The 72,089-nt window shown below is 38.3% G+C and overlaps 3 protein-coding genes and 2 non-coding genes across 5 annotated transcripts; 3 read left to right on the top strand and 2 right to left on the bottom strand.

Moving 5' to 3' along the window:
* The first annotated feature begins 7,192 nt into the window (after positions 1 to 7,192).
* Positions 7,193 to 7,300, top strand: LOC148562095 (small nucleolar RNA R71). Its single transcript, XR_015887379.1, has one exon. It is a non-coding gene; the product is annotated as a small nucleolar RNA R71 (small nucleolar RNA).
* Positions 7,301 to 20,914: 13,614 nt separating this feature from the next.
* On the bottom strand, positions 20,915 to 41,074 carry LOC107648280 (TOM1-like protein 1). The gene is made up of 4 exons (XM_088490811.1): positions 40,990 to 41,074; positions 22,725 to 22,927; positions 22,144 to 22,368; positions 20,915 to 20,941 (listed from the first exon to the last, which is right to left on the bottom strand). Exons 1-4 carry the CDS (start codon positions 41,072 to 41,074, stop codon positions 20,915 to 20,917), a joined length of 540 nt encoding a protein of 179 aa, XP_088346937.1.
* LOC148562096 (small nucleolar RNA R71) lies at positions 36,281 to 36,388 on the top strand. The gene has a single exon (XR_015887380.1). It is a non-coding gene; the product is annotated as a small nucleolar RNA R71 (small nucleolar RNA).
* A 1,534-nt stretch (positions 41,075 to 42,608) lies between the features above and the next one.
* LOC148562097 (uncharacterized) lies at positions 42,609 to 43,208 on the top strand. Its single transcript, XM_088490812.1, has 2 exons — positions 42,609 to 42,659; positions 42,741 to 43,208. The coding sequence occupies exons 1-2, from the start codon at positions 42,609 to 42,611 to the stop codon at positions 43,206 to 43,208; spliced, it is 519 nt and encodes a 172-aa protein (XP_088346938.1).
* Positions 43,209 to 45,991: 2,783 nt separating this feature from the next.
* Positions 45,992 to 48,400, bottom strand: LOC148562098 (uncharacterized). The gene has a single exon (XM_088490813.1). It carries the CDS (start codon positions 48,398 to 48,400, stop codon positions 45,992 to 45,994), a length of 2,409 nt encoding a protein of 802 aa, XP_088346939.1.
* Positions 48,401 to 72,089: the final 23,689 nt, after the last annotated feature.

Below are 72,089 nucleotides of genomic sequence, written 5' to 3' on the forward strand. Positions count from 1 at the left end.
CACATTTGGAAAATTCTTTTGTGTCCCCTTTATTCAACTACTGAAAAATAACACTTTTTTTTAATGCACATGGTAATTCAATTATTTTGATTTCACATGAGCATGCTTCCCAAAAAAAAATTTATTTTGAATTATTTTATTCTTTTCAACTTTTCTACCCTTTTGTTTTTATCATCCATGTTCCCAATAGGTTCTCCCACATTTAAACCATACATACTTCCTATCTTAAGCTAACCAAGGATTCAACTTGGGATTTTTATTTTGTTTTTCTGCTTAAGGCTAGTAATGTGGTTTATAGAATAAAAGGGGATTTAAAGGCTCAAGGGGGCTAACAAGGGTGATGTAAAAGGTAGGCTATTTTGGGATAAGTGAGCTAAAATCAAATAATGATCTCAAACACTCTCTTGGTATGTATTTCTATTCTATAATCGGACATATAGATTAAAACAAAGTAAAGAACACCAGAATAAAAAAAGAAGGGTGGAACACACAGGAATAAAAATTATGGTTTGAATGTAACCATACAATTAAGCTCAAAACTCACAGGCTGTATTCTCTAGCTCAAAAATCATTTATCAATTATGTATGTCATGCAAGTAAAATTAAAAGTTCCCATTATTCTCAATGTAAAATTTATTTTGAATGGCTTTAAAGTTTGTGTTTCTCCTTGATGAAATGTTGTTAACTAACTAACATATAATGCTATATATACAAGGTGTGGGTTGTTTCTATTATGTTCACGTCTCTAGTTTACTTCCTTTTTATATTTTCAAATTAAACTAAGCTATCTTATGCTAAAAAGGGTAAACTATACTAATTAATCCACAGTTTCTATAACTAATAAGTTAGAATTGCTACTAAACTAAATGGCTAAAATATGAACTGAAAATGCGAAATGCAGAAAATAGAGTATAAATACATGTAAATAGCAATGTATAAGTACTGGGAGAATAAAAATAAAAATAAAGAGGAAAATACAGAAAAATAGCAAAAGAATACACCAGAGATGGCGACCTCCCCACACTTAAAATGAAGCATTGTCCCTGATGCTCACTCAAGCAGGGTGTGAAGGGGTGTCATCAGTGGAAGGGTGGGTAGCTGGAGTCTCTGTGGTGGTGGTCTGAAGATCTGCCTGCTGCAAAGGAGGTGCTGACTGGATAGGAATCTCGAGGTCTACATCCTGAATCTGAGGCGGAGCCTCCTGATGTGATGCGGCCTGCTCTGTGCCTGCCTGGGCAGCCTCGCTCTGTGGATGGGTCTCTGCCTCGTGATCATCTGCCTCCTCCTCAGATGCCTCGGATGGTGTGTCAGGCTCGGAGGGGATGTCGCCAGAGCGTATCATCAGCTTCAGGCTCCATCTGGTCAAGCCGTCGAAACAGGCGGTGCACTAGATGATAGACGGGCTCTGGGGCAGGTGGAGGTGCAGTGGTGGTGGCAGGGGTAGCTGTAGAGGAAGAGGGGCCGGCAGATGGTGTGGCTGTCTCAGCAGTAGCAATGAGAAAAGGAGGTCTGTAGCACAAAGCCAGAAAGTTCCTGCTGTGAGGGATAATCTTCTTGCATTCTGCAGCAGGTGGCTTTTCATCAACATCCTTCCGAGGCACGTCAGCTCGACGGCCTAGCTGTGTAATCAGATAAGGAAAGGGAAGAGTGCCTCGGACGTGGACTCTGGCCATATAATACCGGATAAAGCGTGGCAGGTACAGGTCCTTACCCTCCATCACACACCATAGGAGGGTGATTGGTGCACGAAATTGTGATCACATTAATGTAGTACTCTTTGTTATTGTATGGAATCATTATTATGGCTCTTTACTATGTGTGGACACAACTCCGTTCAACTAACCAGCAAGTGTACTGGGTCGTCCAAGTAATAAACCTTACGTGAGTAAGGGTCGATCCCACAGAGATTGCTGGCTTGAAGCAAGCTATGGTCACCTTGTAAATCTCAGTCAGGCAGATATAAAGTGATAATGGTGTTTTCGAATATTATATAGTAAGATAGGGATAGAGATACTTATGTAGAGTCATTGGCAGGGATTTCAGATAAGCGAATGGAGATGCTTTTCGTTCCTCTGAACCTCTGCTTTCCTGCTATCTTCATCCAATCAGTCTTACTCCTTTCCATGGCTGGCTGTATGCAAGGGCATCACCGTTGTCAGTGGCTACATCCCCTCCTCTCAGTGAATCATATGCTCACGCACCCTGTCACGGTACGGCTATTCATCTGTCGGTTCTCGATCATGCTGGAATAGGATTCACCCTCCTTTTGCGTCTGTCACGAACGCCCAACAATCGCGAGTTTGAAGCTCGTCACAGTCATTCAATCATTGAATCCTACTCAGAATACCACAGACAAGGTTTAGACCTTCCGGATTCTCTTGAATACCGCCATCATTCTAGCGTACGCCACGAAGATTCTTGTTAGGAGATCTAAGAGATACTCATTCTAGCTTAATTCATGTAGAACAGAAGTGTTTGTCAGGCACGCGTTCATAGGGGAGAATGGTGATGAGCGTCACACATAATCATCACCTTCATCACGTTCTTGGGTACGAATGGATATCTTTAGAAGTGAAATAAGAAGAATGGAATAGAAAACAGTAGTACTTGCATTAATCTTTGAGGAACAGCAGAGCTCCACACCTTAATCTATGGAGTGTAGAAACTCTACCGTTGAAAATACATAAGTGAAAGGTTCAGGCATGGCCGAGATGGCCAGCCCCCTAAACGAGATCAATAGTCTCCTAAGATGAACAATAGATTAAAACGGAGACCAAAGATACCTAATACAATAGTAAGAGGTCCTATTTATAATAAACTAGCTACTAGGGTTTACATGAGTAAGTAATTGATGCATAAATTAACTTTCTGGGCCCACTTGGTGTGTGTTTGGGCTGAGCCTGAGTGTTGCACGTGCAGAGGCCATTTGTGGAGTTGAACGCCAGTTTCTGTGCCAGTTTGGGCGTTCAACTCTGGTTTTGGATCCTTTTCTGGCGCTGGACGCCAGATTTGGGCAGAAGGCTGGCGTAGAACGCCAGTTTACGTCGTCAATTCTTGGCCAAAGTATGGACTATTATACATTGCTGGAAAGCCCTGAATGTCTACTTTCCAACGCATTTGAAAGCGCGCCATTTCGAGTTCTGTAGCTCCAGAAACTCCACTTTGAGTGCAGGGAGGTCAGAATCCAACAGCATCAGCAGTCCTTTTTCAATCTCTGAATCTGATTTCTGCTCAAGTCCCTTAATTTCAGCCAGAAAATACCTGAAATCACAGAAAAACACACAAACTCATAGTAAAGTCCAGAAATGTGAATTTAACTAAAAACTAATGAAAACATCCCTAAAAGTAACTAGATCCTACTAAAAACATACTAAAAACAATGCCAAAAAGCGTATAAATTATCCGCTCATCACAACACCAAACTTAAATTGTTGCTTGTCCCCAAGCAACTGAAAATCAAATAGGATAAAAAGAAGAGAATATACTATAAATTCCAAACTATCAATGAAACATAGTTTCAATCATATGAGCGGGACTTATAGCTTTTTGCCTCTTGAATAGTTTTGGCATCTCACTTTATCCATTGAGGTTCAGAATGATTGGCATCTATAGGAACTTCAGATTTCGAATAGTGTTATTGACTCTCCTAGTTCAGTATGATGATTCTTGAACACAGCTTCTTTATGAGTCTTGGCCGTGGCCCTAAGCACTTTGTTTTCCAGTATTACCACCGGATACATAAATGCCACAGACACATAATTGGGTGAACCTTTTCAGATTGTGACTCAGCTTTGCTAAAGTCCCCAATTAGAGGTGTCCAGGGTTCTTAAGCACACTCTTCTTTTGCTTTGGACCTTGACTTTAACCACTCAGTCTCAAGTTTTCACTTGACACCTACACGCCACAAGCACATGGTTAGGGACAGCTTGGTTTAGCCGCTTAGACCAGGATTTTATTCCTTTAGGCCCTCCTATCCACTGATGCTCAAAGCCTTGGGATCTTTTTTATTTGCCCTTGCCTTTTGGTTTTAAGGGTTATTGGCTTTTTCTGCTTGCTTTTTTCTTTTTTTTCTATATTTTTTTTTTCGCCTTTTTTTTTTCTGCAAGCTTTGTTCTTTGCTGCTTTTTCTTGCTTCAAGAATCATTTTTATGATTTTTCAGATTATCAAATAACATGTCTCTTAATCATCATTCTTTCAAGAGCCAACATATTTAACATTCTTAAACAACAACTTCAAAAGACATATGCACTATTCAAGCATACATTCAGAAAACAGGAAGCATTGTCACCACATTAATATAATTAAGTTAAGTTCAAGGATAAATTTGAAACTCATGTACTTCTTGTTCTTTTGAATTAAAACAGTTTTTTATTTAAGAGAGGTGATGGATTCATAGGACATTCATAACTTTAAGACAACGTTACTAACTACTAATGATCATGTAATGAAGACACAAACATAGATAAGCACATAACATAGAAAACGAAAAACAGAGAAAGTAAGAACAAGGAATGAGTCCACCTTAGTGATGTCCTTGAGCTCTTCTATGTCTCTTCCTTGCCTTTGCTGCTCCTCCTTCATTGCTTTTAGATCTTCTCTGATTTCATGAAGGATGATGGAGTGCTCTTGATGTTCCACCCTTAGTTGCTTCCAATAATTGTGTGGAAGAAAATGTATCCCCTGAGGTATCTCAGGGATCTCTTGATTTGCAGTCAAATGTTCTACCACTGAGCTATAGACCCTTGATGGAAGCTTTTGTCTTCCCTTTCCTCTTTCTAGAGGTTTCTCTGGCCTTAGGTGCCATCAATGGTTATGGAAAAAAACAAAAAAGCTATGCTTTTTACCACACCAAACTTAGAATGTTGCTCGCCCTCGAGCAAAAGAAGAAAGAATAGAAGAATAAGAAGAAGATATGGAGGAGATGGAGGGAGATGTGTATTCGGCCATATGGGTGGGATTAGGTGGGAGAGAGATGTTGAATTTTGAAGGTAGTGGGTGTATGGATGTGAGTGGTAAATGGAAAAAAAGAGAGGATGATCATGAATGGAAAGAGAGATGATGAGGTAGGTGGGGATCCTGTGGGGTCCACAAATCCTGAGGTGTCAAGGCATTTACATCCCTGCACCAATTTAGGCATGTAAAATGCCCTTGCACACAACTCTGGGCGTTCAGCGCCAGGTTGGTGCCCATTTTGGGCGTTCAACGCCCCTTTGCTGCCATTTCTGGCGTTGAACGCCAGAACCATGCTTGTTCTGGCCGTTCAGCGCCAGAACTATGCTCTGTTCTGGCGTTTGAACGCCAGACAGATGCTTCCCCAGGGTGTGATTTTTCTTCTGCTGTTTTTGATTCCGTTTTCAATTTTTCTATTTATTTTGTGACTCCACATGATCATGAACCTAAGAAAACATGAAAAACAATAAAAATAAGAATTAGATAAACATTGGGTTGCCTCCCAACAAGCGCTTCTTTAATGTCAATAGCTTGACAGTGGGCTCTCATGGAGCCTCACAGATGTGCAGAGCATTGTTGAGATTCTCCAACACCAAACTTAGAGTTCAGATATGGGAGTTCAACACCAAACTTAGAGTTTGGTTGTGGCCTCCCAACACCAAACTTAGAGTTTGACTGTGGGGGCTCTGGTTGACTCTGCTTGGAGAGAAGCTTTTTCTGCTTCCTCTCCATGGTTGCAGAGGGAGATCCTTGAGTTTTGAATACAAGGGAGTTCTCATTCCATTGAAGGACTATTTCACCTCTGTCAACATCAATCACAGCTCTTGCTGTGGCCAGGAAAGGTCTTCCTAGGATGATGGATTCATCCTCTTCCTTTCCAGTATCCAGGACTATGAAATCAGCAGGGATGTAAAGGCCTTCAACCTTTACTAACACGTCCTCTACTTGTCCATAAGCCTGTTTTCTAGAGCTGTCTGCCATCTCTAATGAGATTTTAGCAGCTTGCACCCCATAGATTCCCAGTTTCTCTATTACAGAGAGGGGCATGAGGTTTATTCCTGAACCAAGGTCACACAGAGCCTTAAAGATCATGGTGCCTATGGTACATGGTATTATGAACTTTCCAGGATCCTGTCTCTTCTGAGGCAATGTCAGTTGATCCAGATCACTTAGTTCATTGATGAACAAGGGAGGTTCAACTTCCCAAGTATCAATGCCAAATAATTTGGCATTCAACTTCATGATTGCACCAAGAAACTTGGCAGTTTGCTCTTCAGTAACATTCTCATTCTCTTCAGAAGAGGAATATTCATCAGAGCTCATGAAGGGCATAAGGAGGTTCAATGGGATCTCTATGGTCTCTAGATGGGCCTCAGAGTCCTTTGGTTCCTCAGAGGGAAGCTCCTTATTAATCACTGGACATCCGAGGAGGTCTTCCTCCTTGGGATTCACGTCCTCTCCTCTCCTCACAGGTTCGGCCATGGCGCTTATGTCAATGGCCTTGCACTCTCCTTTTGGATTCTCTTCTGTATTGCTTGGGAGAGTACTAGGAGGGATTTCAGTGATCCTTTTGCTCAGCTAGCCCACTTGTGCTTCCAGATTTCTAATGGAAGATCTTGTTTCATTCATGAAACTTACAGTGGCCTTAGATAGATCAGAGACTAAGTTTGCTAAATTAGAAGTATTTTGTTCAGAGTTCTCTGTTTGTTGCTGAGTGGATGATGGAAAAGGTTTGCTATTGCTAAACCTGATTCTTCCACCATTATTAAAGCCTTGTTGAGGCTTTTAATCCTTCCATGAGAAATTTGGATGATTTCTCCATGATGAGTTATAGGTGTTTCCATAAGGTTCACCTAAATAATTTACCTCTGCTATTGCAGGGTTCTCAGGATCATAAGCTTCTTCTTCATAAGAAGCCTCTTGAGTACTGTTGGATGCAGCTTGCATTCCATGCAGACTCTGAGAGATCATATTGACTTGATGAGTCAATATTTTATTCTGAGCCAATATGGCATTCAGAGTATCAACTTCAAGAACTCCCTTCTTCACAGGCGTCCCATTACTCACAGGATTCCTTTCAGAAGTGTACATGAACTGGTTATTAGCAACCATGTCAATGAGTTCTTGAGCTTCTGCAGGTGTTTTCTTTAGGTGAATGGATCCACCTGCAGAAGTGTCCAGTGACATCTTTGATAGCTCAGATAAACCATCATAGAATATATCCAGGATGGTCCATTCTGAAAGCATGTCAGAAGGACACTTTTTGGTCAACTGTTTGTATCTTTCCCAAGCTTCATAGAGGGATTCACCTTCTTTCTGTCTGAAGGTTTGAACATCAGCTCTAAGCTTGCTCAGCTTTTGAGGAGGAAAGTACTTGGCTAAGAAAGCCGTGACCAGCTTATCCCAAGAGTTCAGGCTGTCTTTGGGTTGAGAATCCAACCATAATCTAGCTCTGTCTTTTACAGCAAAAGGGAAAAGCATGAGCCTGTAGATTTCAGGATTTACTCCATTAGTCTTAACAGTATCACATATCTGCAAGAACTCAGTTAAGAACTGAAAAGGATCTTCAGATGGAAGTCCATGAAACTTGCAGTTCTGCTGCATCAGAGAAACTAACTGAGGTTTCAGCTCAAAGTTGTTTGCTCCAATGGCAGGAATGGAGATGCTTCTTCCATGTAAATTGGAATTAGGTGCAGTAAAGTCACCAAGCATCTTCCTTATATTATTATTATTTTTGGCTGCCATCTCCTCTTCCTGTTCGAAAATTTCTGAAAGGTTATTTCTGGATTGTTGTAATTTAGCTTCTCTTAATTTTTTTTTTTCAGAGTCCTTTCAGGTTCTGGATCTGCTTCCACAAGAATGTTCTTATCCTTGCTCCTGCTCATATGACAAAGAAGAAGGCACAGAAAAATAATAATAATAATGGAGATCCTTTATACCACAGTATAGGGATTCCTGTGTGAGTGGAAGAAGAGGGGGAGACAAAGAATGTAATATAATGGAAGAAACACAACTGTGAGGATGGAAGAGAGGTGAAATGAGATGTTAGGATATGAATGAATAAATAGAATGAGATGGGGGAGGGATAATTTTCGAAAATTATTTTGAAAAAGAGTTAGTGATTTTCGAAAATGGTTTTTGAAAAATGTTAGTAATTTTCGAAAATTTTTGAAATCAAAAATAGAAAATAAAAATAATTAGTTAATTAAAAAGAAATTTTTGAAAAAGAGGGAGATATTTTTGAAAATTAGAGAGAGAGAGTTAGTTAGGTGGTTTTGGAAAAGATAAGAAACAAACAAAAAGTTAGTTAGTTAGTTGAAACAAATTTTGAAAGGATAAGAAGTTAGGAAGTTAGAAAAGATATTTTGAAAAGATATTTTTGAAAAAGATAAGATAAGAAGATATTTTTGAAAAGACATGATTGAAATTAGTTTTGAAAAAGATTTGATTTTTAAAATCACAATTAATGACTTGATTCATAAGAAATCACAAGATATGATTCTAGAACTCAAAGTTTGAATCTTTCTTAACAAGCAAGTAACAAACTTCAAATTTTTGAATCAAAACATTAATTGTTTATGTTATTTTCGAAAATTTGATTAAAATATAAGAAAAAGATTTTTGAAAAGTATTTTTTTGAAATTTTCGAAAATAACTAAGAATTTTGAAAAAGATTTGATTTTTGAAAAAGATTTTGAAAAAGATAAGATTTTCAAATTGAAAATTTGATTTGACTCATGAGAAACAATTTGATTTTAAAAATTTTTGAAAAAGTCAACTCAAATTTTCGAATTTGATGAGAGAGAAAAAGGGAAAGATATTTTTTTTTATTTTTGAATTTTTATGATGAGAGAGAAAAACATGAAAATTATGCAATGCATGAAATTTTTAGATCAAAACAGTGAATGCATGCAAGAATGCTATGAATGTCAAGATGAACACCAAGAACACTATGAAGAACATGATGAACATCAAGAACATATTTTTGAAAAATTTTTAATGCAAAGAAAACATGCAAGACACCAAACTTAGAATTCTTTAATGCTTAGACACTAAGAATTCAAGAATGCATATGATAAACATGAAAAGACACATAACAAAAAATCATCAAGATCAAACAAGAAGACTTACCAAGAACAACTTGAAGATCATGGAGAACACTATGAATGCATGAATTTTCGAAAAATGCAAGATGCACATGCAATTGACACCAAACTTATGATATGACTCAAGACTCAAACAAGAAACATGAAATATTTTTTATTTTTGTGATTTTCTAAAATTTTTTTGGATTTTTATTTTATATTTTTCGAAAAGTTATTTTGAAAAAGAAAAATAAGGATTCCAAAATTTTTAATATGAATTCCAGGAATCTTATGCTCTAAAGCTCCAATCAAAGGGTCAGGCATGGCTTAATAGCCAGCCAAGCTTTAGCATGTAACTCAGACATGACACGCCTGACATTCCTTACATTCAACAGCCAATTGGCTAAGAAAGATAAAGAAGCTCTTCTCTTGAGTATAAGGATTGAGACATGGCTTTACAGCCAGCCAGGCTTCAACATGCTTCATGAAACACTAGAATTCATTCTTAAAAATTCTGAAGCCATAAAATAATTTATTTTTGAAAACATTTTTTTTCTTTTTTTTTTTTGGAAAACAAAGGAGAAAATTTTGAAAGATTTTTGAAAAATTTTTGAAAATAAAACAAAAAGAAAATTACCTAATTTGAGCAACAAGATGAACCGTCAGTTGTCCAAACTCAAACAATCCCCGGCAACGGCGCCAAAAACTTGGTGCTGTTGCTGGATCAAAAGGGAATCTGGCACTGATGTTACCGGACTAAAAGCTTGCCGAAGACTCAAACAATCCCCGGCAATAGCGCCAAAAACTTGGTGCACGAAATTGTGATCACATTAATGTAGTACTCTTTGTTATTGTATGGAATCATTATTATGGCTCTTTACTATGTGTGGACACAACTCCGTTCAACTAACCAGCAAGTGTACTGGGTCGTCCAAGTAATAAACCTTACGTGAGTAAGGGTCGATCCCACAGAGATTGTTGGCTTGAAGCAAGCTATGGTCACCTTGTAAATCTCAGTCAGGCAGATATAAAGTGATAATGGTGTTTTCGAATATTATATAGTAAGATAGGGATAGAGATACTTATGTAGAGTCATTGGCAGGGATTTCAGATAAGCGAATGGAGATGCTTTTCGTTCCTCTGAACCTCTGCTTTCCTACTATCTTCATCCAATTAGTCTTACTCCTTTCCATGGCTGGCTGTATGCAAGGGCATCACCATTGTCAGTGGCTACATCCCCTCCTCTCAGTGAATCATATGCTCACGCACCCTGTCACGGCACGGCTATTCATCTGTCGGTTCTCGATCATGCTGGAATAGGATTCACCCTCCTTTTGCGTCTGTCACGAACGCCCAACAATCGCGAGTTTGAAGCTCGTCACAGTCATTCAATCATTGAATCCTACTCAGAATACCACAGACAAGGTTTAGACCTTCCGGATTCTCTTGAATGCCGCCATCATTCTAGCGTACACCACGAAGATTCTTGTTAGGAGATCTAAGAGATATTCATTCTAGCTTAATTCATGTAGAACAGAAGTGTTTGTCAGGCACGCGTTCATAGGGGAGAATGGTGATGAGCGTCACACATAATCATCACCTTCATCACGTTCTTGGGTACGAATGGATATCTTTAGAAGCGAAATAAGAAGAATTGAATAGAAAACAGTAGTACTTGCATTAATCTTTGAGGAACAGCAGAGCTCCACACCTTAATCTATGGAGTGTAGAAACTCTACCGTTGAAAATACATAAGTGAAAGGTTCAGGCATGGCCGAGATGGCCAGCCCCCTAAACGAGATCAATAGTCTCCTAAGATGAACAATAGATTAAAACGGAGACCAAAGATACCTAATACAATAGTAAGAGGTCCTATTTATAATAAACTAGGTACTAGGGTTTACATGAGTAAGTAATTGATGCATAAATCCACTTTCTGGGCCCACTTGGTGTGTGTTTGGGCTGAGCCTGAGTGTTGCACGTGCAGAGGCCATTTGTGGAGTTGAACGCCAGTTTCTGTGCCAGTTTGGGCGTTCAACTCTGGTTTTGGATCCTTTTCTGGCTCTGGACGCCAGATTTGGGCAGAAGGCTGGCGTTGAACGCCAGTTTACGTCGTCAATTCTTGGCCAAAGTATGGACTATTATACATTGCTGGAAAGCCCTAGATGTCTAATTTCCAACGCAATTGGAAGCGCGCCATTTCGAGTTCTGTAGCTCCCGAAAATCCACTTTGAGTGTAGGGAGGTCAGAATCCAACAGCATCAGCAGTCCTTTTTCAATCTCTGAATCTGATTTCTGCTCAAGTCCCTTAATTTCAGCCAGAAAATACCTGAAATCACAGAAAAACACACAAACTCATAGTAAAGTCCAGAAATGTGAATTTAACATAAAAACTAATGAAAACATCCCTAAAAGTAACTAGATCCTACTAAAAACATACTAAAAACAATGCCAAAAAGCGTATAAATTATCCGCTCATCAGTGATCATAGCGGCAGGTATCTCAGTCTCGTGAGTGCTCAGCATGATGAAGTTGCTAAGTATCTGATGCCATAGCCGAGCCTCATCATTCAAGTAAATTCACTTGATTCCCTTTGGCATGGTAGTGTTCTGACCCATAATCCAAGGAACGGTCGGGTCAAGGGCTATCCTGGCCTTGACTGCATCCCAATCAAACTTCATGAAGCGCATATCCTCCTCTGCTTTTTGATAACCATCCAGCTGATCAGATTTAGGCAGAAGTTTCAAAACATCTTCAATGGCCTCTTCAGTGACCAGAATCTGCTTCCCCCTAAGGTTCACTGCATCTAGGGAAGTCTTGAAGTAATTGCAGTAGAATTCCCGGACCCAAGATGCATTGACCTCAGTCAGGTTTCTTTCTAGGAAGAACCAGCCTCTTTGTTTGATCTGGTCAGAGGTGTATTGCTGGAGTTCTTCTGGGATCTTAAAAGTCCTCTCCAGGTAAAGGTTCCTGGAGGTTACAAACACCGGATACTTCAGCTCATAGTATCAGTTTGCAAACTTTACTGGATCAGTAGCAGGGAGTAGCTGGTCGGCCTTCTCCTGTGGGGTAAAGTTCTTCTCCCGCCAGGAGTCATCGTGCATGATATCCATGATGGACATAGCGGATTTTCCTCTTTTACGTTTGCTAGTAGTTGCCTTTGCTTTTCCCTTTCGTTGGGTGGCAGACATCCTGAAAAACAGAAAACCAGGATATAATAAAAATAGGAAAACAAATAGGCAAATAGTCAAAAGAAACACAAAGTGGCAAAGTAGCAATAGAATAAGGAAATGAGTTAAGGAAATGTGCATTAAGGATTGTATAGGAGTTAAAAGTCTGAAAAGAAGAATTCACAATCCAAAATGTAATAGAAGGCATGTTAATTAGGAAAAATTATCAGTATGCCATGGTTAGAAGGTTAAAGAGAAAATGAAAAACCAAGAAGAGAGAGTATGAAAGGTTAGGTTGGTTAGAATTGAAAAAGAGTGTAAGAAGTTAAAATTAGTGAGTTAGTAAAAAGTGGGTTAATGTAAGTGGCATAATGATAAGTTGCTAAGTAACAAGCATTCACAATTAAAGGCTACAGGTAACTCATAACCAAATAAGGAAATTAGGTTGATGATGATTCAGATAGATATAGAAATAGCAAAAAATTGGAATCTGAGCATCAAAAATGCAATATATGAACCAGGAAATCAAAAAGAATAGGAAAGCTTGCCCTGGCATTCATGAATTGGTTTGGTTAAATCTAAGGAAAGCACAGTTGAAAATGCCAAAACCAAGACATGAATGGAAACATTTTACAGAAATTTGGGCAGCATTCCGGCTAAAATTGGATTGTCCCGAAAAATAAACAACAACAGAATAGTTCATATGAATCAAAATTAAAGCTGCAATTAAATAGTATGAATAAGAAAGAGCATAGCAGCATGAACTTGAAGAGCAGCATATGAACATTACTAACTTCACAGCAACAGCAGAATTGCAAATTGATAAAACAAGAAACACGAACAGTGCAATTAAACAGGCCTAAATCCACTAACCACATCCTAGGCTACCTAACAACCTAGAATCCACTACAACATGCATATCCAACTAGCCTAAATATGAACAGAAACAGAAAATTATGAATTAACTATGAATGGATAGAAGGGTGGCGTTCGTCGGAACCTGGTAGGCGAATTAAGGAGAGTGGGGCAGAGAGGTGGCTGGGGATGGTGGCGGTGGCGTCGGGCGCGGCGGAGGAGGGTGGCGCGGCAGCGGTGGTTGCTGTTTGGAGGCATGGGGGAAAAGGTAGGGGTAATGGGGGTAGGGGGAATAGGGGGAATAGGGGAAGGAAGGGGGCGTGGCTGGTGATGGGCGGTGATGGCGGCGCGGTGGTGGTGATCGCGGAGGAGGGCAGGGGCGGTGGAGGGAGGAAGAAGAAGGAAGAAGAAGAAAGAGGGGGGAAAGGAAGGGGGTGGGTGGCGGCGGTGTCTGGGTGGTCGACGGGGTGGCAGTCGTTCAGTGATGGTGGTTGGGTGGTGGTTGGGTGGTTGGAGAAGAAGAGAGGAAGGAGAAGGGTTTGGGGGGGCGCGAATGGTAAGGTTCGCGTGACTGGGGGGGATATAAATTTGAATCCACACGATCACGTGGGGCATGCGGTCGCATGGCTGGAGTGAAATGGGGGTCGACGCGATCGCGTGAGTGGCGCGATCGCATGGGATAAATAGCCAAAAGAGTGAATGACGCGATCGCCTGGGGCATGCGATCGCGTCCCTGGAAATTGTGCTAAACACACGAATCCAGCGTCATTTCAGCGCAACTCTCTATCTCCTTTAGGGGTGTTGTGTAATCCATACGACGCGATCGTGTCGCTCACGCGATCGCGTGGGATTGATGTTGTGCAAGTGACGCGATCGCGTCAGGGACGTGACCGTGTGGGTCGTTTGTGCGAAACGCACAACGGCCGCACGATTTCAGCCTAACTTTCTGGACGTTGGATCTTTACGCCAATCTCCAGATCACGCGGCCGCGTGAAGGACACGGTCACGTGGAAAGTGTTTTTCGCAACGTGACGCGATCGCATGAATGATGCGGTCGCGTCTGATGAGCGGATAATTTATACGCTTTTTGGCATTGTTTTTAGTATGTTTTTAGTAGGATCTAGTTACTTTTAGGGATGTTTTCATTAGTTTTTATGTTAAATTTACATTTCTGGACTTTACTATGATTTTGTGTGTTTTTCTGTGATTTCAGGTATTTTTTGGCTGAAATTGAGGGACTTGAGCAAAAATCAGATTCAGAGGTAGAAGAAGGACTGCTGATGCTGTTGGATTCTGACCTCCCTGCACTCAAAGTGGATTTTCTGGAGCTACAGAACTCAAAATGACGCGCTTCCAGTTGCGTTAGAAAGTAGACATCCAGGGCTTTCCAGCAACATATAATAGTCCATACTTTGTCCGCTTTTAGATGACGCAAAAGGGAGTTGAACGCCAGTTCTATGCTGCAGTCTGGAGTTAAACGCCAGAAACACGTCACAAGCCAGAGTTGAACGCCAGAAACACGTTACAAACTGGCGTTCAACTCCAAGAATGACCTCTCCATGTGTAAACTTCAAGCTCAGCCCAAGCACACACCAAGTGGGCCCCGGAAGTGGATTTATGCATCAATTACTTACTTCTGTAAACCCTAGTAGCTAGTTTAGTATAAATAGGACTTTTTACTATTGTATTAGACATCTTGGGACGTTTAGTTCTTAGATCATGGGGCTGGCCATTCGGCCATGCCTGGACCTTCATCACTTATGTATTTTCAACAGTAGAGTTTCTGCACTCCATAGATTAAGGTGTGGAGCTCTGGTATTCCTCATGAATTAATACAAAGTACTACTGTTTTTCTATTCAATTCAACTTATTCCGCTTCTAAGATATCCATTCGCGCTTCAATATGAATGTGATGATCGTGACAGTCATCATCATTCCCCATGAACACGTGCCTGACAACCACTTCCGTTCTATCTTGGATTGAATGAGTATCTCTTAGATTCCTTAATCAGAATCTTCGTGGTAAAAGTTAGAACCCATGGATGGCCATTCCTAAGATCTGGAAAGTCTAAACCTTGTCTGTGGTATTTCGAGTAGGATCTGGGAAGGGATGGCTGTGACGAACTTCAAACTCGCGAGTGCTAGGCGTAGTGACAGACGCAAAAGGATAGTAAATCCTATTCCAGTATAATCGAGAACCTCCAGATGATTAGCCATGCCGTGACAGAGCATTTGGACCATTTTCACAGAGAGGATGGGATGTAGCCATTATCAACGGTGATGCCCTTACAGAAAGCTTGCCATGGAAAGGAGTAAGACTGATTGGATGAAGACAGCAGGAAAGCAGAGATTCAGAGGAATGAAAGCATCTCTATACGCTTATCTGAAATTCTAACCAATGAATTACATAAGTATTTCTATCTTTATTTTCTATTTATTTATTATTATTATTCGAAAACTCCATAACCATTTGATATCCGCCTGACTGAGATTTACAAGGTGACCATAGCTTGCTTCAAGCCGACAATCTCCGTGGGATCGACCCTTACTCACGTAAGGTTTTATTACTTGAACGACCCAGTGCACTTGCTGGTTAGTTGTGCGAAGTTGTGAAGTTATGTTTGGACCATGGTATTGTGCACCAGTTTGTTGGCACCATTGCCAGGGAGAAAACGAACAACAAATTTTACAACCTGAGTAACAATTTCGCATACCAGCGTCGCACACCATTTTTTTTATGCAGAATGCGGAATGCAATGCTAATATGAATGTTATGCATGATTTCAGGTTCAATGAAGTAAAATAAAATAAAACTCAAAAATAAACAAAACGGAATAAAATTAAAACTGAAAAAAGGAACGATCATACCATGGTGGGTTGTCTCCCACCTAGCACTTTTAGTTAAAGTCCTTAAGTTGGACATTGGATGAGCTTCCTGTTATGGTGGCTTGTGCTTAAATTCATCCAGAAATCTCCACCAACGTTTGGAATGCCAATAGCCTCCGGGGTCCCAAACTAGGCATGTAAAGCTTCTGAGCAGCTTCAAATAGATTCTCAGGCTCCCGGGGTGACGAGTGTCAGAATAGATTCCAGGATCCCAAACTTAGCTTTTAAATCCGCCTTCGTCTTGATCTATATTTTTCCATCCGGGCGGTTTAGAAATTAGATTCTCACCAGAATAACCAAACGTTTTCCGAGATCCATCCGATTGATCATGATGCCAATCCATGCACTTCGAGTTGAAGCGTAGAACCTTATTAAACCTTGTGCACCAGCTCTGAGTACGAGCCATTTACCGCTTACTCTTAAAGTCGCAGAGAGCTCTAAGCTGGCCATCTGTTTCAAGCAAACCATATTCAAGTGAAAAAACACAGTTAAAGGTTAAGGATTGTACCCACTTGAAACTTGTATTGGGTGGTAATGGCCTTGGGATAGGTGGTTCCAGTGGTTCTGTGAGTTCTACTCCCTTGTGCTCTTCTGTGAATTTCTCCACTTCTTTGCAAGATTCTTCAAATGTATCATGTCCTGATCAAAGCCATCTATGTCTTCCTCATCACTTAAGTCATAGACTGGAGGTTGAGAGAAATCTACATCCGTATCATCTTCGTATTCACTTGGAGAAGATTCTTCGATTTCAGAGAATTCACTCGCGGATGCAAGTTCATTACGTGGGGGTTGGGCACTGTCCTCCTTAGCATCAACTGTAACGTCCTTGACAGAATTTTCCACAACTCTGGATTCCCATGGAAGTTCAGCGTCTCCTAAGTCTTCAACCAACTCTTCTTCTTTAATAATGACAGCTTCCTCTACTTGTTCGAGGACGAAGCCATGCTCTGTCTTGTCCACTGGAGTTTCTAGTATCTCCTTCATGCTACGCTCTTCGTTAGATTGTCCACATGGGGCTGTGGGAGGTCCTTGAATGTTCGAACGTTTAGAAGATAATAGACTTACTGCTTGCTCCAGTTGATGAAGGGTTATTTGAAGTTGATCTACTGTTTCCTTGAGGCGAACCTCTGATTCTCGGGGTGATAGATTTGGATATGGTACATGGAGAAGTGGTGATGTTTGGGAGTAATTGGACTGGAATCGGGGTAGATGAGGATTATACGGTGGTGAATGGTGAAAAGGGGCTTGTGAGTGTGGTGGTTCGAAGTTATGTTGAGAGGATGGTCTATAAGCACATGGTGGGGCTTGTGAGTAATTACAAGGTTGTCCACCAAGTCTATTGGCTTGGTATACATTGTAGAATGGTCTTTGTCCATGATATCTTGGAAGGTGTTGTTGCCTAAAGGGTTGATCAGATCCTCTTCGCTCCATCCATCTTTGATTGTTCTGACCTTGATGCATGTTCCTGTTATAACTTCCATTCCTTTCAATAACATTAGAACCAAACTCAAAGCGAAAGGGGTGAGAATTCATAGTATCTAGTAGAAATAAAAAGGGGAAAATAAAGACAAATAAACAAGTAAAAGAAAAATATTTACAATAACCAATAATAAGGCACACGATTGCAGTTCCCCGGCAACGGCGCCATTTTGACATTAGGATTTTTGCCAGTAAAGAATTTTATAAAAATAGTCGCGTTGTAGATATAGTCTCTAAACCAACAGAAATCCCTTCGTACAAACATTTTGGTTGTCACATGTAACAAACCATAAATAAATTGATAATCGAACTATTCAAACCTCGGGTCGTCTTCTCAAGGAACTGCAGGGAAGTATGTTCTTATTATTGGTTATGGAGGTTGTAAATTGGGGTTTTAAGAATGAGGAGCGAATGGTTTAATTAGCAATTAAAGTAAATGAAGAACAAGTAATTTAAATGGCAAGTAAGATAAATAGACGACTGTAAATAAACTTTTGGCAAGGTATGAGAAATTAGAGGTCCTATCCTAGCTATCCTTATCAATGATGATGAAAATTGAATCTTAATTCCACTTTGTTAACCTTTACTTAAAGCAAGGGAAGGTCAAGTGACTAATTGGTTTGATCTTCGGATCCTATTTATTTCCTAAGAAAAGATTGGGATTATTGAAGTTCAATTCAATTAGCAAAGATAACAATTATCAATCATGTTTGAGTTTGATAACTCCTGAGTTACTGATTTCTTAACCAAGACCAAAAGGAGAAAAGTAAATCTACTGGAATAAAAATGTCTTCAGATGGGAATAACAATAATGTAAATAAAAGAAAGCAATAATAAACTGAAATAACTCAAATAACATTAATTCAAAGAGTAATCTGTAACATGGAAGAATTCATAAATTAAATTGCAAAGGTAAATAAAAGGGAATATTGAACCTGATAAAGAGATAATCCTGAAAGCGAATAAAATCCTAATTCTAAATCCTAATCCTAAAGAGAGAGGAGAGAATCTCCCTCTCAAAACTAAATCTAAATCATGAAAAACTAACTAAAGTGGAGACTCGCTTGAATGGATGCATTCCCCCACTTCATAACCTCTGGTCTATGCCTTCTGGACTTGGATTTGGGCCAAAAAAGGCTTCAGAATTCGCTATGAGCATTTTCTGCAATTTTTGGTGCGTGGCCTCTGTCACGCGATCGGGTCAGTCATGCGACCGCGTCATATGTGTTTCGCTCGAGGCGTGCGATCGCGTTAGTCATGCGGCCGCGTCAATGCCATTTTGCGCTGACATGCGGCCGCGTCGCCTATGCGATCGCGTGGCTACCAGTTTCTTCAAAAACTCTGTTTTGTGCTTTCCTTCCAATTTTGTATGTTTTCTTTCCATCCTTTAATTCATTCCTGCCTTAGAAGATCTGAAACTACTCAACACACTAATCACGGCATCGAATGGAAATAAAGGTAATTAAAATAATTAATTTTAAAGCATAGGAAACATGTTTTTCACATACATCACATAATAAGGAAGGGAAAGTAAAACCATGCAATTAATATGAATAAGTGGGTGAAGAATTGAATAAATCACTCAGATTAAGCACAAAATATATCATAAAATATGGGTTTATCAATAACTCACTCACCCATACAGACTTACCCTTGCATCTACCACTACAAGAAAATAAGCTTTCTGCCACGCTTTTAAAGCGTGCCGAAAAGTGCTAAAAAGGGTGCCGACAGCTTTTCGCTACGCTTTTTGAGCTATCGGTACGCTTTTAAAAGGGTCACATCTGCGAGCGTGCCGGTTGCTCTATCGCCACGCTTTTGTGGATCTATCGGCACGCTTTCTTTTTTGCCACGCTTTTAACTCTTGCCACGCTTAAAAGCGTGGTGATATGTATTAACCTATCGGCACGCTTTAAAAGCGTACCGAAAAATGAAAGATATGGCTACGCTTTTGAAACGTGCCAACAGTAAAAGATATGGTGTCACTTTTGAAGCGTGCCAATAGTCAAAGAAACATGGACCTATTGCTACGCTTTTAAAGCGTGGCTATATCCCTATCAAATTAAAAAAAATCTGGCATATACTTTTTAGAGTACTCAAATTCTAATGCACTCCAAAAACAATAAAAAACATTGACAAAAATCTGTGAATATCATTTAAAAAAATTAATTAATGAAAATTAGTATTACATTAATAAAATTCAAACCAAATTAGCTATATCAATCTCTTATAACCAAAGTAGTTATAAAATACAGTGGGATAAAAAATATCAATACATATACAACTTATTAAAAGTCATTAACTTACTCTATTTCTGTCATTTTTTGTGTAGAAAATAAAAAAATTAAAAAATAAATATCAATAATCCAAACATAATATTGTTGAGTTTCGTAGTTTATAGGCAAGAACTCATGATACTGAATCTTGTAGCTCACAGCATTGTGCTTTAGAGAAAGGAGATGGCCCTCTTGGAAGATCATTTTTGTAGCACTTGAGGATTTTATATTCTTCATGCATGACTATCAATGCAGTTTCTTTACTTCCCATTCTTCTTACCTGCAACAAGTTTAAAAGAAATGCCATGAAAACACACTCAACCATTTTATCTTCAAAATTCCAGAAATTTCTCATGAAGTACAGATAAATAAATCATAATTTTCAACACTATAAAACACACAGAAATTTCCAGAAATTACTCATTGAGCTTTAACGTGCTGAAGGACATTATAGGCTTCATGTTCTTCTCCAAAATCCTACAAGGACGAATAGTTTAAGAATTACTATAATAATAATAATAAATGAATAAAGCAAGAGACGATAGCAATTAACAAAAGGTTCAACTTGCACAAAAGCAAAGCAAAACATGATACCTTCACAACTACGCAGGAGCAACCAGTTCAACTTGCACAAAAGCAAAGCAAAACAGGACCTTCTTCACTGCAGATTAAGAGTATGATAAAAAGGGTATCAACTAACTACCATTTTGGCTTTAAAAAAATTCAAGTTTTGACAAAATAACCCTTCTAAAAGAGGGAAAAAAATGACATTTTGGCTCCCTAAAGATGATTTCAGTTTGACAAAATAAGCTATTTTCTTCATAAGTGCCAAATAACTCATGCATTTTATTCAACTTTTTATTGGAACATTTGAAAAATTATTTAGAAAGTACATACAAATAATCGAAGAAAAATTCAATCTCTAGAAATACAATAGTTTTCTTACTTAAATCATAACTGGGCCTTATAATCTAATCTTATTAGGTAAAAATTCAATTATCAATTATATATAATAAATAAGTAAATAAATATGATAAAGCTATCACCAATTCACCAGCTAATTTTGGGTATTATATCAATTTAAAAATAAATATTTCCACTCTCATTTTCTTCTGGCTATTTTTGCTAATACAAAGATGATGAACTAAAAGAAAAGGAAGGGAGCAAGAAATACTGAAATAGTACCTCATAAGCGTTGGATTTGGTACCAAGCTAGATCAGAACACCAACACTCTTTACCTGAAAACCAGAAGAAAATGTTAAACATGATTAACTATAAGCCCTCCGAATTTGAAATCCCACAATATCCTTAAAAGTTTGCCTCTTATAAACACATGAAGCTAAATCACCACATTACCACCCATTTCCCTTCCCAAAAAAGTTTTAAACACAGATTTGAGAAGCTGAAAACTCATGAGTTTTTCTTAGCATAATGAACACGAATCCATATAACGGGGCAAAAAAAAAGTCCATTTTTGAAGTGAACCCGATGACGAAAAAAGAAAAGAGAAGTTGAAAACAATGGATTTGAGAAAGAGAGGAATGTACCCAGATTGAAATAGGAGAGATCCATACCTGAAGCATTAGCAGGGACAGTTTTTAGATATGAAATCTATGAGAAAAGTGACATTTTTTTATGAATCTATGAGAAAATTAAATAAATAAGACATGAGTAAAATCAAATGGAACACACCCAGACATCCTTGTTGATAGGAAAAAAGAGCAATCTCTTTTTTACTGTACAGGGAAAAAAGAGCAATCTTTTACAGCCATGCACTCTACAGAGCTAAAGTCAACCCATAAACACTTCACTCTCAAAATAATCTAATGTGAAACATCTAGAATTAACACCTAGTATTTCTCCAACAACCAAATTAATCCATAGAATTAAGAGCTATATAGTTATATATACTACAAACAAGCCAATGACAATTGTTTCTCAATCAGATAAGAATTACTAAGATTAAATTTAATCACAAAACAGTAGTGTGAGTCACATATTGAGACAATTACAATTTGGTATTAATAGTCTCTAATAAAAAATTCAATTACTACGCATGAATCAAGAACAAACAGAGAAAGACACCAAAAAAAAGAGAAAAAACCAGTTCCAATCAATAGTAAGAAAAAGCCAGCGACAAAAAGAACAGAGACACAGACACTTACCAAAGATGAACACAGATACAGCCTCACAAAACAGAAACTATGCAATCATGTAGGCACATTATAAAGCTTCCATAGCATAAAAAAAATCCCATTTTGAACAAGACACATGAATGAAAGCTGAGTTTGTTCACTCACCCAGGTACAAGAGACACCTAATTCCATAGTGGAACCTTTAATTAATTTGGACCCTACTGTGTGCACATATGCTTCCACTATCACGCATATTTCTATATATACTAACAAATATTACACCAAACTAAATATATAAAATCTACCTGCAAGACATCTTGTTGTGGAGAAGACAACACAGTAGAAAGAAGTTCAATGCTGTTTCTAGCAACATCAAAAGCTTCCTTAGTTTGTTTAGGAGTAAAACTCTGCACAGGAATATCATTATGCTGAGTCTGGCGTGGAAGATCAAGTTCAACCTCAGACACCGAACGCGGAGGAGTGAAAATAGGCGCCAAGCTCTCGTTGTGACAGCCAGAGAACCGAATACCCTTTGATTTCAGACTCAACCACAAAATGGAAACAAGCAATCAACAATAACACTAACAATAACCCACACTAGCAAATTCAACAGCTAGAGCTAGTAACTAACCCAATCAATTTAGCCTAGGATTTTGAGTTTCTAGTTTCTAGGCATGATATGATTATCAGAAATTGTCCTTTGACTTCAACTTAACAATGAAGCAGATATACATGAAATAGGAAAAAAAAGGTGGTAGTACCTTGTAAGTTTCTTCGTAAACAGGGAGATAGTGAAGCTCGATGGTGGATTCGCCTCAAGCCTCAATCATGATCAAAGCCTTGTTGCGGTTATTAAAACAGTTTGAGGATCGTCAATTAACCTAACCATATCATCAAGAACCCTCTCAGCAGCGACTTCAGAGAAAGCCTTCTCGCAATTCTTCACGATGGTTTCAAGCAAGACGAGGGGCAAGGAATCGAACCTTTCAAGCAGCGACTTCAGAGACGTCCGAGATGTATCCGACTTCAGCGACTTCTCGCCAGCGATGCATCCGACGCCAAGCTCAACGGAGATGCCACCGATCGTTTCTTATAAACACAAGAGACGTCGGCACTAGCAGAATGACGGTTGGCGCTGACAGGTTGCCGCTGACGAGTGGCGCTGACGAGTGGTGCTGATGGTTAGAGCCACGCGTGAGAGAGGGAGACGGCGGCGTGGGGCATGAGCGACGAGGGAGGGATGGATGTAGGTGCTGCGACGGGTTAGAGGGAGGGGTTGTGACTGGTTGAGAGAGGGAGACAGCGGCGTTGTTGGGAGAGGGAGTTAGGGTTCAGAGATGAGAAGGGTGAGTGACGGCCAGATAGGGTGAGAAGTGATTTTCGAAACCAACACTTCTAGTCTAGGTTAAAACATAAAACTTAGAAAAAAAAGTGAAGTGTGAAAAAAATGGGTGGGAACCTAAATTTTGGAAGGAGGGAACTCTATCGGTACGCTTTTGTAAGGTGCCCAAATAAACATAAGATATGGGCACGCTTTAAAAAGGTGACCATTGAAAAACTAACTAGTCACGCTTTTTAAGCGTGCCAGTTTCTCTAAAGCGTGGCAAAAAAAAGCGTGGCCGAATCACAAATCAGTAGCCACCCTCATAAAAGCGTGCCGATTTCTCTCTATGGCCACGCTTTTCAAGCGTGGCTAAAACAAGCGTGGCCAAATCCCAAATCAATGGCCACCCTCGCAAAAGCGTGCCCATAGACCACTTTTGGGCACGCTTTAAAAGCGTGGCAAGAAAAAAGGGTGCCGACAGGCCTTTTTTCTTGTAGTGTACCTTTGTTAACCCCTTTTGAGCTTTAATTGACCCCATTGTTTGTAATATCACCACAATACAACCTTAAGCGAAAAATCATAATTTACCTTCAATTGTATCCTTGATTAGTTTAGGTTGAGGAGTGTGTTACATTTAAGTGTGGGGGAATTTTGGGAGCATTAGTAGAGGAAATTTTTATTTTGGATCTTCATTGAAAAATTTAGAAAATGGGTGCATTCATGTATGAACTATTAAACCATATGCATTTATCTTGATTTGGAAAAAAAATCAATCAAAAGGGGACAAAAGTTACCCCCAAAGAGAAAAGAAACAAATAAGGAATGCATATGTGATGCAAATGAAAGAGCATGCATGAATGTGTATAAAAAGTGTGATGATGGGAAGTTAGGATTGCATACTCATTGTTATTGGGTTGATATAGGTTGAGTTGGATACTTAAACTAATCAAGGATTCAATTGAATTAGTCCACTTAGCCAAATCTATCCTACCTTAACCCTAACCCCGTTACAATCTTACAAAGTCCTCATGATAATTGCATTCATGCATCACATGGTTGTTGATTGTTAGATGAAAAGCAAATCTTTGAAAATATTATTAGAGGAGACTTAAGTGATTAAACCCTAAACACCGAGCGATTAGAGTGCATACACTCCTAGTGAGGGTTCGATTACTCAATTCTATGTCTCCACCTTCTTATCATATATTCTTGCAAGTTGCTTCATTTTGAAACTTGAATCAATTCTCTAGATTTTGATTGCACTGAATTACTTATTTGTTTAGCCCTATATGTCTATATTCTTCCTTGAAAATTTGATTGTTTGTTTTCACCAACTCAATAGGAAACTATAGATAGATAGATATATATAGATAGTATATAGTATATTTGCATGCATTTAAATAGTTACATTCAATAAGTTGTTACCCCTTTGATTATTCTCCTCGTTTGGTTTAGCATGAGAATATGCAATTGTTTAAGTGTGGGGAAATTGATGAGTCCATATTTGATGAGATATTCTGGCTTGATTTGAATGGATTTCATCACATAAACTCACACTTAAGCACCAAAATAGCATACTTTTGTGTTATCTTTCCAGTTTGGACCTAAATGTGAAAACATGCATTTTTGTGCTTAAATTAGTGATTTTAATTCCACTTTCATGTCATTCGATGCCGTGATATGTTTTGTGAGTGATTTCAGGTTATTTAGGCAAGATTGGCTAGGCAAAAGTGGAAGAAAGCATGTACAAGGGACAACACATGAAGAAAACAAGGAAAAGCACACACAGTCAAGTGTGCGTGTGCACAAGCAAGCGTGTGTACGCACAAGAAGGAATTAGCATGTGTGCGTGCGCACAACCCTCTGTGCGTATGCACAGGTGAACATTCAGCAAAGTGTGTGTATGCACACATCTATGCGTACGCACAGGTCCCTACACGTGGTTTCATTAATGAAACACGTGATCCGCGATTTTCGGGGACTTTTGGCCCAATTTTGGAAGGCTTGATGCTGAATGCGGTGCTATATGAAGGGGATATCAACACATATGAAGGATGCATTATTACAAGCTTAGATTAGGTTTTTGTCTTAGTTTTCCTTAGTTAGAAATCATCCTTAGGAGTAGGAGTAGTGTAGATAGCAAATGCTCTCCTAGGGTTTTAATTGTAGCATTTTATAGCAAGTTTGATCTTGAATTTTGCTTCTTTAATTGTAAGTACTCTCAATTTTCTCTTTAATTATATTATCTTTACTTTCATTTTTCTTTGGTTCAAGTACTTTGTTAATATTTGCAATTTTGAGTTTCTTGAAGTTTTGATTGATGAATTTTGTCTTTTATGGTTTATATATGCTTGATTAAGTTTTTATTGTTGACATTGTGAATATTTTGGTTATAGTTTGCATTTTCCTTTGCAATTTATCATATTTTGGTTTTATACCCACAAGGTGTTTGTGAAAATGCCACTTATGGATTTTGAGTAGATTTTAACACCTTGGTTTGGAATTTCAGTTCCTAGGATACTAGAGTCATGATGTCCGACATTTAGTGGTAATTTTTGGGTAGTTAGTTAACTCTTGTGTTCATTGAAGCTAGCTTTTTACCAATTAATTTGGTAAGTTAGCTATGACTTATGGATCAAGGTCAATTATGCTTGCTTGACCTACTCCTCGATGTTAGGGATTGACTAAGCAAGATTGACTAATTATAATTCCCATAGTTGTGGTTATGGCGATGATAGGATTCCTTAAATTCTCATTCCCAAGTTAAGGCTCTTTTATGCATATCTTAGCATTTTCACTAGTTTTGATCTTGTTTCTCTTTTTGCTTGCATTGATATCAATTTTGATCATCTCTTAGTTCTTTTATTTCTTAGTTCTTTTAATCTTTCCTTTCTCGATTTCAAAACCCCCTTTTTGCCTCCACAACCAAGAGCGTAACATTTTAATTGCATTCCTAGGGAGAACGACCCGAGGTTGAAAGACTCTCGCTTTATATGTTTTGTGTTGGAAAATATCAAACTTTGATTGAGAGGAATGTTTGTTGGTCTAGGCTATGCTTGCAATGAACAAATTATATTTTGTGAAATTCTAGATCGACATCTATTCTCTCATCAGCGGTTTATGAGGTAAACCAAACTGATTAGGTAACCGGTTTCTAATTAATCCAGTTGAACCGGTCGGTCCGATTCAATTTGCAGAACTATGATAATGGATAAATAAAAGACTATTTAATATTTAATATTTTTATGTAATCTAATTCTAAATATTTTGATATGTTTAAAAGATTCAGATGCTGACTTGAAAGATTCAGACGCTAACAAAAAGAATCTTAAAAGATATTATCAATAAAAAATATTTAAGGGATGATTAATTTTGGCAAAAGTAACCATCTGTCAATTGAGTTAACTGAAATTAACGTTAAACATAGACATGAAAGTTAACAACGTTTTAAAAATCCTAATCCATTTTTTCTAAAATTCTCATCTCTTTTTCTTCTTCTTCATCATCTACTAATATCTTTTTCTTTTCCAATCTCTTCATATCCCTAATCCCTTCAGTCATCCGCTTCCTCCTTCTATACTTACAATCTTCAAATCAAATATGTATTTTGAATTCAATATATATTTTGTTTTCCTCTGAGTTTATTCACTTACATGCCGCAACTAAGATTATAAATTTTAAAAAGAAAATTATTAGGCGACTAAAGATGAAGATGTTAAAGGAGGAAGAGCATTGTCGAAGTACTAAATCTTGAAGAACCACGTGATGGACGCACGAAAATGGAACTTTTCTCCCTCTTGAGTTCGAGTTGTCCATCCTCCTCATTTTCCTTTGTCGTCGCTGTCTACGCCTTCTTCCTTCTCCTCCCCCTCCTCCTTAACTATTTTAGCAATAACATAAGATCTGAGAAGGATGGACCCAGCAGCAGCAGTCGCGCTGACATCCTCTTTTTTCATTGTCAACACCGCCATTCTCCTTTTCCATGGTCGTCGTCCTCTCTCTCTCTCTCATTTTTTAATGGATGTTTTGATTTTGATGGTGAGATTTAAATTTAAATTGTTGTTGTGATTTGAAATTTAAATTTGTTGTTGAAAAAGAAGGAGGAGGAAGTAGATGACTAAAGAAATTGAGGGTGTGAGGAGATTAGAGAAGATGAAAAGGAGGTTAGTGAATGATGATGATAAAAAAGAAGATACAAGAATTTCAAAAAAAGGAATAAAGAGATTTAAAAAGAGACTTTTTAAAATTATAAAAATTAGAAATACGGATAACTTTTATAATTATAATAATTATTAATTGTCACGTCAGCATTTAACGTTAATTTCAGTTAATTCAATTCACGGCCGGTTATTTTTATCAAAATTAATCAATTTTTAAGAATTTTTTATTGATAATATTTTTCAGAGTCTTTTTTATCAGCATCTAAACCATTTGAATTCCAAATTAATAGTTACCTCAAATAAACAAACAATCACCTTAATAATGTAAGAGTTAATGTACTATTTTTATTTTTAAAACATCTTTTTGCATTTAAAAAATACTGTAAAATATTTTTTGTTCATAAGAGTTTAAGTTGGATCTTTGACTCAAAACTACTAGCAAAAATATAAAAATATTTACCATCTTAAAAAGTTTTACATATATTGTTATTTCTCATATTGAATAGCATAAATAAATAAATTAACAGACACGGTTACCCTCTTTCAACTGCAATCTTTTCATTTTCAAAGATCAAAGTCGGATTATATTCGATTAGGAGAGAAAGAATCTCCTGACTCCTATTACTTATCAAGTTGGTGATTTTAAATTTCTTCCATTTTATTTTGAGTCGTCATGGCTGAGTTGTCTTCCACAAGGGCGTTCCCGCAAGTTGTGGATGACTTTCCTTTTCTCAACTTGAAAGAAGGTCAGGCATCCATTGACTGATCTCTTGACGCATTATTTTATCATTTATTTATTTTTTTTATTTCCTATTTTCCCCACGAATGCACCGTTGCACTCATGGTACCGCCATATTCACATAAGAAGTTAACAACTAACAAGTCAAGTCAATTCCTTGGGGTCTACAAAGGAAAATGATATTTCTGTCATGTAGCACAGGTTAAAAATTAACAATAAACACTCAAATTTATTTTTCTGAATCAAATTTTTAACATGCAAATTAAATAAATAAATTTTTATTAAATTATATTATGAGATAATTAGATAAACAAAATATTCTAATTTATCCGATAAAATTAATTTGTAAAAAATTTAGAAAATGAAAATTTATTAGGAAATAAAATATTTGATCTATTTTTTTTATAACAATTCAAATGTTTACTAAAAAATTATCCCTTTATTTTCTATACTTAATAGTTACTTATAATACGTTTTTATTATATAATATTATGGATAAAAGGATTTTTGAATTTAACGAGGGTGTAACTACAGATATTTATTATGAGACTATAATATTGGGAACCCTTAACAAATTGTTATGAAATTTTTTCTCTGAAAAATTCAACCTCATAAGAGAAAATATATAAAAGATTATATATCAAATGTCTTTTAATATACGATTTTTTTTTGGATTTGCGTAAATTTAATTTGTATAGATTTTTCTTAATTTATTTTATGCTGGTTATTTTTTTTAGGAATAATAAGAATGGAATTCTAAAAACTTAAATCGGTAGAAAGAGATATATAAATAATTATATCTCTTAAATATAATCCAATTTCAAATTTGTAAATAGTCAAATATATATCACAAAATTACTACTCCTTGCTATATTAGAAAAGTAGTCATATCATCAAGCTACAAAAGAGTTAGTAGAAAAGGAGCATGAATATAAACAAATCAATTATATAAACATAAGATCTAGGTAAATTTTTTGGGGGACTTTATAATTGATGTTGAGCTATATATATGAATCAAAACAGAAAATTTGATGTTATAACGACAACAAAACTATCATATAGAAATATCTTTTAGCCCTACATAACAGCTCATTACTCAAAAATTGTAACCATGGAAAAAGAGGTCAATGTGTTTTGAGAATAGACCACATTTTCAGTGTGGTAGCTGCTACATGATCTATTTCCTAAGGTCACGTTTAATTTTGAGTAAAGGCCTAGATTAATCTTTGACCTGTCGGATTGAGAGATACCGTGAAAAACAAAAAAAAGAAATTAATTATGTGCATCAGCAGATATAATTTGTTGCATGCAACTTACAAGTTACAACAATGTATGTTGAGAAAGAGTTGAACGTTTACATATTTATCTTCTTTCTTGCAATTTTAATTTTCTAGAGGATCTCCAATTGGGAACTATATAGGTATATATTCCCAATTTAACTTAATATTATCCTCGATCCCCTGTCCATGTTTCATATAATATTCTCTTTCCCGTAAATTTATAATGTTGACATCTGTTCCGTCCTAGGCGAACCGAAGTATACGGCGTCAAAGTTAGCTGCTTGTGTCTTTTGGAGAGCTTATATGTCGTCCAGGGAGCAGCGTTGCAAGAGAACTGGTGCACGAAATTGTGATCTCCAGGCTCGAACAAATTCTGGTAATGGCTCCAAAGCTTGGTGCTCTGATCTTAATTCATAATTGTCACAACTTCGATACAACTAACCAGCAAGTGCACTGGGTCGTCCAAGTAATACCTTACGTGAGTAAGGGTCGAATCCCACGGAGATTGTTGGTATGAAGCAAGCTATGGTCACCTTGCAAATCTCAGTCAGGCGGATTTAAACATGATACTTTATTAGATTAAAATAAACAATAAAAGGGATAGAGATACTTATGTAGATTCATTGGCAGGGATTTTAGATAAGCAAATGGAGATGCTTTTCGTTCCTCTGAACCTCTGCTTTCCTGCTATCTTCATCCAATCAGTCTTACTCCTTTCCATGGCTGGCTTTATGTGATACATCACCACTGTCAATGGCTACTTTCGGTCATCTCACGGGAAAATGATCCAATGCCCTGTCACGGCACGGCTAATCGTCTGGAGGCATCACCCTTGTCAATGGCTTCATCTTATCCTCTCAGTGAATAATATGCTCACGCACCCTGTCACGGCACGGCTATTCATCTGTCGGTTCTCGATCATGCTGGAATAGGATTTACTATCCTTTTGCGTCTGTCACTAACGCCCTACAATCGCGAGTTCGGAGCTCGTCACAGTCATTCAATCATTGAATCCTACTCGGAATACCACAGACAAGGTTTAGACTTTCCGGATTCTTTTGAATGCCGCCATCATTCTAGCTTACGCCACGAAGATTCTGGTTAGGAGATCTAAGAGATACTCATTCTAGCTTATTTCATGTAGAACAGAAGTGTTTGTCAGGCACGCGTTCATAAGGGAGAAGGATGATGAGCGTCACACATAATCATCACCTTCATCACGTTCTTGGGTGCGAATGGATATCTTAGAAGAGAAATAAGAAGAATTGAATAGAAAACAGTAGTACTTTGCATTAATCTTTGAGGAACAGCAGAGCTCCACACCTTAATCTATGGAGTGTAGAAACTCTACTGTTGAAAATACATAGGTGAAGGTCCAGGCATGGCCGAGATGGCCAGCCCCCTAAAACGTGATCACAGGATCAAAATACAATCCAGGATGTCTAATACAATAGTAATAGGTCCTATTTATAATAAACTAGCTACTAGGGTTTACATGAGTAAGTAATTGATGCATAAATCCACTTCCGGGGCCCACTTAGTGTGTGTTTGGGCTGAGCTTAAGTGTAGCACGTGCAGAGGCCATTTGTGGAGTTGAACGCCAGTTTCTATGCCAGTTTGGGCGTTCAACTCTGGTTTTGGATCCTTTTCTGGCGCTGGACTCCAGATTTGGGCAGAAGGCTGGCGTTGAATGCCAGTTTACATCGTCAATTCTTGGCCAAAGTATGGACTATTATATATTTCTGGAAAGCCCTGGATGTCTACTTTCCAACGCAATTGGAAGCGCGCCATTTCGAGTTCTGTAGCTCCAGAAAATCCACTTTGAGTGCAGGGAGGTCAGAATCCAACAGCATCAGCAGTCCTTTTTCAACCTCTGAATCGGATTTCTGCTCAAGTCCCTCAATTTCAGCCAGAAAATACCTGAAATCACAAAAAAACACACAAACTCATAGTAAAGTCCAGAAATGTGAATTTAACATAAAAACTAATGAAAACATCCCTAAAAGTAACTAGATCCTACTAAAAACATACTAAAAACAATGCCAAAAAGCGTATAAATTATCCGCTCATCACAACACCAAACTTAAATTGTTGCTTGTCCCCAAGCAACTAAAAATCAAATAGGATAAAAAGAAGAGAATATACTATAAATTCCAAACTATCAATGAAACAGAGCTTCAATCATATGAGCGGGACTTATAGCTTTTTGCCTCTTGAATAGTTTTGGCATCTCACTTTATCCATTGAGGTTTAGAATGATTGGCATCTATAGGAACTTCAGATTTCGAATAGTGTTATTGACTCTCCTAGTTCAGTATGATGATTCTTGAACACAGCTTCTTTATGAGTCTTGGCCGTGGCCCTAAGCACTTTGTTTTCCAGTATTACCACCGGATACATAAATGCCACAGACACATAATTGGGTGAACCTTTTCAGATTGTGACTCAGCTTTGCTAGAGTCCCCACTTAGAGGTGTCCAGGGTTCTTAAGCACACTCTTAGTTTTTGCTTTGGACCTTGACTTTAACCGCTCAGTCTCAAGTTTTCACTTGACACCTACACGCCACAAGCACATGGTTAGGGACAGCTTGGTTTAGCCGCTTAGACCAGGATTTTATTCCTTTAGGCCCTCCTATCCACTGATGCTTAAAGCCTTGGGATCCTTTTTATTTGCCCTTGCCTTTTGGTTTTAAGGGTTATTGGCTTTTTCTGCTTGCTTTCTCTTTCTTTTTTTTTTCTTTTTTTTTTCTCCTATTTTTTTTTCTTTTCTCTTTTTTTTTCTGCAAGCTTTGTTTTTTTTGCTGCTTTTTCTTGCTTCAAGAATCATTTTTATGATTTTTCAGATTATCGAATAACATGTCTCCTAGTCATCATTCTTTCAAGAGCCAACATATTTAACATTCTTAAACAACAACTTCAAAAGACATATGCACTGTTCAAGCATACATTCAGAAAACAGGAAGCATTGTCACCACATCAATATAATTAAGTTAAGTTCAAGGATAAATTCGAAACTCATGTACTTCTTGTTCTTTTGAATTAAAACAGTTTTTTATTTAAGAGAGGTGATGGATTCATAGGACATTTATATCTTTAAGACAAAGTTACTAACTACTAATGATCATGTAATGAAGACACAAACATAGATAAGCACATAACATAGAAAACGAAAAACAGAGAAAACAAGAACAAGGAATGAATCCACCTTAGTGATGGTGGCGTTTCCTTCTTGAGGAACCAATGATGTCCTTGAGCTCTTCTATGTCTCTTCCTTGTCTTTGTTGCTCCTCCCTCATTGCCTTTTGATCTTCTCTTATTTCATGCAGCATGATGGAGTGCTCTTGATGTTCCACCCTTAGTTGTCCCATATTGGAACTCAATTCTCCTAGGGAGGTGTTGATTTGCTCCCAATAGTTTTGTGGAGGAAAATGCATTTGAGGCATTTCCGGAATCTCATGGTGATGAGCTTCATACGCCTCTTGAGCTCCATGAGTGGGCTCTCTTGCTTGCTCCATCTTTTTCTTAGTGATGGGCTTGTCCTCTTTAATGAGGATATCTCCCTCTATGTCAATCCCAGCTGAATTGCATAGGTGGCAGATGAGGTGAGGGAAGGCTAACCTTGCCATAGTGGAGGACTTGTCAGCCACCTTGTAGAGTTCTTGAGGTATAATCTCATGAACTTCCACCTCTTCTCCAATCATGATGCTATGGATCATGATGGCCCGGTCTATAGTAACTTCAGACCGGTTGCTAGTGGGAATGATTGAGCATTGAATAAACTCCAACCATCCTCTAGCTATAGGCTTGAGGTCCAATCTTCTTAGTTGAACCGGTTTGCCTTTGGAGTCAATCTTCCATTGAGCTCCTTCTACACATATGTCCATAAGGACTTGGTCCAACCTTTGATCAAAGTTGACTCTCCTTGTGTAGGGGCGTGCGTTCTCTTCCATGTATGGCAAGTTGAACGCCAACCTCACATTCTCCGGACTAAAATCTAGGTATTTCCCCCGAACCATTGTAACATAGTTCTTTGGATCCGGGTTCTTACTTTGATCATGGTTCTTGGTGATCCATGCATTGGCATAGAACTCTTGAACCATTAGGATGCCGACTTGTTGGATGGGATTTGTTAGAACTTCCCAACCTCTTCTTTGAATTTCATGTCGGATCTCCGGATACTCATTTCTTTTGAGTTTAAAAGGGACCTCAGGGATCACCTTCTTCTTGGCCACAACATCATAGAAGTGGTCTTGATGGGCTTTGGAGATGAACCTTTCCATCTCCCATGACTCGGATGTGGAAGCTTTTGTCTTCCCTTTCCCTCTTCTAGAGGATTCTCCGGTCTTAGATGCCATCAATGGTAATGGAAAAACAAAAAAGCTATGCTTTTACCACACCAAACTTAGAATATTGCTCGCCCTCGAGCAATAAACAAAAGAATAGAAGAAGAAGAAATATGGAGAGGGAGAGGGAGATGAGGTTTCGGCTAAGGAGAGTGTAGAGGGGTGTGTTGTGTGAATTTGGTGAAGAATGGAGGTCTTTATATAGGGAAGGGAGGGGGGTTTAAGGTTCGGCCATATGGGTGGGTTTGGGTGGGAAATTGGTTTTGAACTTTGAAGGTAGGTGGAGTTTATGAGGTAGGTTTATGGGGAAGAGTGGGTGGATGTGAGTGGTGAAGGTTTAGTGGGAAAGAGGGATGGAGGTGATTGGTGAGGGGTTTTTAGGGAAGAGTGTTTATGGGGTTGTGTGAAAGAGAGTGGTGAGAAGAAGTGAGTGGAGGTAGGTGGGGATCATGTGGGGTCCACAGATCCTGAGGTGTCAAGGCATTTACATCCCTGCACCAATTTAGGCATGTAAAATGCCCCTTGCACACAACTCTGGGCGTTCAGCGCCAGGTTGGTGCCTATTTTGGGCGTTCAACGCCCCTTTGCTGCCATTTCTGGCGTTGAACGCCAGAACCATGCTTGTTCTGGGCGTTCAGCGCCAGGATGCTCCCATTCTGGGCGTTCAGCGCCAGAACTATGCTCTGTTCTGGCGTTTGAACGCCAGACAGATGCTCCTCCAGGGTGTGATTTTTCTTCTGCTGTTTTTGATTCTGTTTTCAAAACTTTTTATTTATTTTGTGACTCCACATGATCATGAACCTAAGAAAACATGAAAAACAATAAAAATAAGAATTAGATAAACATTGGGTTGCCTCCCAACAAGCGCTTCTTTAATGTCAATAGCTTGACAGTGGGCTCTCATGGAGCCTCACAGATGTGCAGAGCTTTGTTGAGACTCTCCAACACCAAACTTAGAGTTTGGATATGGGAGTTCAACACCAAACTTAGAGTTTGGTTGTGGCCTCCCAACACTAAACTTAGAGTTTGACTGTGGGGGCTCTGGTTGACTCTGCCTTGAGAGAAGCTTTTTCTGCTTCCTCTCCATGGTTGCAGAGGGAGATCCTTGAGTTTTAAACACAAGGGAATCCTCATTCCATTGAAGGACTATTTCACCTCTGTCAACATCAATCACAGCTCTTGCTGTGGCCAGGAAAGGTCTTCCTAGGATGATGGATTCATCCTCTTCCTTTCCAATATCCAGGACTATGAAATCAGTAGGTATGTAAAGGCCCTCAACCTTTACTAATACATCTTCTACTTGTCCATAAGCCTGTCTTCTTGAGCTGTCTGCCATCTCTAGTGAGATTTTAGCAGCTTGCACCCCATAGATTCCCAGTTTCTCTATTACAGAGAGGGGCATGAGGTTTATCCCTGAACCAAGGTCACACAAAGCCTTAAAGATCATGGTGCCTATGGTACAAGGGATTATGAACTTTCCAGGATCCTGTCTCTTCTGAGGCAATGTCAGTTGATCCAGATCACTTAGTTCATTGATGAATAAGGGAGGTTCAACTTCCCAAGCATCAATGCCAAATAATTTGGCATTCAGCTTCATGATTGCACCAAGAAACTTGGCAGTTTGCTCTTCAGTAACATCCTCATTCTCTTCAGAAGAGGAATACTCATCAGAGCTCATGAAGGGCATAAGGAGGTTCAATGGGATCTCTATGGTCTCTAGATGAGCCTCAGAGTCCTTTGGTTCCTCAGAGGGGAGCTCCTTATTGACCACTGGACGTCCCAGGAGGTCTTCCTCCTTGGGATTCACGTCCTCTCCTCTCCTCAGAGGTTCGGCCATGGCGCTTATGTCAATGGCCTTGCACTCTCCTTTTGGGTTCTCTTCTGTATTGCTTGGGAGAGTACTAGGAGGGATTTCAGTGATCCTTTTACTCAGCTGGCCCACTTGTGCTTCCAGATTTCTAATGGAAGACCTTGTTTCATTCATGAAACTTACAGTGGCCTTAGATAGATCAGAGACTAGATTTGCTAAATTAGAAGCATTTTGTTCAGAGTTCTCTGTCTGTTGCTGAGTTGATGATGGAAAAGGCTTGCTATTGCTAAACCTGTTTCTTCCACCATTATTAAAGCCTTGTTGGGGCTTTTGATCCTTCCATGAGAAATTTGGATGATTTCTCCATGTTGAGTTATAGGTGTTTCCATAAGGTTCACCTAAGTAATTTACCTCTGCTATTGCAGGGTTCTCAGGATCATAGGCTTCTTCTTCAGAAGATGCCTCTTGAGTACTGTTGGATGCAGCTTGCATTCCATGCAGACTCTGAGAAATCATATTGACTTGCTGAGTCAATATTTTGTTCTGAGCCAATATGGCATTCAGAGTATCAACTTCAAGAACTCCCTTCTTCATAGGCGTCCCATTACTCACAGGATTCCTTTTAGAAGTGTACATGAACTGGTTATTAGCAACCATATCAATGAGTTCTTGAGCTTCTGCAGGCATTTTCTTTAGGTGAATGGATCCACCTGCAGAAGTGTCCAGTGACATCTTTGATAGCTCAGATAAACCATCATAGAATATATCCAGGATGGTCCATTCTGAAAGCATGTCAGAAGGACACTTTTTGGTCAACTGTTTGTATCTTTCCCAAGCTTCATAGAGGGATTCACCTTCTTTCTGTCTGAAGGTTTGAACATCAGCTCTAAGCTTGCTCAGCTTTTGAGGAGGAAAGTACTTGGCTAAGAAAGCCATGACCAGCTTATCCCAAGAGTTCAGGCTGTCTTTGGGTTGAGAATCCAACCATAATCTAGCTCTGTCTCTTACAGCAAAAGGGAAAAGCATGAGCCTGTAGACTTCAGGATCTACTCCATTAGTCTTAACAGTATCACATATCTGCAAGAATTCAGTTAAGAACTGAAAAGGATCTTCAGATGGAAGTCCATAAAACTTGCAGTTCTGCTGCATCAGAGAAACTAATTGAGGTTTCAGCTCAAAGTTGTTTGCTCCAATGGCAGGAATGGAGATGCTTCTTCCATGTAAATTGGAATTAGGTGCAGTAAAGTCACCAAGCATCTTCCTTACATTATTATTATTTTCGGCTGCCATCTTCTCTTCCTGTTCGAAAATTTCTGAAAGGTTATCTCTGGATTGTTGTATTTTAGCTTCTCTTAATTTTCTCTTCAGAGTCCTTTCAGGTTCTGGATCTGCTTCCACAAGAATGTTCTTATCCTTGCTCCTGCTCATATGACAAAGAAGAAGGCACAGAATAATAATAATAATAATAATAGAGATCCTTTATACCACAGTATAGGGATCCCTTTGTAAGTAGAAGAAGAGGGGGAGATAAAGGATGTGATGTAAGGGAAGAAACACAACTGTACCAATGGAAGAGATGTGAGATAAGATGTTAGGATATGAATGAATAAATAGAATGAGATGGGGGAGGGATAATTTTCGAAAATTATTTTGAAAAAGAGTTAGTGATTTTTGAAAATAGTTTTTGAAAAAGGTTAGTATTTTTCGAAAATTTTTGAAATCAAAAATAAAAAATAAAAATAATTAGTTAATTAAAAAGAAATTTTTGAAAAAGAGGGAGATATTTTCGAAAATTAGAGAGAGAGAGTTAGTTAGGTAGTTTTGAAAGAGTTAAGAAACAAACAAAAAGTTAGTTAGTTAGTTGAAACAAATTTTGAAAAGATAAGAAGATAGGAAGTTAGAGAAGATATTTTGAAACCAACTTTTTGAAAAAGATAAGATAAGAAGATATTTTTGAAAAGATATGATTGAAATTAGTTTTGAAAAAGATTTGATTTTTTTAAAATCACAATTAATGACTTGATTCACAAGAAATCACAAGATATGATTCTAGAACTTAAAGTTTGCATTTTTCTTAACAAGCAAGTAACAAACTTCAAATTTTTGAATCAAAACATTAATTGATTATGTTATTTTCGAAAATTTGGTATAAAAATAAGAAAAAGATTTTTGAAAAATATTTTTGGAATTTTCGAAAATAACTAAGAATTTTGAAAAAGATTTGATTTTTGAAAAAGATTTTGAAGAAGATAAGATTTTCAAATTGAAAATTTGATTTGACTTATGAGAAACAATTTGATTTTAAAAATTTTTGAAAAAGTCAACTCAATTTTCGAATTTGATGAGAGAAAAAGGGAAAGATATTTTTTTTATTTTTGAATTTTTTATGAAAAACATGAAAATTATGCAATGCATGAAATTTTTAGATCAAAACATGTGATGCATGCAAGAATGCTATGAATGTTAAGATAAACACCAAGAACACTTTGAATGTCATGATGAACATCAAGAACATATTTTTGAAAAATTTTTAATGCAAAGGAAACATGCAAGACACCAAACTTAGAATTCTTTAATGCTTAGACACTAAGAATTCAAGAATGCATATGAAAAACATGAAAAGACACAAAACAAAAAATCATCAAGATCAAACAAGAAGACTTACCAAGAACAATTTGAAGATCATGAAGAACACCATGAATGCATGAGAATTTTCGAAAAATGCAAGATGCATATGCAATTGACACCAAACTTATGATATGACTCAAGACTCAAACAAGAAACAGAAAATATTTTTTATTTTTATGATTTTCTAATTTTTTTGGATTTTTATTTCGAAAATTATATGAAAAAGAAAAATAAGGATTCCAAAATTTTTAATATGAATTCCAGGAATCTTGCATTCTCAGTCTAAAGCTTCAGTCCAGGAATTAGACATGGCTCACTAGCCAGCCAAGCTTTCAATGAAAGCTCCAGTCCAAAACACTAGACATGGCCAATGGCCAGCCAAGCTTTAGCATGTGATTCAGACATGACATGCCTGACATGCCCTACAGTCGTATAAAGTGATGGTTGGAAGCCTCAGTCCAAACGAATTTAGACATGGCTTTACAGCCAGCCAGGCTTCACATGCTTCATGAAACACTAGAATTCATTCTTAAAAATTTTGAAGAAAAATATATAATTTTTTTTTTTGGAAAACATTTTTTTTTTTGAAAACAAAGGAGAAAATTTTGAAATATTTTTGAAAAATTTTTGAAAAGAAAACGAAAAGAAAATTACCTAATCTGAGTAACAAGATGAACCGTCAGTTGTCCAAACTCAAACAATCCCCGGCAACGGCGCCAAAAACTTGGTGCTGTTGCCGGATCAAAAGGGAATCTGGCACTGATGTTACCGGACCAAAAGCTTGCCGAAGACTCAAACAATCCCCGGCAATGGCGCCAAAAACTTGGTGCACGAAATTGTGATCTCCAGGCTCGAACAAATCCTGGTAATGGCTCCAAAGCTTGGTGCTCTGATCTTAATTCATAATTGTCACAACTTCGATACAACTAACCAGCAAGTGCACTGGGTCGTCCAAGTAATACCTTACGTGAGTAAGGGTCGAATCCCACGGAGATTGTTGGTATGAAGCAAGCTATGGTCACCTTGCAAATCTCAGTCAGGCGGATTTAAACATGATACTTTATTAGATTAAAATAAACAATAAAAGGGATAGAGATACTTATGTAGATTCATTGGCAGGGATTTCAGATAAGCGAATGGAGATGCTTTTCGTTCCTCTGAACCTCTGCTTTCCTGCTATCTTCATCCAATCAGTCTTACTCCTTTCCATGGCTGGCTTTATGTGATACATCACCACTGTCAATGGCTACTTTCGGTCATCTCACGGGAAAATGATCCAATGCCCTGTCACGGCACGGCTAATCGTCTGGAGGCATCACCCTTGTCAATGGCTTCATCTTATCCTCTCAGTGAATAATATGCTCACGCACCCTGTCACGGCACGGCTATTCATCTGTCGGTTCTCGATCATGCTGGAATAGGATTTACTATCCTTTTGCGTCTGTCACTAACGCCCTGCAATCGCGAGTTCGGAGCTCGTCACAGTCATTCAATCATTGAATCCTACTCGGAATACCACAGACAAGGTTTAGACTTTCCGGATTCTTTTGAATGCCGCCATCATTCTAGCTTACGCCACGAAGATTCTGGTTAGGAGATCTAAGAGATACTCATTCTAGCTTATTTCATGTAGAACAGAAGTGTTTGTCAGGCACGCGTTCATAAGGGAGAAGGATGATGAGCGTCACACATAATCATCACCTTCATCACGTTCTTGGGTGCGAATGGATATCTTAGAAGAGAAATAAGAAGAATTGAATAGAAAACAGTAGTACTTTGCATTAATCTTTGAGGAACAGCAGAGCTCCACACCTTAATCTATGGAGTGTAGAAACTCTACCGTTGAAAATACATAAGTGAAGGTCCAGGCATGGCCGAGATGGCCAGCCCCCTAAAACGTGATCACAGGATCAAAATACAATCCAGGATGTCTAATACAATAGTAATAGGTCCTATTTATAATAAACTAGCTACTAGGGTTTACATGAGTAAGTAATTGATGCATAAATCCACTTCCGGGGCCCACTTGGTGTGTGTTTGGGCTGAGCTTAAGTGCAGCACGTGCAGAGGCCATTTGTGGAGTTGAACGCCAGTTTCTATGCCAGTTTGGGCGTTCAACTCTGGTTTTGGATCCTTTTCTGGCGCTGGACTCCAGATTTGGGCAGAAGGCTGGCGTTGAATGCCAGTTTACATCGTCAATTCTTGGCCAAAGTATGGACTATTATATATTTCTGGAAAGCCCTGGATGTCTACTTTCCAACGCAATTGGAAGCGCGCCATTTTGAGTTCTGTAGCTCCAGAAAATCCACTTTGAGTGCAGGGAGGTCAGAATCCAACAGCATCAGCAGTCCTTTTTCAACCTCTGAATCGGATTTCTGCTCAAGTCCCTCAATTTCAGCCAAAAAATACCTGAAATCACAGAAAAACACACAAACTCATAGTAAAGTCCAGAAATGTGAATTTAACATAAAAACTAATGAAAACATCCCTAAAAGTAACTAGATCCTACTAAAAACATACTAAAAATAATGCCAAAAAGCGTATAAATTATCCGCTCATCAAGAACCTCGACACCTTGAAACACGGCGGCGGGAGCACCTGCAACAAGCACTCCGACGCTCAAGTAAGAATGAGTATTATCAAAGAATAAGAAAAATAAACTAGAATTAGTAAAATGTAACCTGGCTTTCCTAAGTTGTTTAGGTTTGGTTTTATAGATGAAATGGAGTGCTGTATGTTGCTTGGTTGTTCCGATATTCGTGGATCAGTTGATGAGTTCCGTTGTTATTGGTAACGGCTAGAGGATAGTGTGTGACTCACGTGTATTTTTAGTCAAATGGTTGTTTCAGTTTGGATTTATTTGTTACCGGGATTTATGGTCGGTTTGCTGATGTTGATGCTAATTCCGAACTTAGCGAGGTACACGTCATAGCCCCCAAACTCGGCTGGCATCGTGTGGGGATGGTAGGCGAGCTTATTTTTGTTACTTCTCGCTTTCGTGCTTTAAAGTGGTCTTCGTAGGAATTTTGAATGACTTTGGAAGACTTTTGTTGTTTCTTCTTGCAAAACGTGCCCGTTTTTAATGCGCTTCTTTGCCGTTTGGATTTTTCATGCTTTGCTTAACGGTTGCGAGTTAAGTTACCCACTAAGTTAGTGGGCTTGCAATAATTTTTTCTTGCTTTGGAAATTTCATTGCTGTTTCAAATTTTTTCTATTTGCTGACTCTTGCCATGACTTCTAAAGGTTTGTCTTTTTCTCTGTAGTTTGTTTTCGTTTCTCTGTTCCTTCTTCTGAGATGGCGAGAGATAAGGAAAAAGATAAAGTTGTAGAAGAGGATAAAGCTAATCCGTATTACTGGGTTCATGATGACATGAGGACTCGCTCCTCTTCGTTTGTTAGTGTTGATTCCATGATTGAGCTTCGGGGTTTGCATGTGAAAGAGGGTTCTGGTACCGTCGTTGAATTCCTCCCCTGTTCTAGTGAAGATAGGGTTTGTGAGAGGAGGGGGGATTGGCAGTACTTCTACTTCTATACGCCTTGTCTCATTGAACTTCATGTTAGGTTTCCGTTTTCTGCGTTTGAGTGTGACGTTTTAACTCACCTAAATTGTGCGCCTTCACAGTTACACCCTAACTCGTGGGCGTTTCTTCGTGCTTTCCTGTGTTTAATGAGTTTTCTGACTGTTCCATGTTCTCTTGCTGTGTTTTTCTCTATGTTTCAAGTGAAGGGGGTCCGAAAGGGGTTGTGGGTATGTTTGAGTAGTTACCCTGGTCGTTTGCTCTTCCTTCTTTATAAGTCTTCTTTCAAGAATTTTAAGTCTTTGTTTGTAAAAGTGAGATCAGTGGAGTCCGAGTACTCTTTTTATCTCGATGACGAGTTGATAGAGCGGTTTCCCCTATATTGGTGTTCGGAACCTTATCAAATTCTTGAAGCTGTTGAACGGAGTGAGGAGGAGGAGTGATTGATAGATTTTTTAGTTGAGAGTTTTGCTGGAGGAGAGTGTTTATCTATCCCTGACCTTCTTCGCTATCACGATTCTGGGGATATGGAGGGTTTGAAAGCATATTTAGGTATTTCTTGATTTTTTGCATGTTCGCCCCCTATTTATTTTATTCATTCTGAACTTTTCCGCTTCTATGCAGTTGGGCGAGTTCCTCTTCTTGATCCTTCACGTCTTCAGTCTTTTCTTAAGAAGAAAAAGGAAAATCTTACTGATGCTTCTGTGGCCGTTAATAAGGAGGGTGGTGATGCCACCCAATCTGTTGCTCAGCCAGCGTCTTCTTTCAAAAGGAAGAGGGATAATGTTGAGAGATCTGTGGAGGTGATTTCAGAGGATAATAAGGAGGTTACTGGAGGTGGCAGGTTTGCTTTTGATCAGCAGAAGAAACTTCATGGTTTTATCCCAGGATCTGGATCACATTCTCTCTGGAGTGATCAATTTGACTTCGCCGATCTCTCTGATAAAGTGTCTCAGTATCCTGGTGATATGCTTATGACTCGTCGGGTAGGCATGGAAGCGCTTGGGAAGTTCGTTCAGGTAATGTTCATCGTAGTCCGAGCTCTTCAGATGTTTTTACTTGGTTTCTTCATCTTTATTTCGGCTCCAAACTTTGTGTAGATTGTTTCCTCTCGCCTGATGTGTGTTGGTCGAACCACCGAGCTTATCGGTGCTGAACAGCAAGAGGCTGTAAACAAAATTGCCGATTTGGAGAAGTCATGTGGTACGAGGATTGCTGAACTGGAGAAATCTTTGAAGGAGAGAGATGATGCTGTTATTGGTGCTGTGGCTAAGGCAAAGGAATTTAAGGAGGAGGTGACTCGCTTGAGAGATCAGATTCGGTTGCTGCAGGCTGAGGTCATGGAGAATGATGTTGCTAAGGGTCGGCTTACTTCTCGTGTTCATGAATTGGAGGAAAATGTCATGGAGATGTTCTCTTGTGGTTTTGAGCGTGCTGTTAGTCAGATTTCTGTATTGGCTCCGGAGTTTGATTGTGGTCAGCTTGACATGACTAAGATAGTAGTTAGTGGAAAGTTGGTTGTAGATGGTACTGTGGAGGAGCATGATGAGAACGCTCCCCCTTCTTAATTTGTTTTGCTTTATTTTCTTTGGATATGTATTGATAACTCTTTTACTTTTTGTCTGACTTTTTGGTTTTTGGTGGCCGAGATGTGGTCACCTTGTTTTGACATATTGAACTCGGATAATGTTTTGTCTTTGGCCGAGGTTAAGCCAAGTTGACGATATCACTTTGTTGTGATGTTTGTATGCTTTATTGCTCTTGTACTTTGTTTGTTAGAATTGGGTTTGCTTGAAGAGTATCGTTCATGTTGATTTGAATATATTGGGCGTCCGACCTCATTAAAACCCTTCCTTAGGCAAAATCCCTTTTTTGGGAAAAAGCTCTTAAGGGGGGAAAAAGAGTACCTTCATCCGCTGATTGTACAACTTATGATCTATACATTTTTAATGACGAAACATTCCAGTTCCCTGATACTGGGTTGCCTTGAAGTGTCTGGAGTTGATAAGCCCCCATTCCGAGTACTTTTGCTATTCGAAAAGGTCCTTCCCAGTTTGTGGCGAGCTTGCCATGCGAAGGAGGCCGTCTCGCGTCTTCGATTCGTCTGAGGACTAAGTCGTCCTTCGTAAATGTTCTTGGAACAACTTTTCTATTGTGTTTTCTCTCCGCCAATTGCTTCATGGCTCTTTGTTTAATCGCCGCAATATCTCTGTCTTCTTCGACGAGGTCAAGCTCGGCGCTCCTTATGCATGTGTTGTACTGTTCATCGTATAGTTCGGTTCTGATTGTAGGAGTCCCGACCTCTACTGGGATTAGTGCTTCTGATCCATACACTAGTTTGAAAGGTGTTTCACCTGTGGTGGTTTGTATTGTTGTGTTGTAACTCCACAATATTTCTGGGATCAGCTCGACCCATTCACCTTTTGCATTGTCATGCTTTCTTTTCATTGCCTGCAATATAACTCGGTTAGCAGCCTCGGCCTGCCCATTGCTCTGTGGGTGTTCGACCGAGCTAAAATGATGCTGTATATTAAAATTTTTTAGAAATGAGCCGAGCTTATTATCTGTAAACTGTCTGCCATTGTCTGATATTATTTCCTTAGGTATTCCAAATCGGCATATTATGTTTCTTCATATGAAAGATCTTACCTTTTCGGCTGTTATTTTTGCTAAGGGTTGTGCTTCTATCCATTTTGAGAAGTAGTCTATTGATACTAAAAGAAATTTTACCTGACCTAGCGCTGTTGGAAATGGGCCGAGAATATCAAGCCCCCATCTATGGAAAGGCCAGCTTACCTCCATGCTGTGTAATACCTCGGCCGGCTTTGTAGAGATGGCCTCGTGTTTTTGGCATTTGTCACATTTCTTAACTTTTGTTATGCAATCTCTTCTCATGGTTGGCCAATAGTATCCTGTTCGGACGATCTTTGCGGCGAGAGCTCGTCCTCCAATGTGGTTTCTACATACGCCCTCATGAACTTCATCCATGACCTCCCTTGCCTCCTCAGTGTTTAGGCACTTTAATAATGGTTGTGAGATACCGCGTCTGTATAGTTCTCCACCTATGTTTGTATAGAGACTTGCTCTTCGCTTGAAGTATTGCGTGTTGAGCTCGTCTCTGGGCATGGTGCCTGTATTGATGTATTCAAGAAAAGGTGTTCTCCAATCATGGAGGTGGTTAATGCTTATAGATAGTAATTCAATACTGGGTTTTTTAAGTGTGAGTTGTGATAATGCCGATGTTTGTGTGTCTGATCTAGTGGCGGCAAGTTTGAATAATACGTCGGCTCTAATATTCTTATCTCTATGCACATGTAGAATAATGAATGAACTGAATTTTGAAATAAGATCCTTTGCTATGAGCCAATATCGCTCTAGCAAGGGATCCTTTACCTGATATTCTCCTCGGATTTGTTGAACCACCAAGAGAGAATCGCAGTGAGCTGTTAGACTTTGTACCTGGAAGTTGAGGGCGAGCTTGAGTCCGGCAATAAGGGCCTCATACTCTGCCTGATTATTGCTTGCTGGGAAGTGGAACTGGAGAGATTGCTCGGCCACCACATTGTCCCCTTCTTTCAGGATTATCCCAGCTCCGCTTCCTCCCTTGCTGGATGCTTCGTCGACGTGTAGTTCCCAACATTTGTTGTGTTCGTCTGAGGTTAGTTCTGATATAAAGTCAGCGAGGATCTGTGCTTTTAAGGCTGACCTTGGTTGAAATTGGATGTCGAATTCTGAGAGCTCGATGGACCATTTAGTTAGTCGTCCGGCTAGTTCTGGTTTTGTCAGTATTTGTCTTAATGGTTGGTTTGTCCGTACTATCACTGTGTGGCTCTGGAAGTAGTATCTGAGTCTTCTCGCTGTTGTTACGAGTGCTAAAGCTAGCTGTTCTATCTTCGGATACCTCTGTTCTGTGGATTGCATGACTCTACTGACGAAGTATACCGGTTGTTGTGTTTTCCTGTCTCAATGACTAAGGCCGAGCTTATAGAATGATTAGAAACATATAAATACAAGTATAGCGGTTTACCGACTTCTGGTCTTTGTAGTACTGGTGGTGATGACAAAATGGTTTTGAGCTTGGTGAACGCTTTCTCACATTCCTCTGTCCATTGAAACTTTTTGTTCTTTGTTATTGTTTGGAAGAAATGGTATGCTCGGCTTGATGCTGATGGTAGGAACCGAGATAGTGCTGCTACCTTTTCTGCCAGTTGTTGTACTTCTTTTATTGTTCTAGGGCTCACCATGTTGAGTATTGCTTCGCATTTTTCGGGGTTATAAATCCGAGGAATTTGCCTCCTTGCACCCCAAAGGCGCATTTTTCTGGGTTGAGTTTCATCTTGTATGCTCGTATCTATTCGGATATCTCTTTAAGGTTGTCGCAGTGTGACTTCTCCTGGGTGGTCTTGGCGACCATATCGTCGACATAAATTTCCATGTTCCGACCTATTTGGTGATGGAATACCTTGTCCATCAGGCGTTGGTAGGTTGCACTTGCATTCTTTAGACCAAATGGCATTACTCTATAACAAAAATTTCCATGCTCAGTTATAAATGCCATTTTGCTTTGGTCTTCTGGATGCATGAGTATCTGGTTGTAACCAGAGTATGCATCCATGAAGCTCAAGCTTTTGAAACCTGATGCACTGTCTACGAGTTTATCAATACAAGGTAAAGGATAGGCATCTTTGGGGCATGCCTTATTTAAATCTGTAAAGTCGACACACATGCGCCATTTACCTGAGTTTTTCCTTACCATTACCACGTTTGAAAGCCATGTGGTAAATCTGATTTCTTTGATGAAGTTAGCTTTGAGCAGTTTCTTGGTTTCTTCTAGTGCTGCCTTTGATTTTTCTGCTCCGAGATTCCTTTTCTTCTGGGCTATAGGTCGGTTTGTTTGGTTGGTAGTGAGCTTGTGGCAGATTATGTTTGGATCTATTCCTGGCATATCTGCTGGAGTCCAAGCAAATAGGTCCGCGTTGTCTTGCAATACTTTTACAAGCTTGGTTCTTTCTTTACCTTGTAGTGCTTGACCGATGTATGTAACTTGTTCAGGCTTCGCCGTCAGCTGGACTTCTTGTAGTTCGTCTGCTGGTTGAGGCCTTTCTTGGGTGTCCTCACGAGGGTCAAGCTCTGCCAGAGAGAGTACCTCACTTGTGTTATGAATTACTTTGACCTCTTGCTGGAACCCTTGTCTCGGAGCCGACCTTCTTAGGCTTGCATTATAGCATTGTCGAGCTTGTTGCCGGTCTGAATGGAGTGTCGCTATCGCTCCGTCCTGTGCCTGGAATTTGACACATAGATGAAAAGTTGAAACTATTGCCTTGAACATGTTCAGGGCAGGTCTTCCAAGGATAATGTTATAAGGACTAGGGCAGTCAACTATAAGATATTGTATGTCAATGGTGCGTGATAATGGGTGATTTCCCATCATTGTCCTCAACCATATGTAACCCTTGATTGGCACCCTTTCTCCAGAGAATCCGACTAATTCTCTGGAGGAGGGTTGTATAAGTCTTTCGGATATTTTCATTTTTAAAAAAGTAGTATAAAACAGAACATCGGCACTGCTACCTGGGTCCAGGAGGACTTTTCTTACCAACAAGTCGCCTGTCTGGATAGAAATTACTACTGGATCGTCTGAGTGTGGTGCGGCCGAGGATATATCCTCTTGGTTGAAAGTGATTTCTAGGTCAGATGCATCCTTGCTGCTACGTGGTGTTGTCCCTTCTATTGCCAGCATTGTGCGATAGCTGCGCTTTCTTGCCGAGTTTGTTTCACCTCCTCCGGCGAATCCTCCTGATATGCAGTTTATGACCCCTTTAGGTGGTGAGTTGTTGGGCCATTTATTGGCTTCCTTCTTCGCCGAGGTTTGTTGGCGTTCTTCTTTGTCTCTATCTCCCTCTTTGTGTTTTCTTCCTTCGATGTATTTATCTAGGAGGCCTTGTCTAGCTAATCTCTCCAATAGATCTTTAGCTATCACGCACTCGTCGGTTGTGTGTCTGTACTTTTGGTGGAAGACACAGTGTTTACTTTTGTCGACAAATCTCTGATCCTGGTAGCTCCCAGCCCTTGCTGGTGGTTTGATGATTTTAGTGTTGAGTATTTCTTTGATTATCTTTTCCCTCCTTGTGTTGAACCTGGTGTAGTTGTCGAATTTTGGGGTGAGCTTGAACGGTTTGGCGAGCTCTTTATTAATCGCCGACCTTGGTATCCTATCTTCCTCTTTTCTAGGTTTTCTTTCTGTTCTGTTGGCTTCACGGAGTTCTTCGATCTCCATTTGTCCGGCCGCTCTTTCTCGAAATTCCTCTAACGTCTTCGGCTTTGTGATTGCGATTGTTTCTCTGAACTTTCCAAGCCGTAGACCAGCCTTGAGGGCGTGTAGGTGGACGGCTGGGTTCAGGTCTTGTATTTCCATGGTCGCTTCTGTAAATCTGGTCATATAATCTTTCAAACTTTCTTGGGGACCCTGGCGGATAGTGCTGAGGTAGTCCGATCCGTGTACGTAAATTCGTGCTGCTGCAAAGTAGTCTATGAAGGACCTTGCTAACTCTTCAAAAGAAGAGATTGACCCAGCAGGTAACTTTGAAAACCAAAGTAGAGCAGCTCCGTCAAGGTAAGTAGGGAAAGCTCTGCAAAGCACAGGTTCGTTATTAGGTCCATTAAAAAACATCATAGATTGAAATTTTTTAATATGAGCCCGGGGGTCACCAATCCCCTTATATGGCTCGAGCGAGGAAGGTAGTGTAAAGTGCTTTGGCATCTGGTAATTTGTGATATCTTCAGAGAACGGATTATCTAAGGTCAGCTTCTCCTTTGGGGGGTTGACACCCAAAAGGTCTACGCCGCCCTGGGTTGAGCCTTTGGAATTGTCTTCCTGTTTGCTGGCGTTGTTCAGGGTTGATAATTCGGCAAGTCTCTTGACTTCTGCTTGTAGCTAGGCCATCTGGGCCATGAGCTCGGCTTGGGTGGATTGATGAACTCCATTATCGGCCATGTGTGAAGGTTGAGAAACCCTGCGTAGAAAGAAGATACAATATACTATATGAAAAAAGAGTGGGGCTAGTGTGACTTTCGGGCCCCACGGTGGGCGCCAAATGTTCCGTCCTAGGCGAACCGAGGTATACGGCGTCAAAGTTAGCTGCTTGTGTCTTTTGGAGAGCTTATATGTCGTCCAGGGAGCAACGTTGCAAGAGAACCTCGGCACCTTGAAACACGGCGGCGGGAGCACCTGCAACAAGCACTCCGACACTCAAGTAAGAATGAGTATTATCAGAAAATAAGAGAAATAAACTAGAATTAGTAAAATGTAACCTGGCTTTCCTAGGTTTTTTAGGTTTGGTTTTATAGATGAAATGGAGTGCTGTATGTTACTTGATTGTTCCGATATTCGTGGATCAGTTGATGAGTTCCGTTGTTATTGATAACGGCTAGAGGATAATGTGTGACTCACGTGTGTTTTTAGTCAAATGATTGTTTCAGTTTGGATTTATTTGTTACCGGAATTTATGGTCGGTTTGCTGATGTTGATGCTAATTCTGAACTTAGCGAGGTACACGTCAACATCTATTTATATTTTTAGTATTAGTATGTCACCGTGTATAAAGAACTATGGAGTCTTTTTTTCTCCAGCTGCTGAAAAGTTTCGTAAAATCAACTTCTTTCTCATCATATATAATAACTTACGGATATTCGATGATCCAAAACTTAATTACACGGACCATTTTATCGGGCGCCGACCGCTTTTCTGTGGTGGGATGTTTTAATCGTCAAACAATGAGAAACGATTTTTATCACTACAGTTTTTAGGAGTTGTATTATTTCAATATCTTAGTTCTTGGCTTCCATTATTAGGTTGCACTTAAATATGAATAAAGATCAAATAAAATTGATTTAAATTTTAAGTAAATATTATAATTATTCCATATAGCAAAAATGACAAATTCTTTTCCTCTTAGCACATGGGAGTAGCTACATAAATCAAATAACGATATTATATCCTATCATATATTATGTAAACAATAAAATCTTTTATACATAGATTTTTGTTAACCATCTCATGTATAATCTTAGTTTTTTCTCTACCTTTCGCTATTTATATACCTTTTATTCAAACCACTTTTTAATAGATGTTCTGTCGATTTTGTAATCACATATCTAAATTATTTAAGATAATTAATATTTTATCATTTTTTCATGAATGGTAGTTTGCTAGCACTCTAATTTTTTTTCTTAGACAAAAATTCACCTGGAGTCGATTTCACATCAAATTTTTTTTGGATGGACGACATGTGTTACTATTTGGTTTAAAAAAAATCTGTTTATTAAATGATTTAATTAAAAAACCAATTGATATAGCTATTATGTTAGATTTTTCTCCATATTTTATTTTAAAAATAAATTGACTAATTCAAATTGAGAAATTATAGTTAATTGTTTACTATATAATTTTTTTAACCAAAATTATAATTAAAAATTATTAAAAAAATAAAATTATCTAATATATTGGACCAGTTCAATGTTAATCTGGTTTTTTTTTCTATTATAAAATATAAAAAAATTTAATTCTAAAAAAATCATGTTATTTTTTAGGATTTAATTTTTTTATTGTGTTTTCATAAAGTTTGCACAAAATTCACCTATTACATTGACTAAACTTATTTATTTACGTAAAGTTTGTTTAATGACTTAGCAACCTTGTTTATGTTTTAATACGATTTGAATTGAATTAGTATATTTTTATTTTTTAATTAATTTAATTTTATTTAAATAATTAAAATTTTAAATTATAAAATTTGTATTTATTTGTAATTTAAAATTTAAATAGATATAATTTATAAAATTGTATGTATTCGTATTATTGTACTCATATGATTAATTATATTTATTCAATTTAAAAAAAATAACGGTTGTTAATTTTTATATTTAAATATATTTATATTATTTTTAAATTAAAAGAATATACTTACTTAAAATAATATGAGTACGTTTATTTAAATTTTATTTAAAATAATACGAATATGTTTATTTAAATTAAAAAATTAAAATAATAAGAGTACATTTACTTAAAAAAATTTAATTTAAAAATAATATAAGTGTATTTATTTGTTAGTTAAAAATTAACGACCGTTGTTTTTTTAAAAAAAATCGAATAAATATAATTAATCATATGAGTACAATAATACGAATATATACAATTTTATAAATCATTAATTTAAATTACAAACTAATACAAATTTTATAATTTAAAATTTTAATTATTTAAATAAAATTAAATTGATTAAAAAATAAAAATATACTAATACAATTCAAATCGTATTAAAACGTAAACAAGTTTGCTGAGTCCATAAACAAACTTTACGTAAATAAATAAGTTTAGTCAATGTAATAGGTGAATTTTGTGCAAACTTAATGAAAATACAATAAAAAAAATTAGGGTAAAAAATCTAAATAAGCCAAGGAGAGCACAAATTTACATGATTAAGCCAATCCGAATTCAGCTTCATCAATCAACCAAAACACATTAATATGTAGTTCGAATCAGCTAAGCTCGAACTTCATTTATATATAATTCGAATCATGTTGATTGGAATTATGAGGAGTCACCCAAAACATGTAATTCGAATTCACCTAGTTCGAATTACACACTAACAGTAATTCGAACCAGGCTGATTCGATTTACTCACGAATACCAAGTCCTATGTAATTCGAAAGATGCTGATTCGAATTACACCATATACAATTCGAACTAGGCTAATTCGAATTAGTGAGGACCAGACCTGTATATATATGGTGTGAACGTGAGTTGCTCTCCTTAGAGGGGAAAAATGGCTAGTGAGAAGAATTTTGTAGCGTTGGTTCACCACAGAGGTTCGATTAAAAGGAAAACACGTTCCGGTGTGAAGTTCACTGATAAGGATCCTCTCAGTATTTTCGTGAGGCCTACGACGAGCTATGATAACCTTGTTAACTCTGTACTGGTGAAACTTGGTCTGGAAGGTGTGAAACGGGTTAAGAAGTTTTTCTATCGCATTCCAATCACGGTGCTCCAAGAAACCATGAAGTATGATTCTTTCACGATCGGGAGTGATGAGGACTTGCAGGTCATGTTTCATTGTCGCCGGCAGTTTCCCGAAGTGAGGTCACCAGAGCTGTTGGCAAAGTTGGTTGATGTGGTATCCAGCTCGGGGGTTCGAACCGGAATACCCCCACTTTAGGCACGGTAGACAGTTCTAGCTCCAGACATGCCGTTGCTTCTTCCTCCGTCCCTGTGTACGAGCCACCTGTCCAGCCTGTCGCCTCCCCTTCGTTCGTTGTTGATCTCAACGGTAGTGAAGGCGACGAGGTTGGAACAGGAGAATTTCTGCTGACCTCTTTACAATGTGCTGCACCGGCTGGGGTTGGAGATGGATTGTTGGATGATCCAGAGGACGATGATGTGGAGCCGGATATGATTACTGATGACAATGGCGATGATATTGGAGCGAGTGAGCCTACAGGCGCGGGAGGTGGTTCTAGCTCTGCCACACAGCAGTACCCTCCACATTTTTCATCTTTGGACTTGGATGCCATGAGGCAGGAGAGGGTTCCTGAGCAGCCTGCTGGATTTGGCGCTAGAGATGCGGAAGGGTCTGCAGGTCTGACAGAGTTTCAGGTTGGTCAGCAATTTCAGGATAAAGATGAGGCCCTGTTAAGTGTCAAGACTTACAGCATCCGCCGAGGGGTCTAACACCCCCAACTCCAGCATGCCCTCCAACGTCCCCTCTCCCCCACGGGCCCGTGCTGATCATCGTTGTCGTCGTCACCATGATCACCGTGATCGTCCTTCGCAGCACGCGCTCTCCGTTTGCCTCCGTGCCCTCGTCGTCTACCTCCACGTCCACCGTCGCGTCACCCTCGTCCATAGCTTGGTCCAGCCACCTCCACTCACGCTGGCTCCGTCGTGTCCCCACACGAGCTCTCCTCTCGACCCGACGCCTATTTGGCACGTCGTCAACACGATCCATATCGGGAACTCGCCCAGCGCCCCTCTGCGTCGCCTCCACAAGAATAGAAACGGCTCTTGAATCCCCCAAATACATATCTGGTGACAAGAACCTCTTTCCATGCTGACTCCACCACTCCAGGAAGTCATGTGAGGGTTTAGGGTCTGCGACAACATCGAACCAGATAATGTGGTCCACACGGCTCTCCCAATGAAGATGCTAGAACTACAAAGCGGATGGGAACATACGCTCACCGCCTCTCCCGTCCTTCGACATCAGAAAGTCAATGTTCAGGGCGGGCTGGGGACGGGGCTGGACTCCGCCAAACTGCGGTAAAACCCTATCTATCTGATGCCACTCTATCACGGCAAAGTATATTAGTGACGTCACAGACCGCCATATCACCGTATGCCGAGGCTCCAACACCTCCAGATGCACAACATGTAGTACCTCGGGGGAGCTATATGGCATCCAGATGAACTGCACAAAAATTTCAATATTGTCAGGCCAATTCATGCTCCAAAGTCATAAAGCTTAATTAATTAAATAAACATAGGCGGTTAGTATACTCACATTCCTGGCCTGTAACATGTCTATCCTCAGTCTCCACATCTGCACTCTAGGTCCCTTCTCGCTACCGGAAGGGTTGTAACCAGACCACCTGCATCTCACATCGGTGTTATAGCTAATTAAAAGTGTGACATATTTGTATAACATAACAAGCGTACATGGAATTAACTATTTTAACTTGAAATAGAAAAGTCCGAGTAGGGTACCTCGAGGCCCACAGCCAGCTACACGTATCATACCCAGCAGGCCTAAACCTAGGAAAGCGCTAAAAGATCCAGGACTGAAGTAACTGAAGTGGGCCTGCTAACTTCACCACATGTCTGTTCGCCACTCGGCACATGTATCGGTACAACCATGCTAGTGCTGCAGACCCCCAGCTGTAAGTACCCATCTCCTCAAGCTTAGCTATGTAGGGAAGCCATCTGATGTGAATACGGTTGCCGGACTTGTCGGCAAACAGATGAGTGCCCAACAACATCATGATATAGGCACGAGCAAAGCGCCGCACAGTCTCCTCATCGGCTCCCGCGGGGCACTCCCCAAAAGTCTCCTGGAACCAGGTGCAGTTTACTGCGAACTTCTGAACTTGGCTGGGAGGAGGAATCACTCCAAGCAACTCCTGGAACCACACCCAAGCTGGACGGCCACCTTGGATGTATATCTAGAAATCTGTAAGGCAACCACTGACATAACGCCCGTCCACTGGCAAACCCAACTGGTATGCCACGTCCTGAAGTGTGATCGTGCACTCTCCGAACGGCATGTGGAAGGTGTGCGTTTCCGGACGCCACCGCTCGACGAATGCACTGACAAGGGGCTCATCTAATCCGAACCATCTATCGTTCAGCCTCGCAAGATGGTATAATCCGGCCATCTGCAAGTACGGAACGTATCTCTCATCGAGTTGCATGCCCTGCTACCGCCGCATGCTCGATATGCAACGCTGGGGCTGCACATTACATTGACCGCATAATTATAACCACTTACAAAACCACTAACAAAACAACTAACAACATAAACCACTTATGGAAACCACTGACAAAAACACATACAAAAGCAATATAATAAACCACCACTAAAACCGCATGCATAAACCGGTAACATAAACCGCATACATAAACTACGTGCAAATCCACTTACAAAAAACACATGCAAAACCACTAACATAAACCGCATACAAAATCACTTCCAATACCACCAACAAAACCGCTAACATAAACCATCAACAAAACTTATCTACAAAACCACTAAAATCAATCGTACGCAATACCACTAACCAAAACCACTAACAGAAACCACTAACGTAAACCACTAACATAAACCACATCCAAAGCCACTAAGAATCCCACATGCAAAACTACTAAACAAAAACCACTAACAATACCACATGCAAAACTACTAACGTAAACCACTAACATAAACCGCCAACAAAACCGCAAATAAAACCACTTTAATAAACCACATGTAATACCGCCAACACAAGCCACATGCAGAACCACAAATATAAACCACCAGCTAAAAAATTATCTACTAACCTCGTCGTTGATGACCCTGGCAATATGAGCCACTCCATCCAACCGATATAGTCTACCTAGATCGTCCCCCATCAGCTAAATAGTCAGCTCGAGCCTTTGTCGGAGTAAATTTGGGTCGTTTTCTCTGGGATTTGGTGGGGTCTGAGAGTGGAAAAGTGATTCGAATGGGATGGATTCGAACTCCTTTTATAGCCAAATCTACTGTAATTCGAAACAGGTCAATTCGAATTACTACTAGTGACAAAACAAGAGTAATTCGAATCGGGTAGGTTCGAATTATGTAGGGTTTCGTGCTCAAGCTAATTCGAATAAGCTTGTATCGATTTAACCACCTGTAATTTGAATTGCATCGATTCGAATTATGCTTTATTCACGTGTGCATGTAATTTGAATTGCATCGATTCGAATTATTCTTTATTCACATGTGCATGTAATTTGAACTAACTTGTTTCGAATTACATTCATATCAAGTTCGATATATGCTGATTCGAACTACATGAATTTGTGCAATAGTTGATTCGTGAATCAGTTTTTCATTTGGCTTATTCATGTCAAATTAATCTCTCCATGGCTTATTTATATTTTTTACCTAAAAAATTAAATCCTAAAAAATAACATGTTTTTTTTTAGAATTAATTTTTTTTATATTTTATAATAGAAATAAAAAATCTGATTAACATTGAGCTGGTCTAATATACTAGATAATTTTATTTTTTAATAATTTTTAATTATAATTTTGGTTAAAAAAATTATATAGTAAACAATTAACTACAATTTTTCAATTTAAATTAGTTAATTTATTTTTAAAATAAAATACGGTGAAAAATTTAACATCATAGTTATATCAATTATTTTTTAATTAAATCATTTGTATAAAATAAATCGATTTTTTTAAACCAAATGATAACACGTGTCATTTATCCAAAAATAACTTCATGTGAAGTCGACTGAATGTGAGTTTCCACCTTTCTCTTGTATTATCATTATTCATTATTCTGTTCATACATGTTTAATCACTTAGATCTAAGTTTTTGCATCTCTACCACGTTAAATTTATGTCTATGCTCATCTTTTATCGTGCAACATTATGTTCGATATAACATTATTGGTTTAACAGTAGTGGGATAAAAATACTTGAGTTTTAAAATATATTCTTGTATCACGTATAAAATTAAATACATTCCATGATCATTTTAGTCAGTCTGCTTGAATTTTTTTTTATTTGTGTTCTTCTTAATTTTATTTTATTATCATGTATAATACACACAAAATATTTAAATTTATCTCTTTACTTGGTAGAGTATTTTTTTGAATTTTTACTTTTGTGTTATCATTTTTTTTCTTTTATGATAAACTTATATTTTATATATTTTGTCTTAGTATTATTTATGACTAAATTATTATTCATAAATAATATAATACGTAATAAATAATTATTGTTGTTTAAAAAAATACATATACAATAATTGTTTAAATACATGATTATTGATTATTATTGATGCATGTTCAATTTGGATAAAAATATCGGTTCTTGTGGATTAAAAATTGTATTGATGAAATATACCTTTTTATAAAGAGACTTGTTACACGTACAAATCGTTTTAGCATACAAGTTTTAGCCCAAATTCAACAAAAACAACCCTCAATTTAGAGAACGTATAAATACGCGTTTCCTCAACTTTGAATAGCGTTAAACGAGAAATGGTTCTTCTTCAACGTTTGTATTCGACATTCTTTCTCTTCCTCCTTTTCCTCCTTCTTCTTCTCCTTCTTCTTTGCATTCCTCCTCCTTTTTCTTCGCATTTATTCTTCTTCTTTTTCGCGTATTTCATTCTCATCGTGGTTGCTTTTATTGTTGTTATTGTTGCTACATTTTTTTTCTCTTTCTCTTTCTATTGATTTTGCAACATTATGATTTTTTTTCTTCTTTGTTTGATTTTTTCTTCCAAGAAGAATTATAAGAAAACGAAATAAGAAGATGAGGAAGAAGAAGCAGTAGAAGATGAGGAGGCAGAAGAGAAAGAGAAAGAGTTTTGAATTATATAAAAATACACCTAAAATTCTTAAAATACACCCAAATATCTTCGTATTACACCCAAATTTACAACAAATACAGAAAAATATTTTCTCTAATGCTACATTTTTCTTCTTTTTTTCTTTATTTCTTTCTTTCTTCTAATTAAATGAACGTAAGTTCATCATCTTCCAAGTAATTTTGCAACATTATGTGTTTCTTCTTCTTTTTTGTTTGATTTTTTTATTTTTATTCTTGTTAAGAGAGTAAAACAAGAAGAAACTTGAGAAGGTAAAACAAAAAGGAAAAGACGAATAAGAAAAAAAAAGAAGAAGAAGATGGTGATGATGATGAAAAAAAAAAGCAGCAGCAGAAGATGAGAAGAAGGAAGAGGAAGAGTTTTAAATTATGCAGAACTTATTAGAATAAAAATACACCCAAAATTTTTAAAATACACTCAAATATCTTCGTGTTACATCCAAATTTGCTGCAAATATAGAAAAATATCTCTTTTAATGCTGCATTTTCTCTTCTTTTTTCCTTATATCTTTTTTTCTTTTAGTTAAATGAATGTAAGTTCATCCTCTTCCAAGTAATTTTGTAGCATTATGTGTTTCTTCTTCTTCTTTGTTTGATTTTTTTGTTTTTATTATTGTTAAGAGAGTAAAACAAGAAGAAACTTGAGAAGGTAAAACAAAAAGAAAAAGATGAATAAGAAAAAAAGAAGAAGAAGATGATGATGATGAAAAAAAATGATGAAGCAGTAGAAGATGAGGAGGAGGAAGAGGAAGCTAAAAGTTTTGAATTTTGCCGAACTTATTAGAATAAAATACACCAAAAATTCTTAAAATATACCTAAATATTTTCGTATTACACCCAAAATCTTTGTGTTACACCAAAATTTGCTACAAATACAGAAAAAATGTTTCTTCTAATACTATATTTTTTTTTAATTGAACCACACCTCAACCACTTGATTGGACTTTAAATAATAATAATTAATTTCGTTCTAAATTATTCATTATCTTCAGTAAGGAGATAAATGATGATGGAGGAGAAAGACAAAAAGAAAGAAGGAAAAAAAATTTCAATGAAAAAAGAAGGAGAAAGAGGATGAGGAGAAAGAGGTGGTGTTGATGACGATGAAAAAAAAAAAAGAAAAAGAACGTGTAGTAATGATGTGAAGTATGTGAATATAAATGACTTGTAAAAACTTATATGGAAAAAGCGCTTGTACGTGGAGAATAATTATTTTATAAAATATTATAAATAATTGTAATGATATTTAAGTTATTTTGATGTAATTTTATCTTAAATAATTGTATATATATTCATAAACAATCGTAATGATATTTAAGGTTGTTTTGATATAATTTGATCTTTAACTAATTTAATATATATTTTACCAATATCTAAAGTTTTAGTATGTAAACATTAATGGTTATTCATAGTCAAATTAGAAAATTATGTAGGCATTGACAAGGCTGTGTCAATGATGTACGACCAACGAGTCTTGTAGATGTTTCAACGACGTCTCGACCACCACAAATTCTCATAATGAAATCAATTTTAATTTGCAACAAAATTATGAAATAGTATAAAAAAACTAAAGATGTCAAGTTTTACAAGTTACAAGCTACGACTTACAATGAACACCTTCCAAGTGTATATATTATTTCCAAGTATATTTCACGCGTTTGTGAGAGTTGCCACGTTGAATAGACCAATCGGGATGCATAGATGCTCTTAGATCAACTAGAATTTATTTAAATTAATTAGCTAGCGTACAAATAATATTCTTTTTTTTTTTTAAAAAAATAAAAAGCTCAACACAATAAATTAGAGCAATAAACCAGACATACACATGAATCAATTCTTAGAGATAACTCAACAACACAAAATAATCCCTATGTCATTTCCGACATAATTATCAACAACTAAAAGGGTCAACACCTTTTCACTCGTTGGAGTTCAATATGGTCATGTCGATAATTTCTTCAACACCCTCGTCTTTATTCTGAAAAATCCTTCGATTCTTTTCTAACCAGATGTTCCAAACGATCGCACAGAAGCACCTCAACCATTGCTCTCGATCCTCTTTACTCCCCGGTTTCTCTGTCCAACATAGATAGTGTTCTTTCAACGAGCCCGGAGCGCACCATTGTCGGCCAAACACCGAAATCCAAGCAATCCACACATGCCAAGCAAAATTACAGCCTAGAAACAAATGGTTTACAGCTTCCACATCTTTGTTACATAAAACACAGACGTTATCTTCCTAGCTGATAACCCCAAACCAGCTAAGTCTTTCTTTTGCATTTACCCTACCTATCAGGACAAACCACGTAAACATCTCTACTCTTGGTGGAACTAAACCTTTCCAGATGGTCTTAGTGAAGCTGTAGCTAGTAATCCACTGGGGTAGTATTTCCTCCTACACAAACGAGTTAGTTGAATAAACACCTTGTGTATCATATTTCCACACCACACTATCCTCTCTGTTATTCACTAGTTTCACAGGTCTCAACTCCTCATGTAAATGACTCAGGAGTTTCAACTCCCATTGAAATAGTTCCCTCCTCCATTCGAAGTTCCAAATCCACAATCCCCTATAACAGATCCACATTGGTTTGAAACAGAGAAAAGCCTAGGGAATCGATCCTTCAAAGATCCACAAAGCAACCATACATCATCCCAAAATCGAGTGCACCGCCCATCACCAATCTCCATGGACAAGCCTTTAATCATCTTATCCCTGATATGTTGGTTCGTTATATGTAACTGGCATATATCTTTCCATAGGCCTCCTCTAGTAGGTAGCACTTGAGTTGACAGTAGCTCATTAAGATTCAGATTATTACAAGAACATACCACTTTCTTCCACAACGGACACTCTTCCTTTGCAAACCTCCACCACCACTTAAACATCATGGCTGTGTTTCGAACCATAGCATCTCTAACTCCTAGTCCGCCTAGTTTTTTCGGGGCCTGCACCACCTCCCATCTTACTAGTGCCATCCCATTTCTTCCATCCTCTTTGCTCCACAGAAACCTTCTCTGTAAGGAAATCAGTTTCTCAGCAACAGCTTTTGGCATCTTGAATAAACCCAAGTAATACACTGGCAAACTATTTAAAACTGATTTGATCAGCACCAACTTTCCAGCTTTGTTGATTATTTTTGCTTTCCACAGACTGAGCTTCTCCTCCACTTTGTCTATTATAGGCTTCCAGGTCTTCACCGCCCTCGGATTATCTCCTAAGGGGATACCCAGGTATTTAACTGGGAGGGAACCACCCTTACAACCTAACAAGCAGCACATATGCTGGACCCACTGCTCATCACAATTTACCAGAATCAAGCTCGACTTGTAATTCTTAATAGTCTCCTCTTCTGGTGGACAAAATAGAATTGTATCGTCAGCAAACTGAAGATGAGACAACTCTATTCTATCTCTCCCAATCAATAAAGGTGAAATACGTCCGTCCCTGACTACCTCCACAATCATTCGATGTAGTACATCCACAACGAGAACAAACAGAAAATGAGAAAGTTGGTCACTCTGTCTCAAACCTCTTTCCATTTTGAATGGCGAACCATTTATTAGAATCGACATAGATGCGGTGGCCACGCACTGCCTAACCCAGGATCTCCATCTATGCCCAAATCCCATCTTTTGCAACACTATGTCCACAAAGCTCCACTTCACTCTATCATATACTTTTTGAAAATCTAGCTTGATAATTGCTGCCTCCTTTTTCCTCAGTTTGAGCCAGTTAACAGTTTCACATGCGATAAGCACTCCGTCATGTATTTTCCTTCCCTTTACAAATGCACTCTGAGTCTCCCCTACTAACGCTGGCATCACTGATCTCATCCTCCTAACCAGCACCTTGGAGATAACCTTGTAAATGCACCTAACCATACTAATAGGTCGCAGGTCTTTAATCTCCCTTGCACCAATGAACTTAGGTGCTAATGCCACCCAAGTGATATTAGAATCCGCCGGTAACCTGGATGTCCAAAAGAACCTCATTACTGCTGCCATGAACTTAGGCCCAATCTCATCCCAACACCTCTTGATAAAATTCATGTTGTACCCGTCACAACCTGGTGCCTTAGAAGACTCACAATCCCACACAACGTCTCTGATCTCCTCAGCCAACGGCATCGCCTCCAGATGCACAGAATCTTCCTGATCAATCCTACCCACCAGACTGTCCCTAAAATATATCATATGTGAGTTTTCCTAGTGATATAACTCCTTGTAGAATTCTCTAATAGCCAATTTTATTCTAGCTTGATCCTTGATCAGTCTGCCATTGATTAACAGTATATCAATCCTGTTATTCCTCCTTCTTGCCGACGCTATATTATGGAAGAATCTTGTATTTTTGTCCATATCTTTAGCTTGCCGAGACCTGGACATCTGTTTCCAGTGAACTTCTTTTCTCACATACCACCTCTCACAGCAAGTAACCAGTGCCTTTCTTCGAGCCTCCATCGTTCCATCATACACTCCATTGCTGACCATATCATCAATCTTCTTAATTTCTTCCTCAAACCTCGTAATCTTCTTGTCCATCTCTCCGAAATTGGCCCTATGCCACCTCCTTAATGGAACCGTCAAAGCCTTCAACTTTTCTGTGAATTGCATCTCCTCCAAACCTCTCCACTCCTCTTTAACCATTCTGAGAAAGCCTTCCTGTGTAAACCAGGAATCTAGGCTTCGGAATGGCCTTGGACCTCATCGCAGCTTCTTATCTTCCACTATTATAGGACAGTGACTTGACAAACCCCTTGGCCCACCTCGTAATCGGGTCTCGGAAAACTCCTCTAACCATTCCAAAGTAACCAGAGCTCTGTCTATCCGACTACATGAACGTCCCCGAAACCATGTGAACTTTTGATAAGAGAGTGGCAAATCCACTAAATGCATATCTTGTATCCAACTCTTTGAAATCTTCCGCTGACCAAGGTAGAATAACGGTACCTTTTCTCTCCTCCACCTGGGCTATTTCATTAAAGTCTCCCATGTAACAACTAGGAACCTGACATAACCCAGCCATGTAGCTCAGCTCCTCCCATACCTGTATTTTTGCATACCTCCTATGTGCACCATAGACTAAGAAAAAAGCACAATTGAAGCCCTTCTTTACCAGGATCCCTTCAATACTCAGCCTCCTCTCACCCTTATAACAGTTATTCATATTAAAAGCTAATTTATCCTATACTAACAAAAGTCGACCTGATGCACCAACAGAACCAACATATTCCCATCTCGCACCATCTTACCCCTGTATTCTTGCTATCAAATCTTGTCACTATCTGTCTTTTTGTCTCAATCAAACCCAACAGATCTACCCTATGTTTGTTCTTTAAGTCTCTCACCATTCTTATTTTACCATCACCCCGTAACCCCCTAACATTCCAAGAGCTAAAAATCATTTTAAATTCTTTTGACACACATGTTTTTTATGCTTGGGTCTATAACGTCGCATCTTTTCCTTCAGCTTTGCCATTTTTTTTTGCGAGCTATTTCTTCGTTCTGTGATTGGAGAATTGCCATAATGTCATCTTCCTCATTGAACAGCATTGCACCTGACTCTTTTGCCAAATCCCAGGTTCTTCTATTCTCCAACATCTGCTCCTCCAAATTCAAATAGTGGGTGTTATTGTCATCAGCAACATTCTCACCTTCCTCATGCCCAAGGATATTCCCTCCATAGTCACACTCATCATGTCCGATGTCCCTCCTCCTTCCACTATGAACAAGAATCTGACCTCCACCTACACCCAGTTCAAGCTCGTCACTGGTTACCTCACAATACGCTGGATCCTCGCGCCCCAATTGAGTGAAACCACCAGTCTTCTTCGCGGCTCCCTCCGAACCCACCTTGATCAAGTCACCATTCTCGCCTACTCCCCTCCAAATCTGTGTCGTCTCACTGTTGGCCTCGCTAATAAAGCTCGCTGCCTCCTTAATCCTGGGTTCGTTACCAGTGGTCTGAACCAGCTTGATTTCGTCGGACCTGGTGCATGCATCCCCACCGCAGCGCAGCCTTGGTCTTCCGACTCCCCCTGTCTGCCTGCCTCCCCCGTGGTCAGCCCCAGCGATTGTGTCTCCATGGCTACTTCGAACCCTTTTGCTTGCGGCATTGAGAGGCAATAGGATAGCCCGACCCGAACTTTCCATCGCAGGCCCAGTCGCATCACCGCTACCTTCACATGAGGTTGGGCCCAATAGGACATTAGTTCCCTCCTCCCTCTTTTTGTTTTTGCTGGCCCAAATGTTACTTAGGAGAGTAGCTTTTGTTATTTCTTTAGTGGACCCCCTTATCAGCCCATTGAGATCGCATGACACTGTTTTCTCAAATTCTGCCTCGTCATCCATAACGGTACCACCCTTAGAATCATGCAAGTCTTGATTGTTGCCATTAACTGCTTTATATGTTACGATATTCACGCGATTGTGACAGTTACCACCGTTAGACCATTCATTCAAAATCTTAGTTGGAACTCTACCCTTGTCTTTTTCCTCTCCCCGTGTTTCCTCCATCAACATCTCTTTGTCTTGATAACCCTTCTGCGAACATCCTACTTGTTGTCTCTGCCCTATACCCACTCCTAGCCTCGTAATTGCTTTAACGCGATTCCTTAGTTCACCGTTTACCATACCTTCATCACCAAGTATTTTCGTGCATTGTAGGTTACACGCTTCATGTCCAACCTCCTTCACGAACACATCGAAGCCCCTAGTGCCAACTGTTATATGTATCCACTCTTGGATGACGTCCATGACACACGTATCAATCTGCACTCGACCTACACTGCACAATTCCGTCTTCCTATCACACCCAACTACTTTACCCCCATTGTCCCCCTATTGTTTTGAAAGTGTCAACAGACCATGCATGTAGGGGAATCCCAAAACATTCAAGCCACACTCGACGAGTTTCAATGTGCTCCAACTTTTCCCACCACCATACACTGTGGAACAACTAGAGAAGGCGATTCATATTCAAGGTGTATGCTTCTTCAGCATGGATAGCACTATCAAAAGTCAGAAGAGCTTTGTACGTCCCCAATTCTCTAACTTGGACGACATTAGGCAAGTCTATCGCCACCATTTCCTTCAAAGAGCCCAAGTTAATAGGCTTCGTCGTGCCCCTTACAGGACTTCGCTGCAGCCATTCCAAATTTTCCTTAGCCACTCCTACCTCTACCTTCTTCGTCCATCTATTTCCATGCGGGTCCTTATCGACCTTCTTCGTCCGTAAAGCATGTCCAGCTGACAAAGCATCAGTCGGCACCTCTTCTCCATGTGGCTTCTGATTCGCAAGGTTTTCCGTGTTCTTCGCTTGTTGTCCATTCTTTATGTTCATTGTTATCGGCATTCTTCTGTACTTAGCCTCTCCCACAAAGACAATCTTACCTCTCAGTCTCAGTCGATTCATTTTTGCTATAGCCTTCAATGCCCCTCCTTTCGTTGTATACCGAATGAAGGCAAAGATATAGGTCGTTCCACTTTTTTGTTTCCAGGACAGATATATATCGTTGATGCAACCTGTCTAGTTGAACCACTGATATAGCTCTCTCCTTGATATATCTTCAGGAAGGTTGCTTACAAAAACAGAGTAGGACTCATTCTCCAGCCGCTGATACTCCTCTCGGTTCCAAACCCCGGATCTTTGCCATGTTCTCTAGACCTACCCCTCTCGGTGTTTCCCACTCACGCTCTCGTTCTCTCATCTCTCGTTCTCTATACCTATCCTCTACAAATAATATTCATTTCTTAAAAGGAAATATATGCTTCATGAATAGGCTAGCTTCATATAATTTTCTACACATAAAGTAATGAAGATTTTAACTCTCTTTTGTATCCATTAGCCCGACATGTTCTTTGGAAAGTACGTTTCTATGTTTTTGGTCTATTGGATTTAGAGTACTCAAAATAGTCGTAATTTGTGAGTCGATTTGAATCACTGGTAAACCTGAATGAGTCGAATTAGTAAAATTATAAAGGAGTTATTCAGATAAACACGTTTAAAATATAATTTTTTTAAAATATTTTTTATTAATTAAAATTTAATTTATATAATTGATTAAATTATATTCTTTTTATTAAAATTAGATCAAATAAATTGATTTAATTAAAAATTGATAAATTACATTTTAAATTAGTCTAGATTAATATTTTTTTTATAAAAATAATTATAATATTTCTATTTTAAAAAATGACTTATTATTATTATATAAAAATTTTGAAAATTTTAAATTCTAACCTTTCTCTTTTTTCTTTGTTGTTATAGGATTAGGATTTAGAGTTTTTAATATATATATATATATAATGGGAGTATTTTAGTCATTTTTTATAATAGGATTATTAGGGTCATTTTTTTATAAAAAAGAATATTAATTTAGATCGGTTCAAATTTGGTTTATTGATTTTTCGGCCAAATTAATTTGTCTAATCTAATTTTAATAAAAATAACCAATGGTTTAATTGATTATATATATTAAATTTTAATTACTAAAAAATATCTTTAAAAAAAGATATTTTACATATCTTTATCTGAATGGCACCCAAATTATAATCTATTTAATAGCATATTAGTTTAATTCGGTTTGTATAACTTGAAAGTTAAAAGGGTTTAACCGTTCGAGTTGAATGAATATGAGTTGGCTTATCCAACTTGTTTTTCTTTTATTTTTTTAAGTATATGAATTCTTTTTTAATATATAAATTTTTTTGTTAACTGAATTTTTACATTTCAGATAATTTACTATAAAAATATATGAATAAATGTTAATTTTTTTTATTTGTATCAATATCAAATAAAAAAATTTGCTAAAATTATGAAGTAATATTTTTTTACAAAAAAGAAAAAATAATTGAAACAAGTTGACTTGTCTAACTCATTAATTCAAACGAGTTGTCAGATTGTCGTTTTCTTAACTTGATGGGATTTGTTGATTCTTTTTTCCAGATTCATGGACAGATTCTGCTTATAGAATCCCTCTCGACAATCAATAAATTAAAGTCCTCTCTCTTATGGTGAAAAAAGAAAAGTATTGATATATTGGCGCCAATTCCTCACCGAATCAACTAGCCTTCTTGGCAAAGAATCAACCTCCATAATAAGGTTATGCACGGAAAAGAGGGCAGCAAAGGAAGGATCGACCTATGTGCTCTTACTGTGGCATATTTGGCCACACTGTGAACAAATGCTACAAGATTCATGATTTTTCCCTTGGCTACGGTAGAGGGTGTGGAGCCAAACTCTCTATTCATCATGTTGCAGCATCACAGCATGCACCAGAAGTAGATTCACCATTGAATCTTGACCAAAATCAAATTCAACAACTTATTGCTTTGCTAAGCAACCAGAAAATTCAAGAGATGCCTACAACAAATTTACTGCCATTTCTACACCACCAAGTATAGTTCTCAATTTATTACTGTTAAGAACTCAAATGCCTAAGAATGTTTGTATATTAGATAATGGAGCCATCATTCACATAGCTTATGACCTCAACTTTTTCTCAAACATTGACATTTCTAAACACTTTTTAATAACCTTTCCAAATGGTTTAGAATTTAAAGCCAAGTACATTGGCACCAGAGTCATCAATTCTAAAATCACTCTACAAAATTTCCTCTATGTACCTGAGTTTTGTGTTCACCTCTTGTTCGGTTTTTCTTTTCTCAAAAATACACACATCACAATTACTATTGGTTGTAATTTCTTTCATGTTCAAGAACTCAGCTCACTGAAAATGATTGCGAAGGGTGACTTGAGCAATGGATTATACATTCTCAAAACTGAGCCACCTCCCAAGGTTGCCCAATTAACACAACAACATGATATTGTTAGAGTCAATTTGTGTAATTCTGACTTTGATCTTTGGCATTGTCATTTAGGCCATGCATCAACTAAAATTTTGCAAACCCTTTCTTGGTCAAATAACTCCTCTTCTAATTCAGTCTATCCAATTATCCTTTATCAAAATTCATAAAACTTCCTTTTGAGTCAAATAATAACTTGTATCCAAATGCATTTGATCTAGTTTACTGTGATATTTGGGACCTTATCATGTTCCCACATATAACGAATGCAAATACTTTTTGAGAATAGTTGATTATTGCACCAGATTTTGTTGGATATACTTATTGCATAACAAAAGTGAAGTTACAGGTTCTTGATGAGCGGATAATTTATACGCTTTTTGGCATTATTTTTAGTATGTTTTAGTTATTTTTTATTATGTTTTTATTAGTTTTTATTTAAAAATTACATTTCTGGACTTTACTATGAGTTTGTGTATTTTTCTGTGATTTCAGGTATTTTCTGGCTGAAATTGAGGGACCTGAGCAAAAATCTGATTCAGAGGCTGAAAAAGGACTGCAGATGCTGTTGGATTCTGACCTCCCTGCACTCGAAGTGGATTTTCTGGAGTTACAGAAGCCCAATTCGTGCGCTCTTAATTGCGTTGGAAAGTAGACATCCTGGGCTTTCCAGCAATATATAATAGTTTATACTTTACCCAAGATTTGATGGCCCAAACCGGCGTTCCAAGTCAGCTTAAGAATTCTGGCGTCAAAACGCCAAAACTGGCACAAAAGCTGGAGTTAAACGCCCAAACTGGCACAAAAGCTGGCGTTTAACTCCAAGAAAAGTCTCTACATGTGAAAGCTTCAATGCTCAGCCCAAACACACACCAAGTGGGCCTGGAAGAAGATTTCTGCATTAATTACTTATTTCTGTAAACCCTAGGCTACTAGTTCTCTATAAATAGGACCTTTTACTATTGTATTTTCATCTTGGTTCTTCGGGTTCCCTCTCTGGGGCCGAAGCCAATGACCACCATTATCACTTTTGTATTTTCAACGGTGGAGTTTCTACACACCATAGATTAAGGTGTGGAGCTCTGCTGTTCTTCATAAATTAATGCAAAGTACTACTGTTTTTCTATTCAATTCACGCCTACTTCTTCTCTAAGATATTCATTCGCACACAAGAACATGATGAATGTGATGATTATGTGACACTCATCACCATTCTCACCTATGAACGTGTACCTGACAACCACTTCCGTTCTACATGCAAAAAAGCTTGAATGTGTATCTTTTGGGTTTCTAATCTAAGATTAGAACCTTCGTGGTATAGGCTAGAATTATTGGCGGCCATTCCTGAGATCCGGAACGTCTAAACCTTGTCTGTGGTATTCTGAGTAGGATTTGGGAAGGGATGACTGTGACGAGCTTCAAACTCGCGAGTGTTGGGCGTGTGACAGACGCAAAAGGATCAATGGATCCTATTCCAACATGATCGAGAACCGACAGATGATTAGCCGTGCGGTGACAGCGTGCGTAGAACATTTTCACTGAGAGGACGGGAAGTAGCCATTGACAATGGTGATGCCCAAAATAAAGCTCGCCATGGAAAGGAGTATGAATGATTGGAAGAAGGCAATAGGAAAGCAGAGGTTCAGGAGGAACAAAGCATCTTCATACGCTTATCTGAAATTCCTACCAATGAATTACATAAGTATCTCTATCTCTATCTTTATTTTATGTTTTATTCATCTTTTAATTATCAATCCTCCATAACCATTTGAATCCGCCTGATGGAGATTTACAAGATGACCATAGCTTGCTTCAAGCCGACAGTCTCCGTGGGATCGACCCTTACTCACGTAAGGTATTACTTGGACGACCCAGTGCACTTGCTGGTTAGTTGTGCGGAATTGTGACAAAGTGTGATTCACGTTTGAGAGCTCCAAGTCTTTGGTGCCATTGTTGATTATCACAATTTCGTGCACCAAGTTTTTGGTGCCGTTGCCAGGGATTGTTCGAGTTTGGACAACTGACGGTTCATCTTGTTGCTTAGATTAGGTAATTTTACTTTTTATTTTCAAAAATTCTTTTAATACAAAAAAAAAATTCTATTTTGTTCTTCAGAGTTTTTAAGAATGAATTCTAGAGTTTCATGATGATCTGTTGAAGTCTGGCTGGCTGTGAAGCCATGTCTAATCTTATTGGACCGAGGTTTCAACTTATCATCACAAGAGCTTGTTGATTTCTATCAATTTTACTGTTGTTAGCAATGATCTGCTAAAGCCTGGCTGGCCATTTGAAAGCTTGGCTGGCTAGTAAACCATGTCTAATTCTTGGACCGGAGTTTTAGACTAACATTGCAATCATTCCTGGAATTCTCATTAAAAATTTTGAATCCCTTTATTCTCTTTTCCACTTAATTTTCGAAAAATCACAAAAAAAAAATTTATAAAATTATAAAAAAATATATATTTTATGCTTCTTGTTTGAGTCTAGTGTCAATTTTTAAGTTTGGTGTCAATTGCATTCTTCTTGCATTTTTTCGAATATATGCATTATGTTCTTCATTGATCTTCAAGCTGTTCTTGATGATTTCATTGCTCTGATCTTTAATTTCTCTTATTTTGTGTCTTTTGTTGTTTCTTACATGCATTTTCAAATTGTTATAGTCCTTAGTATACAAACTTCTAAGTTTGGTGTCTTGCATGCATTGTTTATTTGATCTTAGTTGCATTTTTATTATTTCTCATCATTAAAAATTCAAAAATTTTCAAAATTGTGTCTTTTCAAGTCAATAACACAGAGAATTGAAGATTCAGAACATTCAGCAGAGGAATTACACAGAAAAAGTTGGGCGTTCAAAACGCCCAGTGATGAAGGAAAACTGGCGTTTAAACGCCAGCCAGGGTACCTGGCTGGGCGTTAAACGCCCAAAAAGATAGGATTTTGGGCGTTAAAATTCTGGGCGTTTAACGCCAGGATGACACTAGAGGGAGGATTTTGTTTTTAATTCAAATCTTTTTCAAATATTAATAATTTTTCAAAATCAAATATTTTTCAAATCATATCTTTTCAATCATATCTTTTCAAAATCAATTTCTTTTCAATTTTTTTATTTATTACTATTTTCGAAAATCCTTGCTACAATTAGTGATTTTCAAGTTATTACTTGCCTATTAAGAAAGGAGCAAAAGTTTTAATTCTAGAATCATATCTTCTAATTTCTTGTTAGTTAAGTAATCAACTTTAATTTTAAAACTTTCTTTTTTAATTTGATTTTCAATCATATCTTCTCAATCATATCTTTTCAATCACATGTTTTTCAAAATTAAGTTTCAATCATATCTTTTTTATTTCTAATTTCAAAATCTTTTTCAAAAAACACTTAATTTCTTTCCCAATCTTAATTTTCGAAAAACCTTTACCAAATTTTCAAAATTTCTTTTAATTATTTCAAAATCTTTTACTTTAATTTCGAAAATTCTTCCCATCTTCTCACATCCTTCTATTTAAGGACAAACACTCCTCCACTATCAACAATTCGAACTCTATCCCTCTTGATAAGTTCGAATTCTTCTCTTTCTACCTCTTCCTTCTATTTTTCTTTTCCTCTGACACCTCAAGGAATCTCTATACTGTGATATAGAGGATTCCATACTTTCTTCTTCTCTCTTTCATATGAGCAGGAGTAAGGACAAAGACATTCTGGTTGAGGCTAATCCTGAACCCCAAAGGACCTTGAAGAGAAAGCTGAGAGAAGCTAAAGTACAACTCTCTGTAGAGGACCTAACAGAGCTTTTCAAACAAGAAGAAGCCATGGCAGCCGAAAACACCAACAATGCAAGGAAAGTGCTTGGTGACTTTACTGCACCTACTCCTGACTTCTATGGGAGAAGCATCTCTATCCCTGGCATTGGAGCAAACAATTTTGAGCTTAAGCCTCAATTAGTTTCTTTAATGCAACAGAATTGTAAGTTTCATGGACTTCCATTGGAAGATCCTCATCAATTCTTAGCTGAATTCTTGCAAATCTGTGACACTGTCAAGACTAATAGGGTTGATCCCGAGGTCTACAAGCTTATGCTTTTTCCCTTTGCTATAAGAGACAGAGCTAAAACATGGTTGGATTCACAACCTAAAGAAAGCCCGAATTCTTGGGAAAAGCTAGTCAATGCCTTCTTGACAAAGTTCTTTCCACCTCAAAAATTGAGCAAGCTTAGAGTGGAAGTCCAAACCTTCAGACAGAAGGAAGGTGAATCCCTCTATGAAGCTTGGGAAAGATACAGGCAATTGATCAGAAGGTGTCCTTCTGACATGCTTTCAGAATGGAGCATCATAGGTATCTTCTATGATGGTTTGTCTGAACTGTCCAAAATGTCATTGGACAGCTCTGCTGGAGGATCTCTTCATCTGAAGAAGACGCCTGTAGAAGCTCAGGAACTCATTGAAATGATTGCAAATAACCAATTCATGTACACCTCTGAAAGGAATCCTGTGAATAATGGGACAAATCAGAAGAAAAGAATTCTTGAGATTGATACTCTGAATGCCATACTGGCTCAGAACAAAAATATTGACTCAACAAGTCAATATGATTTCTCAGAGTCTGTCTGGAATGCAAGCAGCAACAGGCAATACCAAAGAAGCTTCATTTGAAGAAGAAGCTTATGATCCTGAGAACCCAGCAATGGAAGAGGTGAATTACAGGGAGAACCCTATAGAAACACCTATAATTCTTCATGGAGAAATCATCCAAATCTCTCATGGAAGGACCAACAGAGGCCTCAACAAGGCTTCAATAACAATAATGGTAGAAGAAACAGGTTTAGCAATAGCAAGCCTTTTCCATCATCTTCTCAGCAACAGACAGAGAATTCTAAGCAGAGCCACTCTGACTTAGCAACTATAGTCTCTGATCTAATTAAAACCACTCAAAGTTTCATGACTGAAACAAGGTCCTCCATTAGAAATTTGGAGGCACAAGTGGGTCAGCTGAGTAAGAAAATTACTGAACTCCCTCCTAGTATTCTTCCAAGCAATACAGAAGAGAATCCAAAGAGAGAGTGCAAGGCTATAAACACGTCTCACATGGCCGAACCTGGAGAGGAGGAAGAGGCAGTGATCTTTACTAAGGAAGACCTCACTGAACGTCCACTGGCCTCCAAGGAGTTCCCTCATGAGGAACCATGGGAATCTGAGGCTCACACTGAGACCATAGAGATTCCATTGAATTTACTTCTGCCATTCATGAGCTCTGATGAGTATTCTTCCTCTAAAGAGGATGAAGATGTTACTGAAGAGCAAGTTGCTAAGTACCTTGGAGCAATCATGAAACTAAATGCCAAGTTATTTGGTAATGAGACTTGGGAGGATGAACCCCCTTGCTCACCAAAGAACTGGATGACTTGACTAGGCAGAAATTACCCCTGAAGAGACAAGATCCTGGAAAGTTCTCAATACCTTGTACCATAGGCACCATAACCTTTGAGAAGGCTCTGTGTGACCTAG

The sequence above is a fragment of the Arachis ipaensis genome, chromosome B6 (assembly GCF_059453495.1).
Source record: "Arachis ipaensis isolate K30076 ecotype BB chromosome B6, ASM5945349v1, whole genome shotgun sequence".
Taxonomy (NCBI): Eukaryota; Viridiplantae; Streptophyta; class Magnoliopsida; order Fabales; family Fabaceae; genus Arachis; species Arachis ipaensis.

What these genes read in the sequence shown, in the direction of transcription:
- LOC107648280 (XM_088490811.1), bottom strand. Translation starts at nt 41,074, where the DNA reads ATGCCAGCCGAGTTTGGGGGCTATGACGTGTACCTCGCTAAGTTCGGA. An exon ending in CAAACCGACCATAAATCCCG is followed by an intron (nt 22,928 to 40,989) that starts GTAACAAATAAA and finishes TGTGTTTATAAG; the next exon opens with AAACGATCGGTGGCATCTCC. An exon ending in CACAACAAGATGTCTTGCAG is followed by an intron (nt 20,942 to 22,143) that starts GTAGATTTTATA and finishes TCTGGTTTTCAG; the next exon opens with GTAAAGAGTGTTGGTGTTCT.
- LOC148562097 (XM_088490812.1), top strand. Translation starts at nt 42,609, where the DNA reads ATGCTTATGACTCGTCGGGTAGGCATGGAAGCGCTTGGGAAGTTCGTT. An exon ending in CGCTTGGGAAGTTCGTTCAG is followed by an intron (nt 42,660 to 42,740) that starts GTAATGTTCATC and finishes AACTTTGTGTAG; the next exon opens with ATTGTTTCCTCTCGCCTGAT.
- LOC148562098 (XM_088490813.1), bottom strand. Translation starts at nt 48,400, where the DNA reads ATGCCAAAGCACTTTACACTACCTTCCTCGCTCGAGCCATATAAGGGG.